At 52.0% G+C, this 57779-nt stretch overlaps 2 protein-coding genes across 5 annotated transcripts; one reads left to right on the plus strand and one right to left on the minus strand.

Moving 5' to 3' along the window:
• The first annotated feature begins 222 nt into the window (after positions 1–222).
• Positions 223–13347, plus strand: GSS (glutathione synthetase). Of its 2 annotated transcripts, none has more exons than XM_075768371.1 (13): positions 223–245; positions 787–923; positions 2255–2400; positions 3880–3955; positions 4477–4616; positions 4754–4870; positions 5306–5386; positions 7422–7499; positions 9302–9368; positions 10070–10264; positions 10438–10519; positions 10820–11009; positions 11703–13347. In XM_075768371.1, exons 2-13 carry the CDS (start codon positions 795–797, stop codon positions 11824–11826), a joined length of 1425 nt encoding a protein of 474 aa, XP_075624486.1. In that variant the 5' UTR covers positions 223–245; positions 787–794; the 3' UTR covers positions 11827–13347. The 2 variants fall into 2 exon arrangements, with proteins under 2 accessions (XP_075624486.1, XP_075624485.1); XM_075768370.1 differs by lacking the exon at positions 223–245 and adding an exon at positions 295–345.
• Positions 13348–14109: 762 nt separating this feature from the next.
• Positions 14110–47514, minus strand: ACSS2 (acyl-CoA synthetase short chain family member 2). 3 transcript variants are annotated; one of them, XM_075768354.1, is made up of 19 exons: positions 47216–47402; positions 46707–46902; positions 29004–29095; positions 28399–28502; positions 28028–28100; positions 27136–27211; positions 25638–25752; positions 24065–24103; positions 22058–22195; positions 21633–21803; positions 20636–20769; positions 19942–20074; positions 19445–19501; positions 19048–19128; positions 18487–18595; positions 18275–18343; positions 16916–17092; positions 16079–16153; positions 14110–15868 (listed from the first exon to the last, which is right to left on the minus strand). In XM_075768354.1, exons 1-19 carry the CDS (start codon positions 47337–47339, stop codon positions 15741–15743), a joined length of 2091 nt encoding a protein of 696 aa, XP_075624469.1. In that variant the 5' UTR covers positions 47340–47402; the 3' UTR covers positions 14110–15740. The 3 variants fall into 3 exon arrangements, with proteins under 3 accessions (XP_075624469.1, XP_075624470.1, XP_075624471.1); XM_075768355.1 differs by lacking the exon at positions 24065–24103 and having other exon boundaries at positions 47216–47514; XM_075768356.1 differs by lacking the exon at positions 16916–17092 and having other exon boundaries at positions 47216–47403.
• Positions 47515–57779: the final 10265 nt, after the last annotated feature.

Raw genomic sequence — 57779 nt, forward strand, 5'->3', positions numbered from 1 at the left:
TCACTAGCTTGAACCACCCGCTGCGGACGAGCACCCCCAGTGCCCACCTCCCCCAGCCTCCGCCAGCGCTGAGCCTGACATCACAGTATGACGTCACACGTCCCCGTGACGCACCCCCACGCCGAGGTACCACGCCCCCTTGCCCCAAGCACGCATGCGCGCTCTCACCTCTTCCCGCAGCTCCCTCCCCCCTCCCCGGGTCAGCCGAATTGGCAAGCGGTACCGTCGTTTCCCCGCGCTGATAGGTCGATTGAGCTGCCAATCCATGTCCGAGGCAGGGCGAAGGTGGGAGGCCTGTCCAATCGCCTAGTGGTGGGCGGGGCGTGCCGTAGCGGCAGGGAGCAGGTAGGGGTAGCGGGTCACCTCCGGGTTCGGGTCCGGGTCCGGGTCCGGGTCCGGGTCCGGGTCCGGGTCCGGGTCCGGGTCCGGGTCCGGGTCCGGGTCCGGGTCCGGGTCCGTTCCCCGCCGGACGGTGCCCTGCAGGGGCCCCTCTGAGGCGAGCCGCGGCGCCGGCTCGGCCTGGGGGCTCGGCCCTGCCTGGCCAGGAGAGGCCGCGGGCTCGGCGGGGGGTGTGGAGGTGCCTCCATCCGGCGCGGGGCCTGGGCGCAGCCGCCACCGCGGTGCCTGAGGTGGGCAGCGGGGATGGTGCTGGGCTCTGAGGTGGCCCGGCCCTCCCGGGCTGCCCCCACCACCTTCCCCGCTGAGTGGGCGAAGGTCAGGCCGTGTGTCGGGAAAGCCGGGGAGGCTCTGGGGGCCGGGTGGGTGACTTCTGCTCTGCCTCCTCAGTGCTGGCCATGGCTGCGCCGTGGGAGGACGTCCTGCGAAACAAGCCGGCCATCCAGGAGGCAGCGACAGTGGCCGTGGATGCGGCACTTCTGGAAGGCGTGCTGATGCGGACTGAAAGGGAGCCCAACGCCTCGGATGTAAGTGCTGAGCGGAGTCACGGGACACGTTCAGTTCCTGGCCAAGGTGTGAGTCAGCAAAGCCAGAGGAGCACGGGGAGGAGCTGGCTGCCATGCCTGGGTTTGCTGAGCCCTGGTCAATGAGCAGTGCTTCGAGCAGTGCTTCGCAGGGAGCACCCAGCTGCCTGGCTGAAGCACCACCGGCCTGGGGGCTAGAACTCACAGCCCATCCTGCTGATGAGCGCATGTCTCTGAGAGACAGCCCAGTGATAACAGGTCCCCTTTTCCAAGGGGAGGAATAGATCTGGAAAGGTTTGGGAAATTGCCAGGAGCCTTGCGTGTATGTGCTGGTGGGAATTCATCCCTCTCCCAGCCTCACACCACCCGTGTGATGCTCTGAACCAGAGGAGGTGTCTCTCAGAGGGACCTCTGTTTTTGGGCTGCTCCTAGCTACAACTCAGCCTTTGCTCCGTGCCTGGGATGAGGGGATGGGTGTGGGGGATGTGTGGGATTCCCTCTGGTGAATCTCTGGCAGCTGCTGGGCTTGGGATGCAGATGGGGAGCTCAGTGTGTTGGAGGGGGATGCTGTGAGTGTCTCAGGAAGAAGTACCCCTGGGCGAGAGGGGTGGGACACCACTGGGGATGGGTCTGTGGGGAGCCTGGGGGCAAGCAGGCAGCTGTGCTCGGAGCTGGCAGAGCTGCGAGGAGGGAGGTCTGCACCGTGGGGGCTGCTCGTTGATGCCAACCTCATGGTCAGGGCTCTGAGGGAACCTCAAAGGAAGAGAGAGCCTGGGAGGAGAGGCCAAATGCACTGCCAATGTCCCTTGGGTCTTGTAAAAATCAGAGTGAATTGGGAACTTCTCTCTGATGCAATATTTGGGCTTTGAGGGTGGCTCTGTGCCTGAGCTGTGGGGTAAGCCAGGGGTCCGGAGTCACCCCTGGGACTCAGTAAGCAGGGATCAAAGGAAGTGATGGCCAAAACACAGGACTGGCAAATTCACCTTTTCTCTGAAACGGAGGCATTTTAGAGACAGTGCTCTCCAGTTAAGGTGGAAACAGAGCATCCTTCAGAGGGAAGCACTCAGCCCAGCTGGAGCAGCTCCTCCTGCCTCCATAGCACCCTGTGGACAGCTCAGAAAGCAAAGCCCTCCAAAGTCAGGGCTCAGCAGGGACAAGGCTGTGTGTCTGGCCAGGGTGCACCAAGAGGGCTTGGGGATGGCTTGAGCCCTCAGCCAAGCAGAGGATGCACCTCTTTGGCCCCACTTAAACTGTGTAGTCCAGGGTGGGTTTCCAGCCCTGTGAACCCTTGTGTCAAGACCTGACTTATTCTGCCGCCACGTTCTTGTTTGCAGGTGGTAAACTACGCTCCCTTTACCCTGCTCCCATCCGCAGTACCGAGTGCCCTGTTTGAACAAGCCTATGCTGTTCAGCAAGACTTTAATCTGCTGGTGGATGCTATTAGCCAAAACAAAGAATTCCTGGAGCATACTCTGGCCAGGTAACTTTCTTGCACGTTGCATTTTAATAAAATATTTTAAATGCAAACTATTCATCACCCTTCAGGCATTCCTACCTTCCAGCCATTCGTGTCTGTCAAGCTGAGGTGGGCACTCCTGTCCTCTGCAGGAATTCTCTCCTTTGCTGCATTATTTGTCCTAAGACTAATTTCCATCAAGTCTCTGTGTTTTGAGGTCTCCTTGGGCCTCAGAAGATGGGACATCTGGCCAAGAGTTCCCTCCATGCAATGATCTTCAATTTTGCCAGTGTTTCAAGCTTGTGAATTCTTACTTGTGAGCTCATTGGCCCCTGGGCCTTAAATTTAAATTGCTGGAGGCTTCTTTGAGTCCTAGATGTAGTAATCTGTTTTGGTCTTGTTTTGCATCTGCCTGTGGCTATCTGATAACCACCAGCTCTGCTGCCTACCTGCAGTTATGAAGAGAAGGTGTTTGTTCCTTCCCCCACACCTACCTCTGATCAGTCACGCCGTGTCCCCTGCTTTCCCAGCCATGCTGGGGAGGTGACCTGCACACTCTGAGTGCTGGAGGACTGGGCAGCTCTGGCTCATGAGCTCTGCTGCATTTATCTGTGCAAGTTGTCCTGTGCTGGGGTGACCGTCCCTGAGTGTGGGCCCCATAATCTGTAGGGCTGATGGTTCTCAAAACTCATTTCTCTTCCTGCTGCCCGTTCTGTGCTACCTGTCTGTGCAGGTCCTGATGGCTCTTGGGCACCGGGACAGAGCAAAGGAGACTTGTCCAGCATTGTTCTTGTTTTACTAAAGCCTCACCCCTCAGAGCTGTTTTAATGCTTGTGCCTGTTCCAGAGCTGGCTGCACCCAGAGCTTGTGGGGGCATGTTTGTACCGGTGGTTAAGGAATGCAGCGCCTGGGGCTTGTGCGCACTCGGGCACCTGCCCTGTGCCGCCTCCTGTGAAGTGTGTCAGGGCAGCTCCTTGGGGGTGCTGCTCACAACTGGCTCAGGGATTTGGGACCCTGAAGAGATGCCAGACCTACTGTAGCAGGGCTGCTGAAGCACTTGGCACCACAGTGTGTGGGATTTGGAGCCCAACAGGATGGGGAATTTGATGAAGCTTGTGAAGCTTCTTCTATGAACTGTGTGTGCAGGCACAGAGAGACTTCTGATTTCTTTCCTGTCTCTGCAGAATTCTGCTGCATTTCTTTGCTTTTGCTTGTGCTGTCTCTCTGCCCTGCAAACGAAAGTCACCTTGGCACAGTGGTGCTTTTTTGTAGAGTGGCTGTGCTGCGCAAACTGGATTTGCGTTGTGGTTATGCACTGTGGCTCTTGATGAAAAGTGCATGCATGGTGAGATGCCTAACAGTGCTGTAGGACTTGGTTTAGCCACAGCCCTGCCATTTATGCTAGAGGATGTCCCTGGTAAGGTTTTTTTCTGGAGAGGAATTAATTTTCTTGTTTCTCAGTGGCAGTGTAGGGGGACTGATCTGGTCTTTCCTTCCCTCTAGCACCATCCAGGTAGACGACTTCACAGCTCAACTCTTCAGAATCCACAAGCAAGTTTTGGAGGAAGGCTTGGCTCAGGTACCTCAGGCGGTCAGCAGCTGTGCCCCTCTGCGTTGAGGTGGGATTGCCTGGTCTCTGTCTGCAAGCTTGCTGCTGTGGGCTTTGAACTGTCCCGTAGTCAGGCTGGTTGTTCCCTACGCTACGATCTCATGGTTACAGCCTGTGAGCTCAGGACCTTGCCCTGTTTGACAGTCGTGCCCTTTGGTTAGTGTTGCTGGAAACAGGCCTTGTTGGGAGGATTTAATATGGTTTATCTTTGTCCTCTGGGACCCTCAGGAGAGTGCAAAGATGTGTGCTGTGTCAGGACCTGTGTCAGACAGGCTATCCCTGCAGCTTTCTTTTACTCTCATGAGTGTTGTTAACTCCTCTGGAGTGCTGAGGAGTGCTGTGGGCCCTGAGCAAGGGCCAAGCACCCACGGACACATCTTGCAGAGGTTTTTATCAAAACGAAGCTGACAGGATCTGCCCCAGGAGGATTTTGAAGCGAGGTCATCAAAGGGATTTGCAGGAGAACCCACTTCACCTCCCCTCTGTTTCAGTCTGTGTTTTTAGGCATAAACCGCTCTGATTACATGTTTGACAGTGGGGTGGATGGGAAACCAGCTCTGAAGCAGATAGAAATAAACACCATTGCTGCCAGCTTCGGAGGCCTCACCTCCCGCACTGTGGCGGTCCACGGGTAAGCCTCAGCAGCTGTACTGCATGGCCTGCTGCACTCTGTGTCTTTGTGTGTTCTCCAAACTCCTGTTCCTTAGGTCCAGTTGGGGGCTGTCATGGCATTTTCAGCTTTTTGGTTGTTTTTTTTTTGTCCCACAGGCGGGTGTTGAAAGTGCTGGGAAAGTCTGAGGAGGCATCACGCCTGCTGCCCAACAACCCATCAAAAGGGCTTGCCTTGGGTATTGCGAAAGCCTGGGAGCTCTACGGCTCTCAAAGGTAAGGAGAGAGGGGGTGCTGGAGCCTGAGTTATCTTGTGTCCCCTGGGGATGCACGTTTGGTTTTGAAATCATGCTTTCTGAAAGGTGCCCGTTTGCTAGACAAGCTGCTCTCAGAGCCTGTGACACCCTGGGAAGAGCAACGCGGTTGTTCTGGTGTGCAAGGCTGCTGTGTCGCAAAGGCAGAGACGTGCAGAGGGACCCTGGAGGAATTACCCTGCACAGAGCTCGCTTTTCCTCCTGCCCTTGTGCTTATGCCCCACGCTGGCTTGGCAATTACATAGGATTAGTACTGCTCTCTGTTTGCATGCTGACCCTTAGAAACACTGGAGAAAATGAGCAGGAGCAGTGCAGGAAGGTCACAGAGGTCAAAAGTTGGTGATGCTGGGTGCATGTGGGGTGTTTCTGGGTGTAATGTCCTTGGTATCTCTTCCAGTGCTGTGGTGATGTTTCTGGTGGAGGAGGTCCAGAGGAACATTTTTGATCAACGATGTGTAGAAAATGAGCTTTGGAACAGGTAAAGATTGAATTTTCCTGGGATGGGAGGAGAAGGAGATGGTACAGTTTTGGAAAAGGGAAGCAGAGTGAACTGCTGCCAGGTCATGGTGTTTTCCCTCAAGGCAGCTTGTGGGGCGTCTCCAGGCTCTCCAGCAGGCATGGTGTGGTGGCGGGAGTATAGGAGCAGGCCAGGGAAAGATGGAGGTGTGCAGAATCCGTTTGCTTTTTACTTTGTCACCTACTCAAGGATAAAGTCAAACACTTTATAGTTTCTGGGACTGTGAGAGCATATGCCTTGGTATGTAACACGGCAGGCAACCTTTATCTTGGACTTATCTCTGCGGTCTGTTACGCAGCCCTCTTCAGCGTTTCTTCAGTGGCCTTCTGCCTAGCCTCTGCGCCCACCTTCGTCTTCTCACCAACCTCCCAAAGCCTTTCACCAGCTTTTTCCTGGAAATACTGGCAGCCATCAAAGCCTGTGGTCTCCAGGGCTGATTCCTTGCTGATTTTGTGCCTGTGTAGTCCTCAGAGCTGCACCAGTGGTAGCTTTGTGGGCCAAGTCTCTTAGAGTCATAGAATGGTTTGGGTTGGAAGAGACCTTAAAGATCATCTAGTTCCAACTCCCCTGCTGCGGGCAGGGACACCCTCCACTAGACCATGTTGCCCAAAGCCCCATCCAACCTGGCCTTGAACACTTCCAGGGATGGGGCATCCACAACCTCTCTGGGCAACCTGTTCCAGTGCCTCACCACTCTAACAGTAAAGAATTTCTTTCTAACATCTAATCTAAATCGACCCTCCTTCAGCTTGAACCCATTCCCCCTTGTCCTGTCACTACACTCCCTGATAAACAGTCCCTCCCATCTTTCCTGTAGGCCCCTTCAGGTACTGGTAAGCTGCAATTAGATCTCCCCAGAGGCGCCTTTTCTCCAGGCTGAACAATCCCAACTCTCTCAGCCTGATCTCATAGAAGAGGTGCTCCAGCCCTCGGATCATCTTTGTGGCCTCCTCTGGACTCTGTCCAACAGCTCCATGTCTCTCCTGTCCTGGGGCCCCCAGAGCTGGACGCAGTTCTCCAGGTGGAGTGTCACCAGAGCGGAGTAGAGGGGCAGGATCACCTCCCTCGACCTGCTGGTCACACCTCTTTTGATGCAGCCCAGGACACGGTTGGCTTTCTGGGCTGCAAGCGCACACTGCCGGCTCATGTTGAGCTTCTCATCAATCAACACCCCCAAGCCCTTCTCCTCGGGGCTGCTTTCAATCCATTCCTCGCCCAGCCTATAGCTGTGCTTGGGATTGCGCCAACCCACGTGCAGGACCTTGCACTTGGCCTTTTTGAACTTCATGCGGTTTGCACGGGCCCACCTCTCAAGACAATAAGAAGCAGAACAGGGTTACTGAGGGTCCTGCTTGCTCTCTGACTTGGGATTGGGCACAAGGTATTTCATAAAAGTTTAATTAACGAAGCTTCAAACCCATTGTGAAAGATCTGGGCAAAGTAAGCAATGTGGCAGTGGAGTAAAGGAGGAGGAGGTGTTTTGGTAAGGTCTAGCCCTGAGTGGTGCTGGAGCCGTGGGAGGTGTATCATGCTGCGTCTCCAGATCAGCAAGTCCACACTGCCGCTGTGTGGAGGAAAGACTGTATAGAGGGTGAAGGAGGTAAAACATGTAGGAAGTCACTCGTCTGTCTGCAGCTCTTGGCTTTGAAGCCAACAGTGAGTGAATCTATTGTGCAGGGATAAAAACAAACCAAAAAAAAAAAAAAAATTGAATTACCTTAGAAACATTTTAGGAGGTGAAAGGTGAGTATGGAGAAATCCAGGGTGTTTAGTTATGTGTTCTGTTTCCTACACTTTTTGGGCTGGAAACATAGAACTTGTGCTAAAAACAGGGCTATTTTGGCCTGTAGGATTCCTCTGGCCTGTAGTACAAAGCCTGAGGTTATTTGTGAAGGAGCCTGCAGATCCTCCTTGCTGGAGCCACCGGTTGCAGCTCTGATTTCTAGCTCAAGTAACTATGCCTAGCCTGGTGACTGTCCAACTCCTCTCTTAACAGGAATATTCGGGTCATCAGGAAGCGATTCAGAGATGTGTTTGAAAAGGGGTCTCTGGATGATGCCAAGAGGCTGTATATGTGAGTATGAGCCAAGGTGCGCGTTCCTGGCTGTGTGTTGGGCACACAGGGCTGTAAATGAGAATTTTCAACCAAAGCTGGTGGTATGTTTTGAGTGTAAATAGTGACTTTCTGAGAAAGCAGTTCTCTTCTGTGCTCCAGGCTGCTGCTGCTTCCCCTTAGAGCTGAAATGATTTTGGTTTTGCAGTGGTGAGATTTTGCATACGTCTATCAGTCCCTTACAGCTGGAAACATCATTTCCCTCCTTCAAGCAGCAGCTTTCAGAGCTCTGTGGGATCTTTACTTCCTCCACATACATCTGCTATGAAAAGTCCTGGCTATTTCAGAGGCTTCCACAAAGACATTTCCTGTTTACTGTTCACGTGATGCTCTGCCAGCGGGAGTTGGGATGGGTTATTAGTGCTGGAGGAGGAAGCATTACATGTCCTTACGGTATCTGTTGGTTTTGAATGCACTCAGTATCTTGCCTGCTCCCTGTGGAGGTCAGGACATGCTGGCAGTTGCTCCCAAGTGTGACGTTTATCCTATTTCCAGGGTAACGTGCCTGGAGCTGTACAAGCTTAAAGGAAGATATGGTTTCATGCCAATGGGTTTTTTTTTTTTCTGTAGTTAGGCTAATTTTTCCATGATTTGACCTTAGGTGCCTCTGCTGTGTTTAATTCACAAATACATTTGTCATCGCCGGACAGTTAAGGGGAAAGTGTATCCACTGTACTTCCTCCAGAGCATCCTCTCCTCTTGCTGAATACCTTTACGGTCACACTGCCTGGCTGCCAGCAGTTCCCGTGCTGCTTTCCCTGACCGTGCACGCAGTTTGTGTGGCCAAAGCTTGGGGGTGCAGAGCTATGGATGTGCTGACAGCCCTGTCCTGGCAGGATGTTTTGGTGCCTGGGCAGGTTGTTGAGTTGGTGTCCTGCCTTGAATTGCCACCAGAGAAGGATCCTGTTCCTTCCCAGCTTTGAGAATCACAGAATGGTGGGGGTTGGAAGGGACCTCTAGAGATCATCTAGTCCAACCCCCCTGCTAGAGCAGGATCACCCAGAGCAGGCTGGACAGGATCACATCCAGTTGGGTTTTGAATCTCTCCAGGGGAAGAGACTCCACAACCTCTCTGGGCAGCCTGTTCCAGTGCTCGATCACCCTCAAAGTGAAGAAATTTTCCCTCATGTTCAGATGGAACTGCCTGTGTTCCAGTTTGTGCCCCTTGTCCTGTCACTGGGCACCATAGAGAAGAGTCTGGCCCCTTCCTCTAGACATCCACCCTTTAGATGTTTATAAGTATTGATGAGATCCCCTCTCAGTCTTCTCTTCTCCAGGCTAAACAGACCCAGCTCTCTCAGCCTTTCCTCATAAGAGAGATGCTCCAGTCCCTTCATCATCTTTGTAGCCCTCCACTGGACCCTCTCCAGTAGTTCCTTGTCTGTCTTGAACTGGGGAAGAAAGAATCTCCCAGGCCTGGCTTCCGGTGGCAAAACTACTAAAAAATTAGGTTCTTACTTCCCTGCTGGGCTGGGTGCCTGAGTTATTGAGACTTTGGTGAGTCAGGGTGGAGGCCAGGTGTCAGCTCCCTCTGTCTCAGGACAAGGCAACCAGCCTGGGGCTCAGTGGAGAGGAGCTGGGGCTTGCAGTCCTCAGCTTTCTCTGGCAGAGCCAGCCAGGAGCAGAACAGCTCAGGAGGCCGAGGAGAAGGGACAAATGCTGTAACACATTGTCTGCCTGACCCTGTCACAGCCCCCCTGGTGCTGGGGGGGTTTGGGCAGGGGCTGGCCTGGTTCTGTCAATGCTTCTGGTTTCTGTTCCAGGGATGGCCAGGAGGTAGCGGTGGTGTACTACAGAGAGGGCTACGTGCCAGAGAACTACAACCAGCAGGTCAGTACCGATTGCTCTGCTCCAAGAAGCCGCCCACGCTGTGGTTTTTGTGCCCGGCAAGTTTGAAACGCCTGTGATCCCAGGGGCACCTGTCCCTGTCCTGGGTGGGGTTAGTCCTGTGCCGTGTGGCTGATGGCACTGGGGAGCTGTGACTCCACAGCACACGTGGGTGTCCCTGGTGCTCGCGCAGTAAGAAAAATGAGTGGCTTTCTTCTCCAGTAACCACTGGTGGTGACCTCTTACCACAGCACTGAATTGCTTCTGTACAATGTGGGTTAACACAGGTATTAGCACCTGCTTAAAGGGTTTAAACTTGACCTACAGATAAATTTCTGTCCTCTACTAGGACTGTTAGGCTGCAGGTGATAATAATACAGACCAGATCTTGCTGTTGTCTGGAGGTGGCAGCACTGGACAAGCTGGAGAGGGGGCACAGGCACAAAGGCAGTGGGCTAACCAGGTTGTGCTGTTTCCAGAGGTGGTGGGAAATCCATGTATGAATGTCTCCTTGTCTCCAGAGTGCAGTCCCCACCCCTGTTCCTGCTGGGCAGGGACAGAGGAGGCAAATCATATGTCAATAACTGAACAGAGTGGAGAAAACATCTTTGTTTGTTTGTTTGTTTGTTTTTGGTTGGGTTGTGTGGGGTTGCGGTTTGTTTTGTTTTTTTCCTGATGGGATGGCTGCTCTTTTTCTGTCTCAGAACTGGGAGGCACGGTTGTTGCTGGAGAGATCAAGGGCAGTGAAGTGCCCTGACATTGCCACCCAGCTCGCAGGCACCAAGAAGGTCCAGCAGGAGCTGAGCCAGCCAGGGATGCTGGAGAGATTACTGCCCGGCCGTGCCGAGGCTGTCGCTCGAATAAGAGCAACGTTTGCTGGACTCTATTCCCTGGACATGGTGAGTGTGAGCGGGGCTGGAGCAGGAATGAATGTGCAGCACTTGGCCTGTGTGATGTTTCTCTTTGGTTAAGAAGACAAGAGGGCTTTATTGTGGTCCCTGCGGGACCCTGTTGATTCTGCTCAACCCCTGCTTCTCCCTGATGCTTTGCTGTTGCCTTCCTTTCCTACCAGGGCGAAGAGGGTGACAAGATAGCTGCTACAGCTATTGCTGACCCCAACCGGTTTGTGCTGAAGCCACAGCGAGAAGGTGGAGGTAGGAGCTGGACTGAGTCCGCGTGGGTTTTCACCGTGGTTCATGCTGTATCCAGGAGAAGCAGTAGTTCTGTGATGGCTTCTGGGCCTGTGCTGAGGGCTAGAAGGTGGGTGGGGTGGCTGGTAGCCACTTGTAGCTGTGGGGACTAGTCATGGCAGTAAGGCAGTGCTGCTCTTGGGGGAGCTCCCTTGGCCTCAGGGATGTGGGGAGGCAAAGGCTGGGTCTGTTTGAGGCTGCATGGCTGGGGCCAATGGCCCCTGCTGTGCTGGGAAGTGCTTGACTTGCTGGTTTCGTCATCAGGGAACAACCTCTATGGTGAAGAGCTCAGGCAGGTCCTGGAGAAGATCAGAGACAGCCCTGAGAGAACCTCCTACATCTTGATGGATAAGATCAAACCACAGCCATCGATGAATTACTTGCTGAGGGCTCACAGTCCCCTAGAAGTGTCTGAGTGCATCTCAGAGCTTGGTATTTTTGGTGTCTATGTCAGGTGAGAAACGTGCTTGTGTTAGGCATGGTTATCTCCTCCGCCAGCACCTGGGCTGGGAGTGTTTCCCCTCTGTGCTGTCCAAGCGCAGCAGCAAGGCAGATGTGGCTGGAGAGGTGGAGCTACAGGGGACAGATGTGACTGTTCAGTCTCTGCCCTGTCACAGCTGAGTACTGTGTTCAGACGCTGAACTGCTGCTCTGTACCTGCTGCCAAACAAATTTTTGAAAAACTGCAGAGCTGATGCTGGCCACATGGAACTGGTGTGTCTCATCCCTGATTTCTGGGAGCACTTCTCAGGTTCTGGATGCAGCTACATGCTTTTCTGAAGTCCTGGTGATCTCAGAAATAGCTGAAGGTTTAATGCAGGTGTGTTCAACCCTAAATAGCTGCTGGTTTTGTTTAAAACTCTCATGGCCCCATAGAACTGTTTCCATAGCTTATAAATTAGAGTCCTTCTTGTACCATTTTAGAAGCAAACATATTGTGGCAGTGTTCAGAACCTGACACTGCCTGTGGCCCAGCTGAGAAAGGGCCCTGGCAGGCACAGGACAGGCTGCGACCTCTGCATTAGCCCTTCTACTGGCCAGTTACCTGCCCTGTGCTGTGGCAGAGAAGGTGAATTAAATTGTCCAAGATGGAAGAAATGCCATAAGCTTTCTGCTCTGCAAGTGCTCAGTTGCCCTTTTCTTTGCAGACAGGGCAAGGAGATGGTGATGAATAAGGCTGCCGGCCACCTCCTGCGGACGAAGGCCATTGAGCACGCAGATGGTGGGGTAGCGGCAGGGGTGGCGGTGCTGGACACTCCTTACTTGGTGTGAGGAGGCGATGCCCCATCCCGCTCACCTCGCTCTGGTGCCTGAAGAGCTGATCTGCTGCAGCAATGGTCTCCATAGGGTGCGCTTACCAAGGTCTGATGGGTTGGGGACTGTCAGGAGGGACTGCGTGGACACAACTACTCAAGCCCCAGCCTCTCCTCTGCAGATCTTCGTCCAGGAAGAAGGGACTCTCTTGCTCTGCCCTGCCCTGTCCCAGCTGTGCCCTCCCACCACAGGGGCCTGGGTGTTCCCTTGGGACCTAGCCTGCAGGCAGGGGTCCATACAGCAAAGCCAAAGGGTGAACGTGCCCCGGCAGGCACTCACACTGTTCCCAGTCTCATGCTCCTTGATGCTGCATTATTGCTAGAGACACAGAAACCCAAACCCGGAGGAATGGGAGGAGAAAGGTAGATGTGGAAGTAACAGAAAGTGCCTCAGTGCTGTCCAGGTTAGAGGGGAGCTGGCTCTCCCATGCCTATGGCCCCTCCACCCCTCCTTCAGGTCCCACTGCTGCCTTCATTTCTACTTTTCCCTCTGCCTGAGGCTCCTCTGGGTTTCTGCACAAGGGACAGGTGCCTTGCTCTAATTTGCCCAAGGACTTCTTGCTTTTGCTTTGCCCAACTCCCTGGTTTGTTTTGGTTTTGTGGTTGGTTTTTTTTTTTTTTTGGACTGGACCCTCATCCCAACCACAGGGCAGGCAGCAGTGCCTCCCCAGGGGAGGGCTGCATCAGCTCCCCTTGCCTCCTGTAGCTTTGGCCAACACACCCCCATGGATTAGCACAAGAGTCCCCTCAATGATGGAGGCAGATTCCAGCACGATGCTGAATCAGAGCCTTGTGTTGATAAATCCTGAATTCCCCAAGGACTTGTCCCAGTGCACCTGGCTGCAAGTCATGCACTGAGCAGTGGCTGCTACTGCATGATCAGCCCAAGAGTGGTATCAGGGAGCCCCAACCTCAGTGATGGTCCTGCTGGGATGTGGAGCAGGCTGAGCCAGGGAGCTTTGGGGTGGGGAAGTGACTGAATTGCAGGAGAAGCAGAGCAGGTGCAGCCCCAGCTACCAAGGGCTTCACTCTGGGACCAGCACTGGTGGAGGGCAAGACTTGTCTCCTTCCATGAATCAGTGGAGGGGCACAGAGAAGTGCAGGCTTTCCCTCCCATGGGTGGTTTTTTTTTTTTTGCCTCTTCCTCCAGCCCCTCTTCCTCCTCAGCCAAACAGTTCAAGGGGAAACATAAAAGCTGCACCTTTCTGGCAGTGCCCTGGCGAAGCAGCCTCAGCGCTACCCTTCAGTGACACCAGAGAGCAGCAGCAGAAAGCCAGTATTGCTGAAGAATGACCACGCCGATTGACAGACCTGCACCCTGCCAGGCATGGCACTGGGTGCTTCAATCATCAATCTTTCACCCTGGAAAGAGTTCAGTTCTGTAAGTGTGACTGCTGCTGTGATTCCTGGGTGCCTGTTTCAGTGCGTGTGGGGGTGGTGATTACCCTCACCCAGAGATTAAAACGTACGTGCAATCTGACTGCTGCTCTTGTGCCAGTTCTGTCTGACTAGAAGCTGAGGGGTTTCCCTCCTCCCTGGCCAGGCGTATGCATGTGCACAGCCCTTTCCTATACCGTCACACTGGGGGCAGGTAAAGCCACCCCAGCTGTAAGGCTGCACAGCACCGTGTTGGAGATGTGTCCTGGCACCCAGCTCTGCAGCGCTGGCCCAGCACAACCAGTGGACAGAGCTGCTGGTGGGAGGGGTGCCAGGTACAAGTCTCCAGGGGAAAGCATCCTCAACCTGGAGCCGTGAGAGCACAAGGTTACCTGCAGCTGTGAGGAGCAGGAGAGCGCTGTAACCATCCCCGAGCTGCTGGTGAGGCCCAAGCCCAAGGTGACACCGGGGACTGTGGAGGCAGGTGTCCATCGCTGTCAGGGTGGGGACCAGGCCTGGTGTTGAGGCAGCTCCCAACAGCCCCGAGGTCTCCTGGCTGCTCGATGCTCCCTGGTGCTGGTCCTGCAGCAGAGGGTTGATGGTGCTTTCCATGAGTGGACTGTTTTTGGCTGGAGATTGGGGAGAAACTGAGGTGCAGGCTCCTGACCCAGAACCAGAGCTTCTGCCCTCACCCTGGTGCCAAGCAGCAGCACTGACCATATCACAACCTGAATTCCCAGCCCATGAAAAATGTGTGCACTGGCAGTAACTCCCCCCTCTCCAAAAGCCTACTGCAGCTATGGCACAGCAGGTTCAACAGCAGACAAGCATCTACAGCCCATGCACACACTCTAAGGCTGTTACATTTTGTTTCCTTAAATTTTATTTGATTTTGCATAAAATTCTGTCTCCAGCCAAAGTTATATAGCAGACAAAGAGTAACAGAGGAAGAGAGATAATGTAGGAACTCTTGTCAACAAGGTGGCACAATCCAGTAGTACAGAGCCATGGAGGGGGTGGGACGCTGGCATACGCTGAGGATGCAGATCACAGACATGAACCACACCAGTGAGAGCAGCAGGTGAGAAGTGAGACTTGGGACTTGGACAACAGCCCACCAGAGCACCCACAGCGCTTGCCCTGAGCAACCAGCCTGAGCGGCAGCTGCCTTGCCTTACCCTTTCCAGCCCAGCCAAAGGGTAAAGCCTGTACATTGGCACTTGCCAAAACAGCTGGTGCAGCAAGTTTTAAAGCCCATTTCTCCTTTGGTTTAAGTGCAAAATCAAACAGCTCACATGCAGTTTTCATACAGACATTACAAAGGAGGTACCTGTCCCAGCTCAGCCCCAGGGCTGGAGTTAAAAGTAATTAATTTGAAAAAGAATGGCTTTGGCAGTACTCGTGATGTTCAGGCTCCTGGGCTAGAGGTTGTGGGTGGTTTTCCTCTCATCATCATACAGCCATGTCAGATAGCTACCTTTAAACATCTCCCAGTTTTTCCTTGATGAGAACACATCGCTCCAGGACTAGCAGAGCCTGCCTGCCTTGGTTTCTTTGCTGTGGTCATGTCGTGCCATAACCCAGCGCCTGGTTTGTCTGCAATGGGAAAGGTGCCTCTGCATGGCTTTGTTTCCCCTCCCTCCTTTGGTATCAACAGCACCCAAAAGGAGCATCCAGCAGCTCAGCCACGAGCAGGTGGCAGCAGTGCACAATGGAGCACATCAGACCAAGACACTTCCCCTCAGATAATTCCTGGCTCCCTATCATGTCCATGGCGGGTGAAGGACCCTGGACTGGGAAAAAAAATGCCCTGGCTGGCACCACGCAGGTAGGAGTAGCAGATCTTGGTACCAAATTGCTCTAAAAACCCTATTTAAAGCACAGAGCTCCCTTGAACCTTGCCCCACTCCCTTTCAGGCTAGGAGACCTCTGCTAGCAACAGGCTTGGACAGTGGATGCAAGACTAAAACTCAGCTATACAGTTACGATGTGAGAGTGTTTCTACGTTCTCCTGCAGCTTGCGGCACTTTGAGTAGAAAAGGAAGCTTAGCTGGCGTGTGGGCAGTGGCAGATGACCCTCCCTCGCCTGCCTGCATTGAGTAACTCCAGCACTACTTCCCCTCCAACCCCCAAAGTTCCTTCCCGCTGTGCGCAAGGTGCCACATAAATTACATAGTTAATTAACACCATCTACCCAAAAAATAAAATTAAAAATCAAGAACGAGGTGCTGAAAAGGGAGGAGGAGGAGTCCCTCTGTGCATGAGGCTGAACCTCAGATCTACAACACCCATCTGGAACACGATGCACACATTCCTCCGAGGCATGGACATGCTAGTGAGACGCAGCCTCTCCAGAGCCAGCCTTTCCCTCGTCCCTAACATTTGTACATTCAACAGGTGAAGGTTTCCTTCCCGAAGGGCAGACAGCAGTTACTCAAGGGACCTGCTCATCAGGACACTGCTGCTGCTACAGTTCTGCTCAGCAGGGACATGCTGCTATTGTTTAGTGTCACATCTGCTGTTGAAAAGATGTTTTATGATGCCCGGGTTTGCCAAGGTGGAGAGGTCCCCCAGATCTTGGTCATTTTTGGCAATCTTCCTTAATATCCGTCTGGTAATCTTTCCTGTAACGACAGCAGTGAAAGGAAAGCGGGAGTCAGGATCTCTTCAGCATCCTTAGCAGGAGTGAGGAGTGCCCAGACCCGCAGCATCCTGCTTGCCCTGAGGTTGCTCCTCCCCAAACTGGAGTGGCACTGGACAAGCAATTTAGGGCTGATTTCCTTCCCCTGGCAGAAACTACTCAGTCCTCCCAGCACTGTCACTGGGCCCCTTACCTGAGCGGGTTTTGGGCAGGCTAGGGGCATACTGGATGTAATCAGGCGTTGCTATCGGGCCGATTTTTTCTCTGACTGTAAAAAAGAAAAAAGAAAAAAAAGAGAGATTTTCATTACAGGCACTTGGAGATACTGCAAAGGTCCTCTTCAGGCAGGATGACCAAGACAAGACACACAGCACTCAGCACTGCTGCACCGGAGCCTCCAGGCTGTGGGAGGGGGCAGCAAGACCTGCAATGTCAACAGGGCTCTAAGCACATCTTCCCAAAGGCAAGAGAACTCAATTTTTCATTCTCTCCATCTTCCAGAGGATCTACAATGGCTACACCTATCACTATTACCATTTTGATAGAGCAAGGACTGATTTGTTGCTGGGTTCCCACAAAGAAGCTGCCACGGGTCCATTTCACGTATTAAATGCTGCAGTCTGTCGTGGCCATGAAAGAGCTCTCATGAGACCAGAGCACAAACACCCACAGCACTACCCCAAAGCAACCAAACAATCCTTGCAGCAGGACAAAATCTGCCAGGGAGAGCCACGGGAGCTCTGCTGTAAACAAAAGCCTGCCGGGTACCCCAGTCCTTCACACGGCTGCCAGCTCCCAAGAGGTAGAGGTGGCATCACATGAGCAGCCAAAGGCCGGCAGAACTAATTTTAGTCTTCGCCAGCCGTGCTCTCTAATCAGAGGGGGCACCTTGTCGCAGTTGTCCATGCTGCATTCCCCAGACTACAGGCACCCTCGTTCAGGCACCCAAACCCTTAACCCCTCATCGCCTGCCCAGCGCTGTCCTCCCTCTCCCTGCTGCATAACCTCCCAAATATTTGGCTGTTGCTACCTTGTTTTTTCAGCTCATCCGTCAGGTTCTTGGTGAACTCGTGGCCGTCTCTCAGGGTTACAAAGCAGTAGAGGCACTCGCCTTTTAGGGGGTGCGGATGGCTGACCACTGCGGCCTCCGAGATGGCAGTGTGCTCGAGCAAGGCTGACTCCACCTCTGCGGTACTCAGCAAGTGGCCTGGAAGCAGGGAGAGGCAGTGCTTTACAGACCAGCACGGGGCTGGGGTCCCGCAGCCTCCTGCCAGCTGGGAGGAAGAGGTCTGCAAGTGTAGAAGGCCCTAAACTATAGGTTTGAGAGCATCGATTTCATTTGCTTGAGAAGATAACAGTTGGAGAGAGAAACTCGTTTCAGCAGTGCAAGGGCTGGGCTGCCCCGAAGGCTGACAGGTATCACTCACCTGCAGATTAGGGCCACCTTCAGGCTTCTTTCCTTAAGAGATCATGAACTGTTCACAGCCATGGGATTAAACAAAGCATAGGCTGAGGAGCAGCTGGATTTGGTAAGAGGACACCTGCCCACAGCTGGAAGGTGCTGAGGAGGAAAAGGATGGATCTGCAGAGCCCAGGAACCAGCCCTGCTGCACACTGCTCCAGCTCATCGCTGCGGGGAGCTGAAACAATGCTCCGCATCTTGGGGCAGGGGCACAACTCACGCCTGCACACCTCTGCTCCTGCACCCGCATTCTGACATTCCGCTCTGGGACTGCTGTCACAGAAAACCACGGAAAGGTGGTCAAGTCCCTGAGTGATCATCTGGTCAAGCACTGCTGGTCAGATGAAGGATCTAGTTTTATCGAGGGGCATGTACAGAGGCATCTCACAGCCAGCTGTAAGTACCTGGCAGGCTACAGCCTCCAGGAAAAGGAGGAAGCTATTAAATGCAGTATATGAAAAACGATGGGCTGAGAAGCAGCTGAGTCTCAAAGACCCAGTCAAGAGAGGTGGGAGAATCTTCATGTCTGCAGACACAGCTCTGAGCAGCCTGACCAGCTTCACGGTCAGCCCTACATGGAGTAGCAGGTCAAATTAGGGACGACACGGCCCTGCCCAACCTCTGCGATTCCCTGTGGCCCTAAAATCCTTCAGCACAGAGGCACCTTGGCTGGTTAAGGACCTCCTCTAAGAGGTTACAGAAGGCTTCTTCCCTCCAGTGCATTGTCTCCAGAGGAAATGACACAGAAAGTCAACAAGTCACAGACTCATCTGTCTCAGAAATAAACCCAACTCACAATTAGATCCGCTTTGAGCACAGGTTGCTGGGCAGAGTCACAGATGCAGAACCATCCCCCATAAAGCAAGGTGTCTCTCAACTAGTGTCAGAAAGCACATTGGTCCCACTGAAGACAAAACTCATTCTTACCAGAAACATTCAACATGTCATCAATTCGCCCTGTGATCCAGTAATAACCATCTTTATCTCTCCTGCAACCTAAAAATAGTCAGAAATGACAGCGTGAGGAAGCAGTGCCAGCCCTCGGAGCAACCAATAAGGGATTCTGAGGCCAGGACACGGCAAGATTTAAACTGCTGTCCCCCGGTCTCTGCAGCCATGCACTCCCCGGACAACCTTACCGTCGCCTGTCACATAGTACCCAGGGAACTTCTTGAAGTATGTGGTTTCAAATTGCTGGTGGTTTCCATACAGTGTGCGCATTATTCCTGGCCAGGGCTGCTTAAATACCTGATGGTGGAAAATGCAGACCTGAGTCAGCGAGACCAAACCCAATAACCCAGTGTTTGTACCACAGCAATAGAGTGGTCACAATCTTTGCATGTGGCAATAGAAATGCCAGAGATGGCTGCAAGTGATGACACTCAGACACTTGCTGCCCAGTGCTGATCTACTGGGAAAGCCTCACCAGGCTTGGCATGTGGGAAGGAGCTTGGCTGAAAGGTTGCTCCCATCCTCCTGCCTTGCCCCATGCGTGCGAGTGCATTTAATGACCAGCTGAACAGTTTGTTCATAGCATAAAGCTCCCAGCGAGTTACGGCAGTGGAGGGAGTTCCTGCCATCCAAGGGGGGCCCTTGTGCAGACCCAACGCAAGTGCAGACGTGTGCGTTGCTACCAGGAAGGTCCCAGAGCTCACAGGGAACTGACAGAGGGAGGGTGGGGAAGATTAGCCCTTCTTTACCAGGTAGCCTTCTGCTTCTCCTTCCAGTTCTTCCCCCGACTCGTTCAAGATAGCAGGGACCACACCAAAGAAAGGGAACGCCTGCCATGGGGACCAGAGAGCAAGGAGACAAGGAGGTGAGCCCATGTGTTAAAACCCCGTGAACCAGAGGGAGCGGGGGGCAGAGCAAGGGCACTTTCGGGGAGGCTGTGGCACAGGGGGCCTGTTAGTGCAGCTGCAGGGGCCAGGCCTGGGATTTTGGGTGGTGGCCACATGCCTATGTGCACCACCGTCCCATGACCATGCTGGCAGGCTGGTAACCGCCCGGCCACAGTACAGACAGTGCCAGTTGGTGCTGCAGTGCCTTGCTGGCCCCTGGGGAGCCCTCCCTGCCCTCGTGGGGGACAGAAGTACTCACTGCAGAGCCCGGCTTCATGGGGGTGGCAGCAGGGAGGGGTGTCAGCATGTGGCCACCCTGCAAAGAAAGAAAAAAACAAGTGAATTTGGGCCACGCCAGCCCATCCCACAGCTGTTTGCATCGGCTCTGGTCACATCATGTCCCAGTCAGAGGCAGGCTGCTTGGCGCAGTTGTGGAGACGAGGCCTTGGGTAGGATACAGCGGGGGACAGGGAGCCCGTGTCTAGGTACAAAGCTTTGGAGCTGCTGGGGGAGAGAAAGGGAGAGGAGAGCAGGGTCCAGAGCAGACCCTCTGGAGAGGAAGGCCTCCCCTTGGAGCCTGTTTGAGGTCCAGGAAAGAAGGGGAACCAACACTTGCAGGTCACACCAGAGTCCCCTGGGCAAGCAAAACAACTAGTCCACATAGAACCAAAGAAACACTACGGCCAACCTGCAAAGACATCCTGCAGGGAGCACAAGGGAAAGAGAGGTCCCAGGGACACCCAGGTGAGGACTCACTGTCTCTGTCTGCCAGAACGTGTCCACAATGGGACACCTCTCTTCTCCCACCACGCGGTAGTACCACAGCCAGGCTTCAGGGTTGATGGGCTCGCCGACGCTCCCCAGCACCTTCAGAGACTTCCTGCTGTGCCTGCGGAGAGGAGGGGGCTGGCAGGGGCTCAGCAAGCCATGGAGAGCAGGAGCTGTGAGCCTGCGGCACAGCAGAGCCTCTAGGAACCCCTGGGCTCCCCAAAGCGTACTTGGGGCTTCCAGGCATGGCTCAGACCCTTCTCAGCCCTCTTGCACAGGGGAAGAAAGGAGACCTCTGATTTTGGTGTCTCCTACTCCAGTCTCCCACTTGGCTTTGCTCCTTCCCTTCCTTGTGCCAAGGAGCAGCAGGTAGAGGGGCTCTCTGCCCCACACACCTCTGTGAGCTTTGCGTCAGGAGCAGGGAGAACCTGCAATCTCCGAGCTTAGTTGCAGTTTTGGTGAAAGAGGGGAACCTGCTCAGAAGTGCCATAGTGAAGTTAGTGCTGGGAGTGCAGAAACATGACCTGCATATTGTGTAGAAGGCAGAAGATCCTGGTTTGTTCAGAAAAGATGCTGAGGAAGCTGCTGCTCAGAGAGGAAGCTGGGGCCCCTGGTTCCCCATTGAGAGCCTCTGGCTGTGCCAGAGCTGGGGGCCTCCATGCCACTGGGGAATGGCACTCACTTTTTGACGGGCTCCTCCCCGTGCTTCATCATTAGCCGGATGGCTGTGGGTGCTGTGTAGAACTTGGTCACCTTGTACTTGTCAACGATGCTCCACATTCGCCCGACGTCCGGGTAGGTGGGGACACCTTCAAACTGAGCAGGAGACAGGGCAGTGACACAACCATTCCTTACTGCTACTGACCTGCAGCACCTTCCCAAGCAGGAGGAGCTGAGAGCAACAGAGAACAGTGGTTGGACCCTAGCATGTCCTTACAGGAATGCCATGGGCACCACGCAGTGAAACTAGCCCAAGTCCAGACACCCCTCTTACTGCTTCCTTGGGATGGATCACCCCACCCCAGGTGTCCTAGCAATGTCCCCCAAAACAGCCTAGGGTACCTGGGTGGCTACCACAGTGACAGAGTCCTACCAGCCCAGATGACCAAGCCCATACGGTACAGGGTGAGAGGTCCAAACGCAGTGACAGAACCACAGTCAAAAGTACAAGAAACCCCAAAAGGACTCCCCAAACAGGACAGTGATTCTCCTGCTTGCATTTCCCCAGGAAGCCTTGGGCACAGGCTTCTGGCTCCCTGATCTCTATACAAGTTACAGCCACACACCACAAGAGAGATACAGGCACAGGAGTTAAATGCAGGTTGTCAAATCGGCATCAGCAGTGAAAACATCACTCCCTGCTCCTGATCCAGCTTTCACATTACCCTGCAGCACCCCTGGCTCCCCTGGTACACAAGGCTTGTATTTCTAAGGGAAAGAAACGGGAGCATTTGAAAAATTAACCACCCAGAAGCCACAAACAAACTAGCCCCCCCCCACTGCCACCAAGCAGTCACCCAATGCCCTCCTTGGGGACCATCACCCTCCTTCACAGAGCTCAGGGCACTGCACGCAAGGGAGAGAAGCACGCTCATCACAGAGCAATGCACGGATGCAGCTCAGTACCACCATCTCCACCTTCTTGGATTAAAAGCACGCAGCTGCCATCCAGCACTTACTAACACACTAGTTGCCCCGTTTGCCAAGGGTCCATAAGTGAGGTAGGAATGGCCCGTTATCCATCCAATGTCGGCTGTGCACCAGTAGACATCCTCAGGTTGGTAATCAAACACGTATTTAAAGGAGGTGGCAGCAAAAAGCATATATCCACCCAATGTATGCAGCACACCCTACAAGGAGAAGGCATGCAAGCGTCAGGGCGAGCTCTCATCAGGGCCCTCACCCTCCCAGGCCAAGCTGAGCATCACCAGTCCGCTGAGCTCAAACAGCAGCTGAGCAGGAATGAGCAGCACAGCCCCTTTCCCAACACCTCCATGGTTCCTCTTCTTCCTGGGGCCTCCCAGCATGACCCTCACCAGTTCCCACAGCCAAGGTGTTACTGCGGTTCAGCCTGGCCCCGTGGACGGTGAGCTGGGAAGCATACCTTGGGTTTCCCAGTTGAGCCGCTTGTGTAGAGGATGAAGAGTTCGTCTTCTGCATCACACCACTCAGGCTCACACTCCGTGCTAGCACTGCTCATCAGCTCGTGCCACCACATGTCCGTGGCTGGGTTCCAGAGGATCTGAGAAAAGCAGGAGATTAGAAACAGGCCTGCCCAAAAGCAAGAGCGGGGACAAGAGGTGCAGCCCCAACCTCGTCCCCCTCATGGACCATCAAGGCAGATGTTCACAGCACTGCTTCTGCCCCAGAGCTGTTTGCTGCAAACCATGCACCAGCGCTGCAGCTCCCACTCCAGAAGCTCCTTTTCTCAGCCCACAGCCACAAAAAAAACCTTTAAACACGGTCTGGCTGCAAGACCTGAAGCAGATCATCCAAACCACTGGTAATGCTGATAAATCCCTCTCAGCAGCAGCAGCCAGGAGAGGGCCTGCAGCAGCAGCTGCTCTGCGCTCTCACAGCAAACAGGCTCCTCCTGCCCGCCCGGGCTGCCAGAGCTGCAGTCCAACAGCAAAGTAGTGCTTAGCACAGCCACACACCCACCGGTCCTGCACACCTTGCAGGGACCCCTACGGCAGCACAGCCCAAGACAAACAGGAACACGTTGGGCTCACACTGCTTGGCCCTGCAGACCCGAAAAAAATCTATTTGGATTTTAAGGCAATTACCCTGATAAGAAGCGACTGCTCCAACGCAGAACCAGCACTGGCCACCCGAAGGGGCTGCCTGAGGATGCCAGAGCTGTAACAGAGCCACTAGCGCTTGTGGCTGATGGGCAGAGGTCACCCCGGGAGCTGCGCTGGCTGGCTGCACCTCTGGGGTGGCACAGTTCAGTGCAAGACCTAACTCCACCTGACCTTCTTGCCTTTCCTCAGAGGAGACGGGGGTAGCTGAGCAGGCAACACTCTCCAGCCTCAGCACAGACCTCCACTTTCCGTAACTTTGTGAGGGCAGGCACAAGACACAGACCCAGAACTCACAGCTCCCTGCTGGGGCACATCTCCTCCTTGCAGGGCTAGAGCCCAATCTGCAGGCACAGCCTGCGCAGAGTCCCCGCAGCTCCCTCAGCTTGGGGGCATGGAGAGCAACCGCGGGGTCACACGGTGACTCTCTGCAGCCCTAATGATGTTCATGCGCCATTTGGAGGCATCAGGACCCTATGGCCCAGCACGCAGCTCCCGCACATGCGGTGCGGGAGACACTAGCTGCTTCACAGCCTGGCATAACCAAGCCCACTTGGAAAGCTCTCACGGATCCCCAGGGCTCCTGGCTTTACCTGGGGAAGCAGTTTCCACAAGTCTGTCCCACCAGCAAGCTCCCAGCAAGGCACGAGGTCAAACAAGCCCAAAGTAGGCTCACACTAGCCCATCCAATAGTTGCTTTCTTGTATCCCTCCTTCAAGGATCCCTCCATTTTAGCACCCAAGTTCCCTTGCCCCACAGAGGCGGTCAGACCCATGGCATGCAGCCCAAGACCAGGTATGCCTCTGCCTGCCTGCTCATGTGGTCCTGAGGCCACAGCTCCTTGGATGGGGCAGGCAGAGGCCACATGTTGGGTCTGGAGCTCCAGGTTTGCTGCCCACAGCACGCTGCTGCAGCCAGGAAGCTACGGGCGATGCCGGCCAGCCTCACCACAAAGGGAAATGCATCACAAGAGCTGCTTTTAAAAGGAAGAGAGATGAACCGTCATCCAAACGCTGGCACCGCATCCCAGTGGTTCCGCATTTCCCCCCGTCAGCACGCTGACGCGCACTCAGGGGATTTTACGGATGTGGATTTGTTTCCAGCAGCAAAGTTGGTGGCACTGTATTGAACCCGAAACTGTGGGCAGCTCTGGCCAAGCAGCGAGTGGTAGCTATCGCTAACATGCAACTGCTGGTAACCCAGTTAGAAAGGCACGTGTGGCCGTGCAGAGTGGTTAGGAAGGTGGAGCGCTGGAGGGGGAAGCAGAGGGGAGGTGCTAGGCGGAGGAAGGCAGGGCTGTGTGTAAATACCTTGGGATGGAGTCTCTGTGAGCTCTCAGTCTTTTTTTCCTGTTAAAAATCCACAAAGAGGGTGTGAAAGTCAAGAAGCCAAGGATCCACACCAGGCTTTGCAGGCAAGGAGCTGGAAGCCCACAGGCCCAGATGCTGGAAAACCATCCCAGCAGGCTGGAAAGCACTCAGGGCTGGGGCCAGGAGATGCCCTCTGAGCAAATGCCTGCCTGTTTCTGTTGCCTTCCCAGGGTACCTGCTGCCTCCACGGCAGGTCACAGAGGCCACCCCCGACACGTGGCAGGCTGGGTACAGAAGCTCAGAGCCGACATACAGCCCACGGGCTGTCCGATAGTGTTACACAAGCTAACAGCACGGTAAAAATGCACTCACAAGGAAAAACAATCTTTATTAAAGTAGAGCAGCAAGAGCCACAGGGTAAGAGAGCCCCTCCAGCCTCCTCCTCTTCTGCACAAGAACCTCACCCCACCAACAGCAACCCACTCAGGGCCAGGCTTCTCTGTATCCTCCTGACCAAGGAAACCTCACACAGAAAGGCTGGTCTGCTCCAGTTCTCCCAGCCCTTTGCAGCTACCCTGCCCTCACAAGACAAGGGGCAGAGGAGGCCAACGTAACATGGCCAGGCTGGCAAATGCCAAGCAACATCCCAATAAAATTAACACAGCTGAACAAGGCAAATTAACTCAAAGATACAGAATCTGCTGGACTTCTCGTTCCAGGGATGCGCACGGCCCATCTGCTTTTGAAAGCAGAGATCAGTCGGATGCCACCCCAAAAATACACTCCATTTCTGAGCAAGCACCAATCTCGGGATAACCCAATGCAAATAATCACCAAACACAGAGACAGAAGACACCATTGCAAGACACGGAGCTGTTAGGTCGTTGACAACAACCTGCCTTTTAAGTGGATGAAGGCAGCAGGTAGCTGCTGGGCATAGCAGGACTGCACACCAGCCTCAGGAGCTCAGCAGGCAGCCATGGCTCCACCACACCTTCTTTTTGCACCCCCATCTCGCCACATGCCTCTGGCCCACATCCTTTCATCTGCTTTCAGTTGCAAGGGGAAGCCTCAGCCTCGACAGTTACTGTGCCAGCTACACAGAGAACACACTATTCTCAGCGTATGATTGTTGTCACGCCGGGGGGCTGTGTAGAACCCATGCCACGAGCACCAATCTCCTGTTTTTTCCTCTCCTGCTTCCCCTGTGACAGCTACTGTGCAGGAATGCATTGCTCCTTGCACAAAAGGGGAGATAGATACAGTGTTAGGAAAAGTCCTTCACTGGGCAGAGGAAAACAGGAATCTTGTCCTAGTGGCTTTGGAATGTGTACCCCGCTGCGCTCTCAGGGGTCCTGCAGGTGGGCAGCTAGCGATGGTGGTAAAGGAAGCAGCAGGGTAAGGCAAAGGCACCAACAGCAAGGAGGGGAGAAAACAGGAGTCAGAGGACAGGAGCATCCAAGGGAAGCACTGCAGTGTTTTTGCACTGACTAATTTGCTGGGCTCAGGCCCACAGCAATAAAATCCACACACACACACACACACCCCCCCCCCAATCCCCCTGGGAGCATACCTGTACGTCCTGGCACAGCCTTTTGAGAGGGGGAGACTTGGTGCATGTCCCATCCACCGCTATCTCTTCCCTCCCCAGGTGCTTCACCACGATGCACTTTTTCAAAGGGGAGCCCCTGTGAAAGGCAGGAGCTGTCAGATGGGGCTGCTCAGGCAGGGGCCAAGCCGGCCCTTCGTGGGCTTCACAGGCAGCACCGGCGGCAGAGCAGAGGCCCTGGGCTGCTTTTGTTGAGCCAGAGCGTACGCTGCTGTGCAAACTCCAAGAACACCGTGAATTGCCAAGGGACACCAGCCACAGGAACATAGCTCGGAGAATAGGGCAGCGCAGCTTACTGGGGATTTCTCGGGTGCAATGCCTATGGAGGAAGTGGGGATCCCACAAGCATCCCTCACAGGTCACTGCTGGGGAGATTCCTTACAAATCCCAAATTTGCCTGCCTGTGACCACAAACAAAACCTCCCACAGCACCCAGCAGATATTAGGTGGCTGCCCCCATCCCTAGGCATGACCGACTGATTCAGAAAGAGGAAAGGCTTCTAAAGCCAGATTACACATCAAGGAAAAGAGTAGGCATTTGTCCCCTCATGAGGGCTGACACAGCCCATCTATAATGCAAAGGAAATGATCGTGTCCCCTTTCAGCCCCGTCAGGGAACCAACACACTGTCTCCATCAGTTAATTCCCAACTTCACGATCACTTCTGTCCTCCCAGGTACCTACTTTTACAGACATACAAACTTATGTTCTCAAGTTTTAGAGTTTTAAATGCTTTTAAAGAGTTTGAATTTCTAGCATGCAGACTATCTGCCCTAAATTTTCATGTTTCATCTAACTTACAAGACCACATTCAGTCTCATACAAGCTACAAAGACATTGCATCTGTAAGCTTGGCAAAGTCATTTCAACATGAATATTTCCCTTTCTGTAAATTTGATGATAGATCTGTCTATTTCTATGGTTTACAGTTTCTCAGTGAAGATGCTTAAAAAAAATGAAGCAGCGTCACCATATACTTTTGTGCAGTCAGGCCCTGATCCTGTGCACGTGTTGGTGCCTGTCCCTGTTTACAAAGCCATTTCCCAAACTTGAATCATTTCTAGTTTCTTTTAGTGGCTTTGGAGCAAGACTCAAGTCTCACCTGGACATGCCCCACGGCACCATGTCCAACTGTTCACAGCCGGTATGGTGGTGCATTACTCCCAGGCCAAGAGCTGCTGCTGCAGAACTGGGAGATGTGCCATGGGCCAGAACGATGGTGGATCAGCGTTTAGAGCAAATCCTCCCATCCAATCTGTGGCCTTTCAGGTCACAACAGACAAGAGGGAAGTTAAAAGAAAATATTTTTAAGATGAGGGAGTCTTCTGAAAGGCTCATGAATGTAGTGCAGCTCGTGTCTGACCTGCTGCGGAGCCCGCCCACCTATGAACACTTACGCTTCCATTTGGGCAGGAGCAGATTCCGGCAGCAATGCCCTTATTACGAGGGAATGCAAACTTACCTGTCTTTACATTTCTGGAGGGCTTCGTCTGCAATGTGCTTCAAGTTGATCAGCTTGTCCCCTCGATAAAAGGCATCTGCAAAATGGTAAGGAAAACATTAGAGGAGCTTCACAGCCAAAGCAGCCCAGGACAGCTGGAAGCAACAAGCGGTCTCAGGAGGGCAGAGCAGAGTTCATGCACTGGAGTGAGGGAAAGCAGACAGGCAGCTGATGGGAAAGGTTTCTTAACATGCCCTTTTAGCCTAGAGAAACAAATGCCAAGAGAAATGGTGAAATTCCTTCCCTGAGAGAGGTTCCAGTTTGACCCAACATGTCCCTTTGGAATATTCAGTGGGCAATAATCCAACACGGCCAGAACACAGATTGCAAAGTTTAGCGAGTCCTTTCCATACTGTGGGCATATTAATAAAAACACTATTTTTTGCACTATCGGAAAAAACTAGCTGGGGAAATGCAGCGGGCTTACACGCAAACACTATCCACTCTCTTGATCTCTTGCTTTATAAGGTGATAGCTGCAACATAAATTACCTTGAAACTGGGAAAGGAGGGAATTCTCATATTGGGACTGCCTCATAAATGACACATCTTGCAAACATGTGGCTGACGTTGAAGAGGAACACGGATGACAAGCATTTGGAAACATGCTACTAGCAGCTGGTGACATCATGCTTTACAGGACAAAGTGGGCGGGCTGCTTAGATGCTTCACTGTACATTCCAAGTGGAAAACAGTACTCAAGCACAGCTACAAGCAGTGCATCCGCCTTGCAGCAGCTCAGCTGAAGCACTGCCCCTTCCTCTTCCAATTCCAAGTGCATTTGGCTTTTAAAATAAAGACCTTCCTCCAGACAGGCAACAGTAATGGTTCAGGGGTACCGAAGCGTGTTTTACCTGCCGTGATGAGGAGAGAACAACCGCAGTTGAGGATCCGCTCACAGAGAGAGTCTGCTGAGAAACCTGCGAACTGACAGAGATCACACAGCCAAGTCAGCAAGGACACATACAAAAAAACAACCCAAAAAACCCCAGCAGCAACTGTGCAGTGCATCCATGGTAAATGATACCACCAGGCACTGATGCTGAAGGAGCTTATTCTACAGTTAGCACAGAAGAGGGCTAGGAAACAGCACCTTAATGTAGTCTCCATCCATCTCACAGTCAGCACCCATCTTTCCAGCTCCTCTCCTTCACTCTCCCAAAAGCAAGAGCTGCTCCCTCCCAATAGCTCCGAACCAAAAGCAATGCAAAGGGCTTGTTCCTACCACAACGGAGTGCAGAGCTCCAATCCTGGCGCAGGCGAGCATGGCTACAACCAGCTCCACGATCATCGGCAGGTAGATGGAAATTCGGTCTCCTTTTTTCACACCTGTGGAGGGAAAATGAATGTAACATTTGTCAAAATGAACATACCACATGTCAAAAGAACAGGACACAGAAAGAAATTAATGCTTTTAAAATCAACATTGATATGCACACAATAAAACTTCAGCTGGAATTAAAGCTGAACCAGCCTTGGGTTTTGCCTTTCAAGCTCTATGGCTCTTGCAAGATGACTGCAACGAACACTCCATCTTCTCAGACACAGCCCTTGAAGGGGGCAGAAACTTAATCACTGACCATGCTACTGGAAAGCCCCAGAGCAGGAAGTTTTGAGCACAGATTTCTTCCTTGTACGGCTGACATGACCAGCATTGATTAGCTTTCACAGACAAAGCCAGAGATGAATCTCCAACTTTACAACTGTGGAAGCAGAGAAGTGAAGCATTTTGCACAGAATTACTCAACAGACTGGCAACCACACAAAAAATGAACCCAATCTCCAAAACCCTTCCCAGTACCCAATGCTCCTATTGCTTCAGTCCTGTACCTTGGCTGCGGAGGACATTGGCGAACTGACAGACTTTGTGCAGCAACTCACTGTATGTGATTTTCGCAGAATCCCCGGGTTCATTCCCTTCCCTGGAAAAGCAAGGTAATATTTGTTACAGCACAAGCATTACAAGGTTACAGTGATGCTGCACATTCAGAGGTACTTACTGCTCTGGACAATACATGTCCTCACCCGCCCTTCCAAGCACAATGTAACCAAACCCCAGAAATCCAATCCTGGACTAAAGTTCTCCCACAGTAGGAAAATTTAGTCCAAAGTCCCCATCCCTGTGCAGGTCACTATGCCTGAAAGCAACTGAATGCTTGCGGTGGAAATACATGGTACTTTCAGAGAGGCAAACAGAAAGGTTTCAATAGAACCAAAGCTAAGAGTGCACACACTCAAGAGCAAGGTGGGACTCACGGCATGGCACCCTTGCCCACATGCAGATATGTCTGTGAAACATCGGCCAATGCTGTCGTGCAGCAACACCCAGCCCTTAAATACCTACCATCTGAGGGACTGCGACGGGATGCCAAGGGCTGTCTTATTTTCCAAGGTCATATATAAATATACCCACGTATATTTGTTCAGTGTCAGGCCTGCTCTGCATTATTTTCTGTGCTCCTCTGAACCAGCTCTGGGCTCCTGCAGCTCAGGTGCCAGTTCAGTGGGACCTTGTCATTAGACACACCGATGGGAAGAAACACCAAGAGCTACACCCGGAGATGGAACCAGAATGTCACATCCCCAGGGAAATGGTTTGCTACCAAAGTAAAAAACAGCTAATTTTAATGTGACACAACGCTTCAGCTATGCGAATGAGGTGGCACTCCCAAGGGATCAGGAGATTAACGAAGAATTTGAAATGACTTCACGCTTGGCCGAACAGCGGTCTCCCACATCCAGGAAGGAGGGAGACACTTTCGTAGGTCTCTTCCCAAGGCAGCCAGCACAGAAACATTAGTGAACCATGAAAGAATAGGTGATAGTCCCCCTGGAAAAGTGCCCCCTTGAGTACATGCAGCCAAATAAAAAACGTCACTGGTGCTGGGGAGAAGCCATGAAGCACCTCCACACCGTGTCCTCCCTTACCACTGTAGCCAGGCTCCATCTAACTCAGGAACAGAAACCTCACTTCTTTAGCATCTCAAACAGTCCAGAGCATACCAAAAAAAAAAAAAAACCAAACCAAAAAAACCCAACCCTATACTGAATTCTAGCTAAAACTAACCACCACAACTATCCACCAGCAACACAAACATGAGGAGGGCTCCTGTGATGCAGAAATACATAAAGAAACACCCTTATTTCTTGCATAATTCTGTGCCATTCTGTGTCAGCACTACAGTGACCACAGGCTCCAATGGCAGAAGCTGGTGGAAAGAGCCTAAGAGTTGGAGAGCCCCACTGATACACACTCTGCACCTCCTGCCCCGTGTAGGACAGGGGTTTCAGAACTGGTGGTTACACTTGGATCATCTGGTTCAAAAGCTACTCATGGATCTGCTGCTTACAAACTTGACTTGTCCCTCTTGATACCTAGGTATGCTCCTGGCTTCTACAGTGCTCTGCAGCAATCGGGTCCATCGATACCTGCACTGATGTGCACACAGCAGTGTATCTTCCCACTTCAGTGGCTGCTGAAAAAGGATTCCCTGCTTGATCCTTTATGTAAGTTTGGCCCCTTTCAAGTGCAAAGAGGAGAGAAACAAGAATATAAAGAAAAAGAAAAGCGTAGGAATGAGAACCAGTGCCCAGGACAGGCAGCTCAGCCCTGGAACCTGGGCAGTTTCCTCTGATTTCCCCATCATAACCAAGAGCATCACTAAATGACATGTGAAACAGTTAGACGAGGTCCCTTACAGCAGGGCTTTTGGCTAGTAAAGAGAACCCAGGAAATCAGACTGCTCCCTTTTTGATTTTATTACTTGAGGATCAAAGATCCAAGAGCTGTTTTCAGCACTGGACTGAGCAGTTGTAACTGTTCTGACTCGAAGGAAGAACATCTGCTTCTGTTGCCTCTGGCAGCACACTGAGTGCCTTCCCTCACCATCCAGAGGGTTTTCTTGCTGCATCTAGATCGCAGGTGCAGCAACATCAAGGCTAGCACTGTGCAAACCTGCTTGGGTCCAGACGTGCAGTATCACTGTGTGCGCAGCTCTGCCCCTCAGCGATGAGCCTTGCTATGAAATATCTCTTAAAGACAACCACAATGCTTCCAAATGCAAGCTGGAGCATCCCAACCCACTAATCCCTCACCTGAAGGTCTCTGCTGGATACTGCATAGCAAACCAGCCCCCAGCCCAGCGTAAACCTGCAGAACAGGGCAGGGAGGAGGGACATCCCTTTGCCCATGCTCTGCTGCACCACAGGATCTAATTACAATCTTTACTAAGAAAGAAACACGTTAGGAAGAAAGACTAGCACAGGCCGTCCCATCTGGAAGGCTTCCCATGTAAGGCAGGTAGGCAGGCAGCCCGCGGCCGTGCGTGCTATTTGGGGGCTCGGCTGGGCGCTGTTTTGGCTGGCAGCAGACTTAGCCAAGGACACAGCAGAAAGCACCTTGGTTCCCCGTGCCAGGGAAATCAGGTTTGCCCATCAACTTGGTGGTGCAATACCTGCCTAAGAAGGGAGAGGAAGGTTCTGCTTTGCATGCAAAACCTGGGCGCCATCTGACACAAGCCCTGCAATCCTGCGCTTCTGGAAGGCTCTGCTCCCTGCCTTGAGCCTTCACTGGCTGCGGTTCTAATGAGTCTCTTTAACAGATTCCCACAGAGCCTGGCTGTGTCCCGCTCTGCGAACAGGTCTCCACAGGCACTGATTTCCTTCAGGCTGGGGTGGTCATTGCTGCCGCAAGATGGGCTGATGGTGGGACGAGGACAGAGCCTATGTAAAAGGCTGCGCTGAGCATCCTACGCTTGCCCAGCAGCCGAGGGGAGATGGCAGCCAGGCCACACGGAACTGCGGCTGCTCGGGTGAGCAGCCCTGCGTACCCGCTCCGGGCAGAGCTACGCTGCCTCCCGCACACGGTACCTGTGAGGGACACGGACCTGCCCTGAGCCAGCCGGATGCGAGGCACCACTTGGATGTCCCTGCTCTCCCTACACACGAGAAGCACATCTCAAATACACCAGGTTCTCCTCCCCACCAGCCTTCAGAGGGAAATTCAGGCCAGGGAATGCACCCGGGCTTGTCCTCAAAATCAGCACGCATGAGGCACCGCAGGAGCAATGCAAAGTCAAAGAGAAGTTAAAACTTTTGCAAGGCTTTTCAAGAGGGCTTTCAAAGTCCTTTTCCTTCATTCATGTGACTGCGAAAAAGCTCCACTAGCATCAGCTGGGGAAACCTCAGGCTTCAGATTTTAAAATGATCTTGTGCTTAATGGGAAATGAGTCACATCCACATTTCTACAGGACAAGATGCCTCCTTTCACCGCATCTCCAGCAAAGGCCTCCGAGCAGTATCTCAAAAGCAGGCAATTGCTTTAAGTCTCCCCATGTCTGAAAATAGTTTGGAGTGCCCACAGCTACACTCAGCAGGCTACAGCAGCACTCGGATTGTTCTGTCCTCTTCTCTGGCACAAAAGCTCAGAGAGTTATGTATTTTAGATGGGGCATGTAAAGGAATGCCCTCTCGCACGCTACCAAGTACTCTGTACATCAAAAGCGAGCCTGTAAATTCCTGGCAGCAAAGTTCTGTGAGCATCTTCCCTTCGGCACCCATTGGATATAGAGCAAGAGCTGTCAGTTCTGAGCCTCTCGCACAGACTCGCTTGTCCAAACCAAATCGAAAAAGAAATAAAAATGAAATAAGAAAACTCACATTTCTGAAAACATTACCGCAGCGCACACTTCCATACCTGCGGCGTGCAGCCCAAGCCCTGCAAAAATCCAACATTCCCCAAATATATCCTTTTCTAAGAACTGGTGATGAAAATAGTTGGCAGCAGCACTGCTGCAATTGCTAGTGTGTGACCTTTGATGTAACAAGAAGTTGCCTTCTGAAAGGAAAAACCAGTTTTCAGCTCCCCAAACTTCCCAGATACATCATGAAATGAAATACATGGTGAAACATAGTTTGAGCCTGACTTTTCTCATCTCCCCCAAACCGAGTCCCACATTTAGCAACTAGTAATCCAAAATTTTACAGTATCATCTGGGTGACAGCAGGAATGTATTTGAGTTTTTTTAGCACATGAAGCCCATGTTTTACATACTGCACGTTGCGTGCACACTCAGCTGGAGAAAGGCATTTTTTGGCCATATGGTCTCAGCTGAACCACCCATCGACTAACATAAGTCCTTCAAACTAAACACGCAGATGCACAACTGGGGACTTTCCAAGGCAGGGTCTCCTAGAAATCGGTGCTTTGTTGAAAAAGTCAGGTTTCATGCAAAGATGAGAGCTCTCTAGCTGCCTGCAGCCATTCATTGCCAGGATCCCCCAAGGGCATCAGGGACCATTACCGCAGCAGCGTGCAGGACTGCAGTGCCCAGCTCTGCACAAAATAGATCCCTGTCAACATATTAGAGGAAGCACAGGCTCTGCCGAGCACTTATCATACTGTTCCCTTCTGCCAGCAGTTCAAATAACGGGCTCTCTGCTTCTGAACAGGCACCGGCCTACGCCCAAGCCCCACAGCACATGCCTTCAGTGGCCTCACCAGTGTCTCAGCTAGAAATGATCACGTGGAGAAGTCACCCTGGGCAGGGGAGGAAGAAAACTTCAGGTGGGAAACCTGAACATTTGTCACCTCCGTGGCACAGCCATACCTACAGGAGGCTCGCGGACTGACTGACTGCTCAGCTGGGAGTTTGACCTTGGAGATGCAGAGCCAAAGACCTATTCCACCTGGTGCCCGTGTGGCCAAATCATGGTTAAGCTTCCCTGTTAGAATGACCACGTAGGCCAGCAAACGATTTAGTGTTGTACATTCGTTGTGGAGTAGAGAAAGTGGTTTGTAGGAGGAGGCACGCATTTCTTTAGAGCCACATTAACTCAAGCGTTGACCCTGTGGAGCAGTCAGGGATGCGGAGCAGCAGCGTGGGAGAGATGGCCAGATGCGCTCCTGGATACTTGCACCAAAGCAGGTTAAAAAGTTACTGTGCTCTGCCAAGCATCAGGGCTGACTACAGGACTTTTCAAATCACTGGCCTGCTTCAACCACTCACCACTCATCACGTAACTAAGCGAGTCTTACATTGCCCATCCAAGCAAGCAAAGCCCATCTCAACAGTAGGATAATAACCAGTAGGGAGGGGCAGTAACTTCTTAGCCTGCTACAGCTCAGTGGCGAAGGGGATGCACACTTCCCAGAGCACCCAAAGCTGACCTGAAAATGAATCACCAATGCTGTTTGGTTTCTCTCTTTCACCAGACTTCTAAATAAAAATTATTTACATAACTTGTTTGAGTAACGGATGAATACAGCTTCCGTGTGCAACACAGCCTCAGTATTTGCACGGAGCAGCAGGAAGCACAGGTTGCATCAGTGGGAATTATGGTTTTCAAGGTAATTGCCAATGATAATTGTGGTTAATAACACCACTAAGAGAAGCTGGTATACAGGAGGAAATGTTGAAGTGAAGCCGAGAAAGTGTTTCAAGTTTTCAAGATCTGCCAGACCATCTGCAGATCCGCAGAGAGTCAGAAACAGAAAAATCACAGACCAAACCAAGCTAGGGCACAAAGCCAAAGCCTGTCTGACCCCTGTAAATGCTCCCACTGAGGACCAAAGGGGCTGAAGATCATTTAAGTTTCTCCTCTAAGCTCCTGTGACCACATCACACTCAAATAAATGCATTAACCCAATGTTACCAAGCACAGCTGAGGTGTGGGGCACCTGGAAGTTAAGTGTTCAGAGCAAAGCAAACCACCTCAAAGCCACCAGGTTTCATTGCCCGACTGGCAGAGAAGTGATGGCAGCCCACAGACCATTTGCTTAATGCAGGAAAAAGGCTCTGCATTTTACTTACTGGAAAGCACCCCTATGAAAACACAGATTCCCAGTTTGAAAAAGATGTTACAAGAGGCAAAGGACCTTTTCCCAGATGAAGCAATGTTACAGGAAAAATTTGCACAGTGTGGAACCACAGAAAGCCTCCAGTAGAGCAGAGATGGGGACTGCAGGAATGTCCGCCCTGAAACATCTCTGGTGCCATTTAAACTAAAACACACTCAGAGCCCAAAATCTCTAAGCTGGCGCATGAGAGGTACGGGATGGAGACAGCAAGTTCTGCAGCTCCTGCTCCACCAGCAGCCTGTCCCCAGAACACGGTACGAGGCAAAGGAAGGAGCCGCCTTCTACTGCAGACTCCTGCACGGTGGCACCTGCTCACGTGCAAGGTCGCTGGGGGCAGCCAGACAGGCTCACGGCTTCCAATCCGCCCTGCGTCCAGAATTAGAGCAGCCGAAATGCCAGGCAGAGCTTGGCCAGGCCGAGCTCCTGCCATTTGGGGAATGGTCTCACGTGCACGCCGCATGGGCAGCGAGAGCCCCGGGCCCTTCTGACGCCTGCACTAGCACTCTCGGGCTGCGTGCTCAGCTACCGCCGCTATCAGCTGCTCACAAACTCCTGCTGCCATTTGGCCTTGGCTGTGCTCAGGAGACCCAGGAAACCTAGAGCCTGAAGAAAGGTCTGCCCGGAGACAGCTTGGCAGTTTGGGAACAACAGCCACCAAAACAGAAAAAATACAATTTCTCCCTCCACTCCCAACCTTGCTTATCCCATCTGACACAGGAACGGCACTCGAGTAGAGAGAGCCCTTTAAAATCTGTCCTTGAGAAAACAGATTATGTTGAAATGTGAAATTTGGAGAGATCAGCTGTGGAAGATAATCAGAAAAAGACATCGTTTCATCAGAAAAAAATGCTCGTATTGGCATGGATTGTTCAATATGGAAATTCTCCTAGACAGACTGGCCAAAGCAGAAGGGTCTCCAGCAGGGTCTGCACCGCTGACTCCAGGAGGGGGCTGAAATGACTTTGAAAAAAACTTTCATGAGAATATTTCCTAACAACAGGACAGACTGCCCAGCCCTGCCCATGCTTAACATCACCTGTCTCCCACTCCAGTGATACATGGCAGCAAAGGAGTTCTGGGAAGGCCAAGAGGTTTTTTGAGTAAACTGTTTACCAGAAGGCTCAGCCTCTACAATCCCTGCAGTCATGCTCAAATCCTGTTGCATCATGACAAGGATCAAGAAAGAAGTAGTTGTGTAACAATGGAGTGTAACCTGGGAGGGGCTGGTGAAAAGGTTTTCCCAGTATGTTCAGAAATATTTGACAGCACTGAAAGAACACTGTTGAGTAAACCTGGCAACAGAAATCCCAGGGAAAATAAATATCTTATCAATTTAACAGCATCACCTTCTAAAACCATTCAGTTAACTCTGAAACCTGCATTAAAACCACCCTATGATTTTTCCCTCCAGTGCCCCCCATACACCTAGGTAGGACTTAGCGAAGCTCCACTGTTAAATCCATCTCTGAGCCAAACCACCTCAAATAAAAGTTGATCATGTACCTAGGATGAACGGGTTCCTATTGCTGCAAAGAAACCCAAACCAGGCTGGCAAACAGCGCTGTGCCGTGCCAAAGCAGAAGCCCTGTGCTCCGCAGAGCACGACGTGCTGTGTCCAGCCCCCAACGCCCATCCTCTCCAGCCCAACTGACTCAAATACAGGCTTTATCATGCTTGTATTTTACAAAACAGCTAAAACAGAGCTTTTTCTAAAGGGACACTGGGCCATGATCTGCTCTATGATCAGGGAATCAGTCTTCTAATCACCTTTAAAAATAGCCATATGGAAACGCAGCTACAAAGAAAACACCCAATGCCCTGCATGGTTGCTAGTGTCCCATAGGAAAAACCGCATTAATCTTTCTGTCCTTCCTTCTCATTAAACACATTCTCAGCTACTCTTTCTATCTGCAGCCTTTCAGAACCTGAACAAGTACCAGAGGCACCTAAAGAAATAATATTTATCTTGTGCAGTCCAGCCACTGTTCACTTCACCATACCCTGAGCGATGCCTACAGCACAGAGCCCAGCTGGAGGTGGACACTGCTCCAAAATCAGTCGTTCATTTACTGACCCTCCAGAATCCTCTCCAATTTTCCCACTCAGCTGCCAGGCTACGCCCTAAAATGTACTTCAAGCCTCTTCCTCTAGACTGTGGGATGCTCAGACATCTCTAAAGGAACCGACACCTCCCTGCTTACACTGCTCCTGGTTCATCAAGCAATGTAAGCAAGCGAGTAAAGTCAATGCGATAGGGTTTGTATATCCGATGTACATCCCTGAGAGCCGGAACACTCAAGGGTAACAGTTTTAGAGAAGATATAATCCACGGCAGCCCGTAAGCCCCTCTTCAAGGGAAATCTACTATTATTTGGCCACATTTGACAAATCAAGGGAGTTTATAATACAGACCACATGTAAACGCCCCGGTGATGGTGTCAGCAGCCATTCTGCGCTGACGGGTATCTGCTCAGCGGCAAGGGGAATTCTGCTCCTCTGTGGTTTCACGTTTTTCCAACTCGCTTGATATTGAGTAACCATCAAGTCAACAGGATATACATTAACTCTAGTTATGTTCTTTCTTTAAGCATTTTACAATACAGGAGAACAGTCAATGAAGAAAAATGATAGCTTTTCCCCTATTTAGAGGAAAGTTTAAGATTTTTAAAGGTTTTTTTTTTTTTTTAAACAAAATGATCACGCAGTGTTGCAACAGAATTCATATTCAAGGCATATGCAGTAGGTCACCGATTTTGGCTGACCTCAGCCAGCACATCTAGCCCAGCAAGCCAAATCCACAGAACGATGTAGAAGAATGTGAGAGTTTGACATAAGTAATATTTTCAGAGGACCACGGACTATTTTTACCAGTTCAACGGGAGGAGAGCTTATTTCCAGCACAACACAGCTGATTCCTTGTTTAAACAATTTGCAGTCAGGTCACAAAACATATCCTGGACGAAGCTTCTATAAGTAAAATAGTCAACAAGCCGCCTGCGGCTGGGAAATGCCCCATTTGGGGAAATACTGCATCTCTGGATGGAGCACACTGCCAAATTTTCAAGATCTTCTAGAAACACTGAAGGCCAGGCAAGCTGATTTCGATGGAGGCTCAAACAATATCTATCAAGGCCATGATAGGAAATTAAACTTTTAATCAGATTTTTGGTAGACATTTCAACTTCATGCCTCAGAAACCTCTACAGGCAATGGCCAGATGTCGCCTGCTGGACTGTCATCTCATTCTGTACAAGGAATATCTCTTAGAAGATGGTCAGCGGCAACAGAAATGCAAAATATGTTTCACCATCAGGTACCCCAGTGTGAAAAAGTAACCAGGAAGGCCATTGATTTCCTTGAGGGATTCCCCTAAAGAAGGGAGATGACATCTGCAAAAATGACGGGCTTTGAACTTACGGAGAACTGCCATGGATCGCAATTTCATATCACACCACATTTCGACATTTACAAGCGATGTGCAGAAATGCAAACAGAGAACTGAAACCCTGCTCCAGCCACGCGCAACAGCTCTGATGCAGGGCTGGGCACCGGAGGAAGAGGCAAGCTCATCGTGCTGGTGGGAGTCCAGAGGTCTTGTCAAAGCAATCAATACCACAGCCTAGCAGCTCTGGGCACAGAAAGCCCACCGGGCACAACAAATACAACTACCCACAGGAAAAGTGCTGTGCTTGGAACAAGCACCCACTCGCACCTCTTTTGGCAAAGCCTGACCGCTTTGTACCCTGTAAATGCCACTACTCAGAGCAAGTGTCTGAGCCTGAGACCTTGTCCACTTCTTCTGCTCCATTCACACCAGGGTGCCAGGGGAGAACACACAAGCCATTCATACAGCTAAAATAACATAATCAGGTTTTCTAGTCCAATGAGCAAACTGAAGGCTCTGATCTTCCATGTCCTGAATCTGTACAGGAGATCACCATCCTCTCTGTCCATGAACTTCATTTATCCACCCCAAGTTTCAACTCTCCTGCCAATATTCACAATATGCCATCATTGCATAACCGCTGTGCCCCTCCCAACAGTAAGCAAACTAGTTTTAAAACATATCATGGTGCTGTAATATTTGCCAGTGTTACAAGATACAAGTTTCATAGGCTTGAGAAAAATCTGGGAGCTATTGTCTGTGCACACACCCCCCCACTACTCCCCCAGGTAGTTACTGTGCAACCACATGCCCAGAACCATGCGGAAAGGTGTCTCTGAACAGAGTATAAGCCAATATTCTAAAACAGGGGTGTAAGAAGCAATTTCAACACCCCTTGTGTTGAATCAACAGAACCAGACCTTCTATCAGAGCAATGAGCAGCATGAGGAAAAAACACTAAATAAGAACATAAAACTCACCACAGGTCTCATTTACACAGCAATACTACACTTCAGTACTGGGACGTTCACAGCAGCTCAGCCAAGAGCCTCTTAGACTAAACCAAAATACTACGCTGGGTCAGAACCAGGGTCCGGTGTTTCGCCTCCAGGAGCAGCAGTTGGAGATGCTGTTTATGGAGGGCACGTGAGCCTGGCTACCATCAGCAGTTCAGACTCAACACTAATCCTTGGCAGACCTGCTCCTGGTCCTGAAAAGTGACCATTAAAAGTCAGGAAGCAAAGGGTAAGGCTAAACCAGCTCCATTGAAAGATCTTTTTTCCATTCACTATTAAATTACTTTCCTGAACAATCTTTTGTGGGAAACCTCACGAAAGTGGTCTGAAAACAGCCACATCCGTACGCTCAGCGCCACCCACCCTGCACTTTTGCAGGTCTGCCAGCAAGACTTCACCTTACAGAGGCTCCATCGCCTTTCCCTGCAGACTGCACTGGTCCATGCACAGTGACCAGATTCCGTCGTACCACCAGGGATGCAAATCGGATTTACCAGTTCCCAGGACCCCCTTTATTGCCCTCTCTAGACAGAGCGGGGCTGGCAACCTCCCAGTCCTTGGCACGGCAGCCCTTTACAATAACACACGGCATACCCTGGCCAGCAGCTCTGCAATTTCACATTCAAGTTCCTGCAGTCCTCTGGGGCGCATGCCATCTAATCCTGGGTGCTTATTGACATCCAACTTGTTTATCTGGTCAAATACTTCCTGGATATTCCCTTGTATTTATATAGGCGCATGCTGTATCCCTGCCAGTAGCAGCTACCAAGGGTTTCAGAGGAAAAGGCTGGGTACAAACAGCTCCAACACAACCCAAATGAAAGCTGCTCCCTTGATTCAAGGCTGCTGCCGGTGTGTGTTCCCAAGCAGGAGAGCTTGCACAACCCCTCTCCTTACTGCTCAGCCACAAAGCAACCACACAAGTGCTGCCCGAGCATCTTCTTTCTTTACAGACTTAACAGAGGAGAAAAGTCCCATTTGCCTACAGGAGCAGGATTACGGGTTATCAGAGCTCGGTAAAAGCTACTTCCAGTGAAAATCTTCTATAATACTGAATGCCCTCTCACAGAGGCACAAGTCCAGAGGTGCTTCTGACTGGGCAAAACCACAGGAGACCAAAGACACTGTGTAATCAAGTGGTCACCAACCTTTAATACCTGTCCCCTTCCTTCATTGCACTGCTGCGCAGAACAGCACAAGGCTGAGAGCGCTTGCCAGCTCCCCGTTCCTGCCCTGCATCCTGTGACAGAAAAGGCTCCGCAGAGCAGGAACAGGGCTTGAGATCTCCAAAACATCAAACTATCCTTCCCAGCATCTCCCCACAAACCAGCATGCATACCTGACAGCGATGAGTCAAGCTCTGCTTCCGAGTCAGCCCTCAGACGGAAAAAACAACTTCAAGCGATTCCGTGCCTGCCAACTGTCTGAGTAACATGGCACTAAAATACCCTGACTCACAGCATCGGGGAAAGCACACCCCCCACGCTGCAAGCCCATGGGACAGTATGTGCCTGAAGAAGGTATTTTTCTGCTCTCACATCTTTAGTTCATCCATTTGGCACCACCATTCACCTGGTAATTACTTCAGAGATTTCACTAGTAATAAAGTAATAAAGAGTGCAAGCCATTAACAGAGAGACTTGGGACAGAAGAACCTCAAGATACGACAGGAGAAAACTGGCAGATGCCAGGTCTCAGTACATGCATATATAGCCTTTGGAAACAAGCTTCAGACCATGATCCCTATGTTTTCCAGTCCCTCAGGCCAAACCAAGAATCTCCAAACCCTTAAGCAGGCATCATCATGCTGTCTTAGGGCAGCACCATCTTCATATCTCATCTGCAACCAAACCCACAGTAGGACAATCAGAGTGTTTACATGAAATTGGTTAATTTTTAGTCCAGCATGGCCTTGCTCTAAACAGCCCACAGCTGAAGATGAAGTCTCCATCCATCAGTGGAAAAAAGCCTTGGAGCTACACCTGAGGACAAGCTATGAGTCCTTCCTGTCCCAGTTTGCACTTACAGACGAGCATCCGAACACAGCAGCTGTTTCCACTACTGATTGGTGACTGTCCCAGAACCGGGAGAGGAAGAATTCCACCAAAGAAATCAGGAAAGCACATGACCTGGATGTGTCTGACTTACAACAGCTACTCCCTTTACTCCTTGTTTTAATACCAGGTTTCTGTTGATGCTCCCACCATTCCCACTCTTGCACTACCCACGCAGCTCAGAGTCAGAGAGGGGCCCAGAAAGCAGAGATGTTCTCGTTTAGGGGAATGAGAAACACTGCTCCAAGGCCTTCAGGGAGATGCAGCCAGTTTTGTAAACCCTCTCCCAGGCTGGAAGATTTCACAGAACCCACCAGAAGACAGCTACACTTTCTGCGATGGAAAGCTACGACTATCACTGTCCTTGAAGGAGGGTACCAGATCTATTGCTTAATAAAATACAAGTACATTAAATGTATTTTATTACGTACTTTAGGTGCATCTAATCTGCCTGATTTCCAGAAGCAGAGTATTGCATTGTCCAGCAATGCTTCCAAAGTAATTAATGTCTGCCAAGATCATCAATCCACTGCTCCACTCTCAGCATACACAATGAGATGACATGGATTGCTGAGGATGCACCCCAGAAAGCCTCTCTGATTTTCAGGGCTGAGTGAGGCCATTTCCCTGGGGAAAGGAGCTGTACTGAGCCTGAGTAGTGCTGCAAGTGTAAACCAAACACAGGGTAACTTTTCCATAATGCTTCTCACTGCTCTAGAGCTCACTCAGATTCCCCTGTGGAAGTAATCCCTCCACAGCAGTAGCAGGGGAACAGCAGGATTAGGTATGGCTGTTTGGTAGCACCTGTAACACAGCTTTGACTGCTCTCAGCAGCCTGCAGGCACATACCTGCAAACGTGTATCAGTAAAAGCATCCTTCCCAGCGGTGAATTTTTGTTCTTTAAACAAACAGTGTGATTTAGGGATGTGCTTTCACTACCAGAGCAGTGTTGAAAGAGGCTGCATCACTAGAAGTATGACAGGACATCCAGGAAATTACCAAAGAAATGAAGAGTCACTTTGGCACGGGACACTCCAAAGTCCTGGAGCCAGTGGGAGGAGCAGAGCAGAGTGCATCGTGTAGAAGCTGGCTACAATTAAGCGCTTCTGACAGTCTCAATGTTAACAGCCAGCATTCTCAGTCACAGCATCTGTGCTTATGACAGTAATGGAAGACTGATACCTGCAAAGGTATCTAGAGAAAAACAAAACACAGTGCTGATCTGGATTAGGGAGACCAAGCACTTTGTTCTCAGCAGTTTTGGGCAAGGTTATTTCTGCAACCAGAAGAGGTCCAGACATTTACAGCAGAAACGCAACTGAAACACAGCTTCATCTGGCTTCATTTTTGACCGTGGGATGGCACATCCCAGAATGAAACACCCCATGTCAAGGAACAGCCACCAGACCGGGGTGCAGCCCACCAGCCCCAGGAACCAGCAGGGGTGGTCTTATTCCATTTGGCCCCAGCAGCACATTTAGACCAAACCAGTGTTTGACAATCTGTATCCTCTCTGGAAGACTGCTGTCCAAAAAATATTTCCAGTTTCCTAATAAAAACCTCCAAAAGTGCTCTGGAACTTTTTTTGTTTTGGGGGTGGGTTGTTTTGTTGGGGGGTTTTTAAACATTTTCTGTAGTTTTTGCCTTATAAAAAGATGTATTGGAAGAAGTCTCACAGCTACAAGCCCTAAATCCTTTCTTACATTTATTTTTTTTAAAAAAAACCAACACCTTCTCCATTTTATCTTTGCATACCATGTTTGTTCTAGGCCCAGAATGGGAACCACAGGCAGTTATTCTTTTGTTTAAACAAATCGCCAGTAAGCTCTGGCAGCCTTTACTATCTTTGTTTCTCCTTTTTAGATGTGTTATTTCATATGCAAACATAAGAAAGCAGAAAGTTGATACACTCTCCCAAAGATGGCAGAAGCCAGTGGCACCCTGGGCTACAGGGAGGCTAGAAATAGTGTGCAAAGCTCTACCTCCTGCCACTGGTCCCACCAGACACCTGCAGTACCGCAGCTGGGGTGGCTAGATGGAGAAACAAAGGCAAGAACTTAGTGCTTCAGCTATGCACAGGTTATGTAGAGAATGGGCTTCATCCAGGCACCTTCACACCCCAGGGTCTAATTAAGAGAGAGTTTTGTAAGAGGTGATGTTCTTTTTGAATTCCCACCTGGTTATATTTTTACCTCCATAAGCTGCCCAGGCTGATGTTTATATGAGATCATTAACAGACACTTCAGCACAGAACTATGTGCAACAGAGGCATGCCTACAGCACAGTGAAGGCACACTGTAATCCCACTCTAGTTAATGCTACCCACCACAAAGTCCTCAGTACTGCTTCAAGTCCCCTCGGCATCCTGGCTAGTTTGTCCAGTGCATTTCGCCTGCAAAGCCTGTGAAAGGCACTGTAGGGATCTACCTGCACAGTAACCACAGTGTTATTGACTTCAGCCTTTCCACAGAATTATGAAAGAGATTTCACTTGTGAGAGCAGCACTTTATCAGAAACGTTTCCTGGAGCTTTTGTTCCTTTTCAGGCCACATCAGCAATACCAGAGAAAGAGGAATCAAAAGCAGCAGGGACAGAAATACTTGTAACGTTCACAAGCAGCAAGAGATATCATAGTGAAACAGGCAACAGGGAAAATGCAAGTGTTTGCTACTGACTCAGAATGTTCATTTTGAACTACATAGTCCTAACAGCACCAAGAGGACGATACCACGACAATAAACATCACCTATGTACAAGTTCTGGAGCGTGAAGCAACCCCATGTACTGCCCTTTGTGCTGAAAAAGCAGCTCCACATGGCTTGGGATTAGACCCTCTGAGTGGGGCCAATTTGGGCAGCCCTAGACTGCTACTGGTGCAGGAACCTTCATGCGGATCTGTTACAGCCAAGCTGCTCTGAACTGCTTGCTTCTTCCAGTCCATGCAAAACTTGGGACAGCCACAATCAGCAGCTCACGGCAGCTCCAAGTTTTGTCAGGACACATCTCTTCTCAGAGACACTCAGCAATGCCTTGAAACTTTATTGACTTCCCCCCCCCCATTTCTCCTCTTTGAAAGCAAAGACCATGGTCTTGTATCTTTTCACTCAGAGCTGGGCAGTCACCAATACCTTGGGATAAGCTCAGCACCTCTTCCCATCTAGCAGGCTACAGACTTTCTTAGAAAGAAGCAAGTAGCCAAAGTATTTTAAAGAGATCCAAGTTTTTCCCAGGAATTCTCTTTTGCTTTTAGAGGCTCTTATTTTTTTGACCTTTCATACAGTGTGACAAGTCTCAAGTGTTTTATGAAAGCAGGCTTGTTCAATAGCGTTAAATGCAAAATGTGAAAGGACAAGATGACAGCAATTACATTTTGTTATTGAAGAAAAGCATGTGTCCCGAGAGGCACACACACGCTCCTAGAAGAGTAATTATTTGGGTCACCACCCTTAGCCCTGCTTCCTCAAGACCTCAGTGCCACCAGTTCGGAGGTCAGTACCACACACATCATGTTCAGCGTCCCTCTTCCATCCCTCCCACTGGCATTCCCAGCTGACAGCTCCAGGCCACCCCAGTGTGACAGAACCACACTAGGAGAGTTTATCCCAAAATAGTCAGGGAAAACTGTCTCCTAAGGAGGAAGAGACACCTTATTTTGCAGCGCTGTGAACACCACAACTGACAGACACCCACAATTTTAATATCCACTCCAAGTTTTGCTCAGCATCACAAATACCCCCACAAAGGCTGCCAGAATTATCAAGAAAAATCTTCACCAAGACCAAATTAAAGCTGTAGGCTGCTGCTTAGCTGTCACCCAAAGATTTATGGACAAAAAGAACGATGCACCCACTCCCTCCAACCCCAGCTCAGCTGCCAGCCCTGGCCTGCCAAATGGTTTTGTTTATTGGCACACCTTTACCTGAACAAGTTTACCAAGGAGTCTTCATTCACAAGCTGCAGTCATTTTACATCTGAGTGAGTTAGAGAATGTATTTAACTAGCAGGGAAGTAAATACTTCCCACCCTTTCATCTGTGTCTTATCAATACGATTATTTGCTAGGTGGTATGTGTAATTCTTTTACTGAAGCAGTAGCTCTACGGATAGAAACTCTAATATGAACCCAATTTTACAGTCACAGCCAGAACTACACTGGTATAAACACGTTCCTTTCTGCAGCGGGGTAGCCCCTAGTCACCTTTACACCAGGAGACTGGGGGGGACCCTCCAGCTGCACAAAATCCCTTAGAGCAGCCCAGTTCATCATCAGAGCATCCGGTGTTTTTATTGCAATAAGACTGCAGCTGCTCTGCTGAAGGGACTCATCATAACCCAACAAGTTACTGCATCTCTAACAAGGGGTACGTTTATTTGTGCTTCTGTACTGCTGCATACAGTCATACCGATGCAACATAAATGCATGCTGGTTCAAGGGAAACAGCAGAATGCATGGGTGGGCAAGGCGCTGTTCTGTTTGGGGACACAGCTGTGGCATCACCTGAGCTAGTTCAGCAGGTGAGCACTAGTCCTGTTTCTCAGACATCATCAGTGAAACCTATTTTGCATCAATATGAAAAATTTCAAGTTTCACATGACTTTTAACACTAATAACTACTCTGTTAAAAAAATAAACAACAACAAACATACCTCAGATGGGGCAGGAAGTTAACTCTTCTTCCCAAAGGTAACATAGAGAAGCCAGCCTTCTGAAAGCATCACAGTGCTATACAAGTTCAAGTGTAAGGAATCAATATAAAAGCTCAGGTTTTAGGAGAGCCTTTCTACTACAGGAGTGGAAGCTTGCCAGAGCCACAAAACATAAAGATGAGGTCTGGGGTTTATTAGCTTTTTGCTGTTGTATGTTAGCTGTTCCTCATCCCATGTCTCTACCCACATCTACCTCCTTCACTAGGGAGTTGTGGCACCTGCCTAAATACAGTCTGACTGCTCGTAGCAGGTACAACCGCTAAGGCGGAGCTGGAAGTCAGGAGCTCACGCTGCTACGCTGGGCCATTCCAGAGCATCCCAGGATGGGCAGAGAAGCTCCATGGCACAGCTCTTCTCAAACATGCTGAAAGCAAATACCTGCAATACCTATGTAAGGATTAAAGCCTCACAGGTTTTACCATGCTTTAATTCACCTCAGCAGACATCAACACCATTTGTACATTTTGGCATGATATTTACATGTTCTATATCATAATAAAAACAGAAATTTACCAGTAAAAAGCAATTTTGTCCCCAAGTTTCTTCTCATTGACATTTCTGTCCAGGAGGTTGTAGCAGATGTTGGTGGTCGCCCCTTTCATCCACTCAATGAAGATCCTCCCCTTTGTCACATCGAAGTTGTAATTCAGAAAGGGTCCCGTATGGTGACTCTTCCAGTAAAACTCTTTAGCAACGTCACCCCAAAATTCTGCAAAGACAACAGCCAGAGCTCATAACCCAGAAACGGGCACAGGGAAAGCAGACAACACTCCAAGGAAGACGAGGGGCAGCCCCCACGCTCCGGCACCCCACGCGTGGGGGACTCGCCACGGCACAGCGGCCCCAAGGCCGCCGCAGCCCGGCGCCCCTCCTGCCCGCCCGACACCCCCAGCCCCACTCCCCTTCCACCGCCGAGGAACCGGCGGCGCCTTGCGGGAACCGCTTCCCCGCCGGCCCCTCCCGCCCCGGCCCTCCCTCGAGGGCCAACGGGCAGGGAGGGGGCTCCCGCCAGCGGCGCTCACCGTGCGGCTCCTCCACGGAGCGCTGGTAGAGCCGCTCGTAGTGGGACAGCGAGGGGACGTGGGCCGCCGGCAGCAGCTCGGGCCGCGGCTGGTACAGCCGGGCCTGCTCCTCGGGCAGCACCATGGCGGGGCGCCGGCGGCTCTGGACGGGTGGGCGGCCGCTGAGCCCGCTTCAAAGCGGCGCGGAGCCGGGGGCGGGGACGGCGGAGGCGGCGACCCGCCCTCACGGCGGAGGGGGGTGAGCACCGCCCCGGAGAGCCAGAGCCGGCCCGCCCGCCGCGGCGGGGCCCGCGGAGCCCGGCAGGAAGCCCCGGGGCCGGAGCAGGCCCGGGCTCGCCAGCACGCGGTTGCGGGGCGGCCGGTGGTGTGTCCCTGTCAGCGGTGTGGTCTTGTCAGCCATGTCACCCTGCCAGCCATGACCTCCCTGTCAGCCCTGTCCCCTCTGTCACTGGCGTCTCTTCCTGCCAGCCGTGTCCTCCCCCTTTCAGCCATGCTGTCCCTATTAGTGGTGTCTCATGTCATGTCCCCCTGTCAGCCATGTCCCCCCTTCAGCCACACTTGGCCCCCTTAGGCCTGTCTCCCCGTGACAGCCCATGTCCCCCCACCAGCCACGTCTCCCCACACCAGCAGTGTCCTCCCATTAGCAGTGCTGCCCCATCAGCAGTGTCCCCCATGAGCCATGTCCCCACCGCCTCACCAAGCCCAGGGGAGCAGCCCAGGGCACCGTCAACAAGATCCTCCTTCCCCAGCCCCAAGACAGGCCCAGAGGCCACGGCCACACTCAGTGCCTGCCCCCCCCCCTGCAGAAAACAACCTTCATTTTGATTTGAGACACTCCACTTCCCTGCCACTGACTGGCTGTGTGAGTACGTACAGTGAGCCACGTCAGTTCACCGAGCACCTTTCCCTCCCCAAAAAATGTTACAGATCTTGTGTAGTTAGCGAGAAATTAAACAATTTTCTTCACCAAGAGGGCAGTCAAATGCTGGAAACAGGGCTCAGGGTAGCAGGCGGGGTCTCTGCCCTTGGAGACAGTCAAGACTCAGCCGGACAAGCCGCCAAGCAACTGGCCCTGTGGGAGCAGGAGGTTGGACCTGGGCACTCCTGAGGAACCAACGTGATTCTGGGAGTCACTGGTCTTAGAGGCAGGAGCTGCCTACGGCGGTACCTCCCACAGCAGACCCCTTCTCAGCTCAGTTCTTAACGTAGCCTGCACTGAGCCGGGCTGCCCCCCATGGCATTGCCTAGGCAGCCTGCTAAACCTCGAACGTCTGTTCTGCACTGGGAATACCAGCCCTTTGAGCGAAGCTCTGCCGTGCCCAGGGAGCCACTCACTCCAGAGCCATAGGCAATTTTTTGTGGTGGTTTGGAGTGGGGCCAAGGGGTACTCAAAAGATGAAAGTCCGTAACCTTGAACTTGGCACAATATTCCACAGGCTGGAGAGCAATGTCCTGGTGTCAGTGAGCAGGTACAGCCTATTCCGGGATCCTCGGTGTTTTCCATGGTTTAATGCACTCCCTGGGAGCATTGCCTTGCTGTACGCTGCAGGAGATGCAAACTTGTGGACTGGTGAGCATCATTGGCCACTCCATGCAATGTTCTCATCAGCAAAGAGGCCAGAAACAGTTCTTCTACAGACAGAAGTGGCTAGTGCTGGTATGTATTTTCTATTAAGGATGGTTCCCAGTTTTGAAGGGCACATCTATGCTACAGCTCCCTGCTCTGGTGTTAGTCTGCTGGCTGCCCAGGGCAAAGTTTCTTCTGTGACTCCATTTGGGAGGACATAGCTGGTTTCCTCCAAGATGAAATCCAGGAGTGGTTCAGATGATACCTCCCTCCATGGGCTGTATCCTGCGGGCAGCATCACTCCAGAGACACTCTCTACAGCTCTCCAACATGACCTCAGCAGGCTTTACACCCCAAATTGGTCAGCCGCCCTCACACCACACTGTAGCACACGTAACAAAGCTTCCTTAGCCATATGGTACAAAATCACTGTCCTGGAAAGCTACAGCATGGCCTCATATTATTCATTTCATTGTTATTAACCAAAAAATCATAGGAAGGAATAGTTAGATCTTAGGGTGCAGGGACTCACTCTCTACTAGTAAAGCACACGGATGTAGGCAAAGTCTCCAGCACAAGTCCACATCCATCCAGATGCCCAATTTTAGCATATTCCCTGTTGGAGCTTCAGCCTGGGACCAGCAGTCTCTGAGCTCAGGCTTGCTCCGTGGGCAGACCTAGTACAAATACAGCCAAACCCTGCAAGGTGTTTCCCAGCCAGCACTATCGCTACCTCCAAATTCCCTATTACAAAAAGGGGTTTTTGAAGAAAAAGTCAATCTGGCCATGCAGCCTGGGTGCTCCGGCATGGATATTTCCAGAGGTCCCCAGGAGCTACAGGAGTTGCACTCCTCCAGCACTCCCCTTGGAGTCATGGTCCAGGCACAGCCCCAAGAGTTTTGGGGTACATGTGGAACATCATTTAACAACCCCAGCTGGAAAGCACACTGATCCCCTCCTGTGAAGGGGGACAAACCCAACACTTCTGAAGTCCTTCAGAGGCCACCCCACACTGAAAATTTTCTATTACAAGTTGCCAACCCTTAGTTTTAGCAGCCTCCATCTTGAGGATTTTGCATTTACCAGCAGGGCTTAGCAGCTCGCTAACAAACCTTCTGCCCCCTTTACATGCCCATGGGTCACCCCACTGCTGGGAAAGGGCTTCATCGCTCTCCCTGTCACAGGACAGGTGCCCCAGCACCAATGAAGAGGTGGTTTGCAGATCTGGGAGGCACCCTCTGGTTTCCTTCTCATTGGTCTTTTGCTTTCAGCGATTTGTCCAGCTGAAATTTTCCACCAGGCTCAGTGACAGCATGATTTCTCTCCAGCAACTGTTGCCTGCTGTGGGCAGGACGCAGGGAGCCACGAGGCCGGGGCAGCACCATGGCCCAGCAGCCCGTCAGCTGTCCTCCGTCCGGCATTGCCAAGGGATTTTGTTGTGCTTAGCTGCCCACAGCTGTGGCTCAGGAAGATGGGAAGACGGGGAGCAGGTGGATCATCTCTGACAACGCACCTGCAAAGAGGAAAACTTGGAATAGCCTCCTAGACGTGCTTTCCCATTCTGTCCCCTATTGCAGGACTCTGATAACCCTCAAAGGGCCCATGTACAGGGCTTGCAAACGACATAGTTGGTACTATCGGTTGAAACCCCCAAGACACAAACACAGCCCTTCTCAAACTTTCATTTCAGTGGTCTACAGCTAAAATATGGACGTGGCCTCCCTGCTGTGATTTTATAGGCTCCAGGGAGAGGGCTCCTGCTGTGTGACCATGCTTTGCTGCTCCAACATCCTCCACCCCAGGGCAGCTTGTGTCCAGCTGGGCTCCTGCCTCAGGAGCTGGTACATGGTGGAGCTGGATGCTGCAGGGTTTGCTCCGAGCTTGGCTCCCAGCTCTGCTCCTGACTCACCAGGCTGCCCTGGAAAATCAGCTGCATTCTGGGCCCTTCATTTCTTCTTCCCATAAAGGAATAAAAGTTCATAAAATGAACACATTCATGTATATTAAGGTCTCTTGCAGAAACTCAGAGGGTCAAAAAAAGGATCCTGGCCAGGATATGTGGTGCCTTGCTCCCACTGCCTGCTTGGGGCACTCTGGAAACAGCCTTTCTAGTGCAGCACCTGCAGCAGCTCAGCGGCCGTGGTGGGACTCTTCACTGCACCTTCCCTGACATGCAAGATCTCAGTCCTAGAGGTGCTGGGGGTGGGGGAAAGAAACTGGAAAATCAGAAATGATCCATGCATCTCAGGCCTTCTCTCTGGTGGGGTGAGCGGGAGGCACCCTTGCATGGAAACTTGTGTTAATTTAGGAAAGCACTGCTCCGGTAGAGCAGCTGACTTACCTGGGGGGGCTACAACAGGGGTCACAGGGCGTTCCCTTCTGACTGGCCATATTGCCAAAAAATGTGTGTGAATCACATCCCTGTTCTTGCAAATAACCGAGCATATCAGATATGTGGTAGCTTGAAACAAGCAGACCTCTCCTCCCTCCACCTGCCCCCCAGCTCATTGGATCCAAACTCCCTTCCACTCTAAAATCCACTTGCTGCTAAATCTGTGTGAGTTAGGAGTGCACGGAGGTGTGCCCCACTGAGTGCATGCTGCCAATGCACCTCAGAGGGTCTCTCCACGCTTCTCACCATCTCTGCTGCCACAGGGATCCCACTGAGACACGGCTCTCCCACGGAGCATGCGTCTGTGTCACTTGGCTGTGCACTGGGTGAAGGTGTCCACTTTGCCTGGGATGAGGCTCTGCTGAGCGTGGGCTCTGTGTAGAGGATGATTTCGGTCAGCTCCGGGATGCTGTCAGTGTCAGCTGCTTTTGGGACCGGCTCCGAGTGAAACCTGTGGAAAGGGCTCTTCTGCAGCTGAATGTCTTTCGTCTGCCAAAATTTGGGTGTGCAGCATGCAGCAGGGCAGGAAGGATGCAATCCACCTGTGGATTCCTCCATGCAGTGGAGGAAGCAACCCAGGAAGGCACAGAGGTGTCTGAGCAACAGTGTGATGGCTGAGGTCCATGTGCTTGCATGGAGGAGGAGGACAGCAAGCCACCTCCTCTCCCACTGCTGTCCACTCATCCCAGAGCATCTCCTGGACAGGGCAGCCTGGACCAGGGCCTGGCGAGGCCATAACAGGTCTGGCCAGGCAGGTTCAGTAGCTTGGTGATACTGTTGTCAATGATGGTAATCAGACAAGACATCTTTTTAGCATGGACCCAACCCCTGCTGAACATGTTACAGCACAAACAAGCTTATGCCTTGCACAGACATGCCAGAGGCAGTAGAAGGCTTTATCAGAATATCCTGCTGTGGGAAGGGAAAGTTTTCTTGAACTATAGGAGACTGTGAGGGCAGGGAATTGAGGGGCAGAATAAAGGAGCAAAGGATCTGGAAGGAATCCCAAGTGACACCAGGAAATGCTCCTGAGACCTGCAGAGCAGGCGTGAGAGAGGTAGCAGGGTGGATATCTGACAGTAAGGGTCAGCCACGTTACAATGGGCCTGTGGTGCTCATGCCCCGGCAGGTGCCCATGCTGGCCCTCGCGTGGGAGGGGACACCACGAGCGAGCAGCAGGGCTGCTAGCAGAGACCTTGAGGCTGGTGTGGCTGGTGCTGCAGGCTCAGGCTTGCAGGGACAGAAGAGAAGGCACCGTGCAGCACCACGACCGCTCGTGGGCTATGCCGCTGGCATCCCCCTTCTCCCACACCTGATGGTACCCTGTGGACTGAAGCAGTGTGGATCCCCAGAGCAGCATCCTGGGAACAGCGGAGCCACAGTGAGCCAGAGGAGATGGGGTGGGGGGATGTGACCGGGCTATGGATCTTCCTGCTGGGGTTTTCTGTGCTAATTTTCAGCACATGGCCAGGCTGGGCAGCCCTTCACTTGTGTTGAATAAATCAGCACACAGCGGCAATGGGGTTAAACACCGGATCGCACACATCTCCCCACTGATGACGCTCCTCCTCTGCATTGGCTGCAGAGGAAATTTTAATCAGCACCGTGATAACAGTCTTTCAGTCCTGCTGGGAGTTATCAGCTCCTTTGTTTGTAGATGTAACTGCTCGATACCGATACAGCTCTGGGTCTGGCACACAGCTCTGCAGCCCTGTGGCTCAAGCAGCCTCCCTCCCCTCTGGCCGGCTGATCCCAGCTATTGGGGTATCGGGATGCTTAAACAGGCCAGGTTGTGCTGAGCACAAGGATCAAGCCCAAGCTGTTTCATTTCTGCCTCTGCTGTCACTGTGTCCTGGTTTCAGCTGGGATAAAGTCAATTGTCTTTCTAGTAGCCGGTATAGTGCTGTGATCTGGATTTAGTATAAGAATGGTGTTACACCCTGATGTTTTTAGTTGTTGCAAGGCAGTTGTAGTGCTTACACTAAGTCAAGGACCTTTCAGGTTCCCACGCCCTGCCAGGTGCAGAAGAAGCTGGAGAGCACAGCCAGGACAGCTGACCCAGGCTGGCCAGAGGGATATTCCCTCCATAGAACGCCATGCGCCGTGTGTAACTGGGGGAGCTGGCCGGGAGGGGGATCGCTGCTCGGAAACAGGCCGGGCAGCGGGTTTTTTTTCCATGGGTGGTGAGCAATTGCATTTGTGCATCACTTGTTTTATATATAATTATTTTTGCTGTTGTTATTATTATTGTTGATGTTACTATTATTATTACTATTATCTTCCCTTGTTATCCTATTAAATTGTCTTTGTGTCAATCCATGATTATTTTTTTCCCATTCTCCTCCCCATCCCACTGGGATGGGAGGGGTGAGCAAGCGGCTGCGTGGTGTGTACTTACCAGCTGGGGTTAAACCACAACACACTGGGAGAGAGACCTCTGAATTTCAGGCTGTTTTAAGCTTCAAAGAGAAGCTGATGAATATCAGAGCCTGGTAATTTAGCCCTCTGCAGAGTACAGACAATATATTAATAATCATTTTACATGTAGATGAGCTAGAAACGCAATCAAGGTTATAAATCAAACCCAGGAGACGTGTTACGGCTGTTTGCCTGAGCTTTTTGAGCGATCTAGCCACAAGAAAATGTCCGTCTGTCTCCTAGATGAGGCCAATTAACCTTATAAAGATGCACTCTCCTCTCGCAGCGGCTCGTTTGTTTACTTGGGCTCTGCCGGCTGCTGCTATTTTCATTCTGGAAGAGGGGACCAGGTCAGTAAGAGCTTCAGCAGAGGCTCGGGCTGCAGAGGAAGGGAAACTGGGCTCGGGAGAGATGATGCCTTGATTACGTTAGAGAGGTTGGGGTTTAATAACTGGCTTCCCCATGTGGCTTCATAGCTGTCCCTAGGCTTCGGAGTGTCCTTGCACAGTCGGAAATGTAGCCACCTTCTTTTGCCCCTGTTGTATTGAGCATCAAGAGATAACTGGAGCTCTGGGGCGCTCAGTGACTGCAGCTCATGGAGCAGCCGTCTCCTGCAGGCTCCTGCCTGCACCTCGGGTAGCAGCGGCCCAGGCAGCCTGGGCGGGCAGGCGGCAGCGGCGTGCCCTCTGCTGATGAGCTGCCAGCCATGCAGGTCTGCTGGGCCAGGGCCCGCAGCGCCAGTGGTGCAGGGTCTGCAGTGGCAGCCATGTGGGGGTCTGCGATGCTGGCAATGCAAGGCCCACGATGCCGGCAGTGCAGGGCACACGATGCCAGTGATGCGGGGTCTGAGGTGGCAGCAATGAGGGGTCTGAGGTGGCAGTGGTGCAGGGTCTGAGGTGCCAGCAACGTGGCCTGCAAAGTGCCAGCGATGCAGGATCCAGGCACGAATTCGCTGCAGCCAGGTCTCGTGGTGCAGCACAGGAGCCGGCCATGCTGGGTCTCATCCCAGCCATGGGGTCTGGGCATATGCGTCCCCACACTGTCCCCTGGCGCTGTCTGCTTCTGCACTGCCCTGAGCCTGGAGCAGCCGGGAGCTGAGCTGCACCGGGATGCTTCTCCGGTACCCAGCAGCAAGAAAGCCATTACGGGCACGGGGGGGGGGGGGGGGGGGCCTGAAGCTGTTCCACAGCCCCGCACCCCTCTACCTCACTCGGACGTGAAGCTCAGGCAGGGGCGAGTGCTCATATGTGGGCACAGGAGCACGTCCCATGCTCAGGCAGCTTGGGGTAGCAGGACTGCAACAGTGCTTGGTGGGACTGCAAGGGCTGATGGCAGACCCAACAAAGCAGGTCTGCTTTGCTTCCTTCTGGCTTGGCCATGTCCTGCCCCACACCATGTGGGGATGTCCATACGCTGGGAGCAGGATGAGGCCTGCTTTGAGTGAGCAGGATTTGGGGAGGTGCAAGGATGCGCTGGTAGGCAGGCAGACCTGGGAGCAAGGGGACATGGTCGGAGCAGGGCCGGCACCGAGCTGAGGTCAGTGCTGACGCCAGAGGGTGGTGTGGTCTCATGCATCCCCAGCACCAAACCCTCTGAGCTGCTCAGGCCTCGGGGCGATTTGTCTCAGGGACTGGCCATTCGCTGCGAAAACCTGTTGGACTTTGCAGCACCACGGGCCAGGGTGAGAGGCAGTGGGTGACTCGTCTGGGAGCTGCCTCCAGGACAGGCAGCAGCTTGTCCCACTCCAGCCATGTCTTCAGCATCCAGGACCCCAAAACCAGGCTCCAGGCGTTGCTCACTTGTGGCCTCGACTGTGCCCTGCCTTGTGGCGGGGACACAAATTTGGGAGCCTGAGGGGGCCGCTGACAAACACCCCATACTGCCTCGCACTGGGGGCTCAGGCTCTCCGCAGTCGGGCAGATACTGCGAGATGGTGCTGTTTCCTTCATCACCCAGGACATCACAAAACCACAGGAGCTGCATCTTCACCATAGCTGATATCCCCAGGTGCTGTGGCAGGCAGGACTGGGAACAGGAAAGCCACCGCTGGAGACACATCATTGCTCTGACACATTTGTAAGAAGAGGACTTGGAGACAGCTTTTATTTATGTTTTCATAGAGATTTTTAATGTTTATTTTTAACAGACTTGGTTTAAATTTTTGTTTTCTACAGTAATTCAATGTAAAAATCCCAGTACAATATACAACAATTTGAACACTTGGAATAAGAAATCCAGCTTGGGGAGACATGTAAGTTCAGCTAGTTTCTAACACAGGTAGCAAATTCCCTCCACCCTCCCCCAGATTTACCAGCCAGGAAGGCATGTGGACAGGAATGCTTTACAAACGTCACCCCCACCTCAAGACACTGGCTGCCCTGTCCCTGCCCGTATTGCTGTGGGATGGTCCCTCAGAAACATCACCTTGGAGAGGGCAGGGTCCCCTCCATGGGATGGCTGGGAGCCTCCAACATTGCAAGGCAAAGCCTGCAGCCAAGCGAGGCTGGCTGGCCCTTGTGCGTGAGTGATGTGGGATGCTCTGAACAGGCCCTGCACTCAGGTCCCTCAGGGTATGGGGCTCCCTCGGGATGGAGAGGAGGCCTGTCCTCCCCTTGGCAGCAGTGCCAGCAGCCTTGTGCCCTAGTGCGGCCATAAGGTCGTTGGAAGGGGATGGCCATGGCCCAGCCCAAGGGAAGGAAAACGAAGATGATGCAAGGGTCCGTAGCTCTAGGGTCTGAGGGGTCACCTCAGGGACAGCTCACTGGCCAGGGATCTGGCAGTCTTTCAGGAAGCCACTTTGGCCTAGCCCATGGTACTCAAGCAGCTTGGGATGGTCCTGCTTGAACAGCTGGTCCTGCTCAAGCTACATGGGGTGGTCCTGCTGGAGCAACATGGAAAGCTCAAGCTACATTGGATCATCCTGCTCAAGCAGCCTGGAGAAATCCTGCTAGAGCAGCATGGGGTGTTGCTGCTCAAGCAGTGTGGGATGGTCCTGCTCAAACAGCATGGGATGGTTCTGCTTGAGCAGCATTAGGTGGTCCTGCTCAAAAACCTGGAGTGGTTCTGCTTGAGCAGCATGGAATGGTCCTGCTGGAGTAGCATGGAGTGGTCCTGCTCAAGGAGTGTGGGATGGTCCCGCTCAAGCAGGCTGATGTGATCCTGCTCAAGATGCATAGGCTTGAGCAGTGTGGGGTGGTCCTGCTCAGGCAGCATGGGATGGTTCTGCTTGAGCCGCATGGGGTGGTCTTGATTGAGCACCATGGAGCAGCTGCATGCGGCAGGGATAGTTCCTCATGTGCTGCAGCATCCCACGGACTGCATTCAAAGCCATGTCTGGCCTTTCTTGCCCCTCTTGGAAATCCTCCACTGCTCAGAGAAGTCTCCCAAAGCTGTGTGTGCTTGAAGGGATCCCAAGGGGCTCTCATTGAGCTTTGTGTTCCAAAATAGTTATTGCTAATGCTAAATCAGGTCATTGGTGACTTTATCTAGCTGAGTTGTGAAACCTTCCAAGGGCAGAGATCCTCGCACTTCCCCAGTCACCAGTTCCAGCTGCACCAGCCCTAGAGAGAAGTGTTTCCTGATGTCCACCATGAATGTCCCTGCCTGCAAGCCATGGCCATTACCTCTACTGTACAAGTGCATTGAGCAGAGGGGATGGTGTGGGAGGCTGGTTCTCCATCTAACCTCGCCCCACATCCCATCCCCAACAGTAAGGGCCCTTCCTGCTTGCATCAGGGATGGCTGTGCTGGTGGTGGCTTTCCTGTGTTGGTAAGGGATGGGATACAAGGCAGGGGAAGGAGGAAGAGAAGGAGAAAATAACAGGAGTCAGATGGGAGTAAAAGAGTGCAGGGAGGATAGAGGAATGGACAAATGGGAGAGGTCAGGCTGAGGGAAGATGAGTGGTCAGGATGGAGTTGGGAGGTAAAGGAGAATGAAAGGACAGTGAGAGAGGGAGACGTGAGGTAAGGGAGGATGGTTGGAGGTCAGGAAGGGGTGGAGGGGAAATCTGTGAGACAGATGGGACACTTGGAGGATAAGGAGGGATGGGGAGATGGGGAGAGGTGGAGGAGTATGAAGAGAAACAGGGAGGCTGTGGGAGGTGAATGACAAGGTATGGTGAGATAGCCAGAGGTTGAGTATGAGGAGGGACAGGGCAAGAGGTGAAAGAGCATGAAAAAGGACAGAA

This window comes from Balearica regulorum, chromosome 16 (genome assembly GCF_011004875.1).
Source record: "Balearica regulorum gibbericeps isolate bBalReg1 chromosome 16, bBalReg1.pri, whole genome shotgun sequence".
NCBI classification, from domain to species: domain Eukaryota; kingdom Metazoa; phylum Chordata; class Aves; order Gruiformes; family Gruidae; genus Balearica; species Balearica regulorum.

What these genes read in the sequence shown, in the direction of transcription:
- GSS (XM_075768371.1), top strand. Translation starts at nt 795, where the DNA reads ATGGCTGCGCCGTGGGAGGACGTCCTGCGAAACAAGCCGGCCATCCAG. An exon ending in CAGAGAACTACAACCAGCAG is followed by an intron (nt 9,369 to 10,069) that starts GTCAGTACCGAT and finishes TTTCTGTCTCAG; the next exon opens with AACTGGGAGGCACGGTTGTT. An exon ending in GCCACAGCGAGAAGGTGGAG is followed by an intron (nt 10,520 to 10,819) that starts GTAGGAGCTGGA and finishes TTTCGTCATCAG; the next exon opens with GGAACAACCTCTATGGTGAA.
- ACSS2 (XM_075768354.1), bottom strand. Translation starts at nt 47,339, where the DNA reads ATGGTGCTGCCCGAGGAGCAGGCCCGGCTGTACCAGCCGCGGCCCGAG. An exon ending in TTCTCTCCTCATCACGGCAG is followed by an intron (nt 27,212 to 28,027) that starts GTAAAACACGCT and finishes ACCATTTTGCAG; the next exon opens with ATGCCTTTTATCGAGGGGAC. An exon ending in GGGGAGGAGCCCGTCAAAAA is followed by an intron (nt 20,075 to 20,635) that starts GTGAGTGCCATT and finishes TCCTCTCCGCAG; the next exon opens with GCACAGCAGGAAGTCTCTGA.